The following is a 60,948-nucleotide window of genomic DNA, read 5'->3' on the forward strand; positions in this document are numbered from 1 at the left end:
TGTTGAATCCGGTATACTTCACTTGCATACACACCTATGTACATACATACTAGAAACTGGGCCCCACAAAGACAGTAAGGGAAATCCATCCCGTTCATACTTTTCTACATACCCAATTACGACATCTAACAATAGTTGAGACAGGATCAAAGATTAGGTGGGCCAGGTGGTGAAAAAAATAAAAATAAATAAATAAAATAGGTTGTTACACAAAACTTTTATGGCCTCAGGAAGTTTTTAATGATGGACATTCATTCACCACCGTTTCTTATGGTGTAATCCACCTAAGATTTAGATCTACTTTGTTTTTAGGCTAATGCCTTAAAATGAGCTAGGAGCTGAAAAAATAGATGGATAACATGGATAAAATTTGCCGTCGGGTTTCTTTGAGCATGGATCTAGGTTTACTTGAGATTTAAATCTACTTTGTTTTTAGGCTCGCCCTCGATCGATATATAAATTACTTATAAATTACAATTGAGTGTGGATCCCCTATGTTGAAGGCACAAGAACCTTTGGTGTCATTGGGTTTCATTGGTTGATGTTATTTCAATGACTCAAGTTAACAAGATATGCCAGATTTTTTTCTCTCAAATAGATTGCATGCTACACAACGGGACTTTTAAACAAGTAGTTGTCATATATTTTTTCTCATTTGTTTAGAAAAAATGTATTTTTTTATGGTAAATAACTACACATATAATTAATAAAATTATAGGTACGAAAAAATAAAATGTGCATTGAAAATATAATAAACTAATGTAATAATGAAAATATTAGCATGTATTCACCCGACTAACCCAATCGAACCCGCTCGAGTTAGGCTTTGGTTTAAAATTCCCAACCCAAGGTTGGGTTAAGGTTAAGGTATAGTAACCTTGAATTGGGCGAGGGTTAAGTGCCAACTGGACCTAACTGTCCCAACTTTCAGCCCTAGTGGCAATTACCATGTAATTGATGTAAATTAGAATTACTACTAACTAAAATACATGTGATGTTATTTAGAAGCGGTAGAAACAGTGAGAAGGAGATGATGACATAACCGAAGGTAATTGGAACTCACGAAATGTTTTAATTTTGCTGTTATTTTAGAGAGGCTTCCTTGTATTTGGTGTAAATTTGACTCTACCTGACGCACCATTTACCACCCGTTGATGGCAAATATCACCGAATGCTTCTTTCCAAACGACCCCTAACTTAAAAATTGGGACAGCTCAATTCGATTTCCGTAGCAGGGATGCAGGTGGCTCCCAAGACATGGTAAGGGCCACGGTGAAAAAGTGGTGGCTAGGCTCTTTTGATCGGTGTAATTTTTTTTATACAAGAGCTATTCACAATAATTCAGCAGATGGACAGCTGCGATTGATAGGTCACTCTGCTACGTGAACCATAGAGATAGCTCCACCACGGATGGAGCATGTTTCCCATTCCCGGGAGTGGATTGGGTGGGACGCGGATAAGCCACCGACAGGTTGAGTAGCCAACTCGCTGCTGAAGTGACATCATCAAGGCAACTATGATCTATAGGTCGTATTCATATCATGTGTTCATTTTGAGAGATGGTTGCAGGGCATGCAACCATAAGTCAGAGAATGAGATAGATCCAAAGCTCTAATAGACCCTTTCATAGAAAAGAATGGGGAGAGTAGTGCCACCATTGAAATCTTCTTAAGGTCCACGGTAATGTTTGTTTGAGATCCAACCAGCTAATAAGTTACCATAGATATAAATGAAAGGAAAACAAATATTAGCTTGATTGGAAACTACCGTGGCATGTTGAACCTTTTAACGGTATGCGTTTGATCCCTGCTACCATTGTCTGTGGTGGGTACACTCGAGTTTGGATCTTACTCACCCTTTGGCTAATGCCCTAAAATGATCCATCCAAATGGATGAACGTTTTGGGAAGAACACAAACATTATCGTGGGGCCATGGAACTTGGTGACATCACTTTACTTCACTAGCTAGTCTCGCTAGTTAACGTGTCATCAGCTAAACCGCCAACGGAATACTGCCACCAGGAGCTGGCCAGGTACGGACGGTCCTATGAGAGTATTTTATTCATATTGTATATTATTATGATAAATAATTTCAGATAATGAGCCTAGAAATAAGGTGGATCAAATGCTCGGGTCATTACTCTTGCTCGGGTGATAGGCTATCGTTAGTTTCAACACCTGATCTAAGGTCGTACTTGGTGAAATCCCACTGGGGGGGTGCATATGTTAAAATAATAAAATAAAAAATCAAACGCTTCCTGTGCTGGTATATTTTATCTTTATCGGTCTGTTTTTAAACTTACCCTTTAAAATAATCTTTCAAAATGAATAGAACTCTTAGACCTGTTTGTTTTTCAATAGTACATGAAAATCACCGTGAACAAGTAATTATTATTTTTTCGCCAATTTTTTCACCATGTGACTTTAACGGTTGGTATTCGATTCCCGTTGTCTCATGTGGTGTTGTCCACTTGGCCTTTAGATCTGTTTCATTTTTTTGCTAATGTCATAAATTTAACTGGGATAACAAATGAGCGGTCTGAATAAGTAACATACATCACGATGGCCCCATATTAATGTTGTAAATTTCTTAATTACAGTGTTAAAAAAGTAAGTTGCAACCTTTGCACCAAAAAAGATGCACTACTTACATAGGTAAATAATTATTATCCATTTACATGATAATTACACTTGAGCTGAAATATCGAACAGGCCCATGGTGAAACATGACGGTGAGCTTTATCGAGCCCTGATTTAGATTGCTCATCTCTAGATAAGTCACGTGAGGATAGTACCTCGTGCTGATGGGTACCTTTGGTGATTCCGAAAGAAACGAAGGGCATTCCACTAATCACAGCAACGTGGAGGCCATCGAGTTTGACCGCTAATTATAATTTTCTTTATTTGGGAAATGATACACACACCGGCTTGTATAGTATCTTCCATACTCCGTACAAGTGTACGCGTGGCAGCGTGTAAGGCAGATCGAGACCGTTCATCTACTTCAATTTTACGGAGGAAAATATGTAGTTTAGAAAATACATGAATCACACTATCAAACTCGTCCAATCTATGGCCCACACATAGGCCATGAAATCCAAAACTGTTAACTTGACAGCCGCTGGACATAAAATTGGTAAGAGTGATGTCGAATGTCATTTATTGATGTTTTTTTGGACGGGGGCTATCATGATATGGAAGCTACTGCTGATGAACCAATCCAAATCTCCATTACCTGCCACGTGTACGGTTGGAAGATAGGATGTATGGAAGTTTTGATACAGGAGGAGAGTATAGTGGCATTTCTATTGGCGAGCGTGAGAAGATCCAGAATACAGATCTGATGGCAACCTGTTGCTTCACGTCCACGTCTGCCGGGCCCTCGGTGCTTGCGGCTGCACCATGCTCTGCATGACACGTCATTCTGTCGGAGAGGTGCCGCGTCTGATGGACCTTTAAAAAAATACCCACCACGTCAGACCCGCTTGCACTTGTCTCTTTCTCCTTCACCGAGAAATCAGCATCCGCGTCGGTCACCTCGTCATCCAACGGCTCACGCTTCGCGCTGACGTGGATGGGCCGTCGCTGGCGTCATTTCGCACCAGCCATCTGTCATATGCAGCGTTTAATATCCAGCTACTTTGGCTGATGGGAAAAAACCTTGATACTCTGGTAGAGTGTGATGGACGATACTCAGGCACTTCGGAATTGTATGGATACTGCATAGATGGCATAGTTAATTAAAGTTAAACCGTGCAAATTACGAGGACTAGTTTAGATGTATCATCAACAAAAAAGGTTATCCTTATTTTGATCATCTGATAATCCGATTGATGGACATGTATTGGACGGTTACGAACGAACAAATCCAATGGTCCTATTTCAAACAAATAAGTGTTCACGAACGAGAGAATATGCTTCGCCAACCTGACTTTGAGATTGACTGAGGGAGAGCTTTTTCACAATTTTATCAGTTTAGTTTAAGTTAATATTTGGGACGTGGCCAATTTCTGCGTGCCCACGTATCAGCGATCAAGCTCACGAGTATCACATAACTCCCCCACGGACGGTACCTCATTTTACGGTTTTTTTTTTTTTAGGACAATGGCCTTACCTAATATGTAGGCAATGCTTTAGCCTCTCATCTCTAAAGCTTAATTATTTTGTCCCTGGGTAATTTTCTATTTTTTTATTTTTTAGGATAATAATGTTCATATGAAAAAGAGAAATTATGGGCACCACTAAATCATGAATGAGCTTCCTCCTTGGCCAATCTGAACCGGTCACATTAATTGGACTATCATGAAACATAGAAGATTGTTTTTCAATTTTCGAAGAGAAGCTCTTTGTGACCAACAATGGTATTAACATTGTTTGTTAATTCTAAATTATTTTCTTTGATGATTTTTGTCCTCAAACTTTAGTTGATAATATAAAATTAAGATCTCTTTCATGTGGACGGGTTGCATTTTCTTCACGACAAGTTAATGGACTCCACATAAGATGTGAGATGGATTCTTATATTAGGGCCCTTGCTGCAAGAAGCTCATTTGGCTGTTTTCTTTATTTTCTTTTTTGTATATATTTTTTTTAATCGTAATGGACCATACAAAGAATTAAAACTTGTTCGACGATTAATAGTTATATAAATCACCACCACTCTTTGAAGACCATGACAATTTTCAAATAAGTTCTGGTGAAGCTCAGTACACTCTCTATGCAAAAAATAAAATAAAAATGAGGGGGTTTTTTCTTTATATTTATCAAGTCAAAATTTTTTATGTAGAATTTATGGTGACCAAAGGTAGGTTGTTTTGTGTGTTACGTTTTTTTTTTTTTCATATAGTGTATATCAATGATTGGGGTTTGTAAAATGAAAGAGGGTATGATGGTTCCCTAAAGTGTCACAGAATGTTGTAATTGATGAGGTTTGTAATTAAAGAATGTTATAATTAATGAATGTTGTAATGAAAGAATGTTGTGATGAAAGAATGTCATGAAAGAAGAATAGTCTAAATGAATGTTATATTGTGGATCAATGATATTCATTGTGAATCATCGATACTCACTATGGATCACTTATAATCACTATGGGTTATCGATCTCATGAAAACAACCATAACTCCTTCGTTATATATCTAATTGAGTTGATCTTATGTTTGTTGGAAAGATAAATAAATGAAGTTTCAAATAGATTTGAAACCATCTCATTTGAATACCATTTAATAGTCTAAAAAATGAGCCCAAAATTCATCATAATTATGAGTCGTCAATCCCATGAAAACGAATATAACTCCCTCGTCACATGTCTGAGTGGAGTGATCTTATGCTTGTTAGAAAAATAAATTCATGATATTTCAAATAAAATTAGAATAATCTCATTTAGATACCATTTGATAGTACAAAAGTGGGCTCAAAGTTTATCATTACATGGATCACACCTACACTCTTGATTGGGACTTTCTAAGCACATTCTCCAATGTAGAACGTCTTTTTCCTTGGATATGAATGGTGGGAGTATGTGAAAAGGAAGAAATTTTGTCATTCTCCTTTACGAAAGGTGGATCTCAGTTTCATTATGGGATTATTTTTAAAGGCCAGACATTGTGGATTGTCGATATTCACTGTGGATCGTTGATACTTACTATGGATCGTTGATACTTACTATGGATCGCTGATTGAGTATCGACGATCAACCCCGAGTATCGACAATCCATAATAAATATCAATGATCCACCATACAACATTCATCAATTACACCTTTCTTCCATTACAACATTATTTCATTATAAAAAAATTATCCATTCATCCTATGCATAAAAGTATTACAAGGTGAGGCATACATGTTATAAGATCTTTAAGGAAATATAAGTACATCAGTTATTAATGACCGATATCATAAAAGATATTTGAAAGTTCATCAAGTTATTTTTTTAATGATCACAAGATCACCCTCAATAAAACATATAACAATAGAGTTTTGACCTTTTTCGTGAGATTAATGACCTACACTGAGTATTAGCGATTCATGCTATGATGAAATTTAGGCTCACTTTTGAGTTGTTAAAAAGTGTCAAAATGAGATAATTGTAAAGCCATTTAAATTTTTATGAAAATATCTTTCCAATAAGTATAAGATTATCCTATTTATTCTTGTAAAGAGGAATTTATGACCATTTTCGTAAGATCGGTGACCCACTAATGAGTATCAACGATTCACATAAAATATCGATGATCTACAATACAATATTCTTCCATCTCAAAATTCTTCCATTTTAGCATTTTTCCATTTCAACATTCTTCCATTTCAGTATTCATCAATTTCAATATTAATTGCATTAATCAATTACGACATTCTTTCATTATAAATTATATCCATTATAACATTCATAAATTCTAAAATTCATCAATTACAACATTTATATAGGGAAACACTACTCTCCTCCCTTCCATAAATTTCCATTATTTATACAACAAAATAATAATAATAATAATAAAGTGAACTACTACACCCTAATCCCTTTCACAAATTCACACTATTCATACCAAGTAAAAAAACTAAAAAACAATTACAAAGGGAACCATTTAAGGATTGAGGGAATTAGGAAGGAAACAAAAAGGCATCATCCTCCCTTTCACACCTTCATACCCTCTTGTAAAAAAAAAAAAAAAACAATTAAGGAAAAAGGAAACAATAAAGTGACATTCTTGTGGCAAGAGTCCCACCATAAGATCTCATCTCACTTCTTATGCGGGGTTCACTGGCTTACCGTGAAGCAAATATAATCTGTCCACCTAGAACGAGTTTTAATTTTATGTTATCGTTTAAAGTTTGAGACAAAAATCATTATAGATAAATCACATCAAAGAAAACAATTCAAAATTAATGCACGCTATTAGAGCTATTGGGGGCTACAAATAATTTCAGCAAAACTGAAAAAAACTCCTTTATGGCTCATGATTGTCTGATTAAATTAAATGGATTAGATAAGCTAAAGAGTAGCCTCATTCATAATTTAGTGGGATCGCAATCCCTTCTTCAAGAAGCCCCTTCATCCTACGAAGAAAGCTATTCTTGTACGGGGGAGTGGTTGAAGGGCATTTTTGTGATGAAAATAAATAAAAAGTATCCAGAGGGTTAAATAAGGTAAGTTTTAGAGAAGAGAGGCTAAACCTGGGTTAAATCAACTAATGAGGTCAATGTCCTGAAAAAATCCCTTCTTGGGAGTTCATTTCGCGTCTGCTGTTACTCAAAATCCAGCGTCTGTCGCTGCCGGGTGATTTCAATCGTGCATTTTGTATTTTATAAAATAAATAAGATATAATCGAAGAATCATGCTATAATGACAATTTTATTGTTTGATTTTTTAAGTTGAATCCAATCCGCTATTAACTTCTTTTTTATCTTTTAAACTCTTATGCATTATAGTGATGCTCACAACTATTTTTCTAGTATAATTTTCATGTCTAAGAATTTATGGAATAGACTCCACAATGTGGACGGTTCAGATGATCGGATCACTGAGGATGTCTGCCTCAATTGGTGACGCGATACACGCTGAGTTCTAGGCCGCGACAGACGCAAAGCAAACTCCCTTGATGGGAGCGGGTTAGGTGCGCCCCGCCGTCACCCGAGACGGTGCGGCCCTTACCATGGGGCCCACCTTGATATATTTATTCTAGATCCACGACGTCCATCCGTTTTTCCAGATCATTTTATGGAATGATCCAAAAAAGGAAGCAGATCCAGTTCTCAGGTTGACCATGCTATAGGAAAAGTGGTGATTGAACTCCCAACCATTAAAAACTTCTTAGGGCTCACCTTAATGTTTGTTTAATTTTTATTTTCCATCCAACCTGTCTAGAAGCTGAAAAAAAAAACTGGATGAAGGGGAAAAGCAAATATTAGTTAGATACAATACTATTTTGGCCCGCGGAAAGTTTTTAATGGTCAATTGCTAGTACATGTGAGATTTAAATCTATTTCAAATTTAGGATCTTACCCTAAAATGATCTTGAAAAAACAAATGGACAGTGTGGATGTAGAATATATACATTAAAAGAACCCCACGGTAATGGCTGCTCCATCTTGGGTGAGGCCAGGGTGCTGCACCTAATCCGCTCCTCTGGATGGAAGAGACGTCCGATTATAGCCAATTAGCTATCCATACGTATTAGCTTCCCACGTGGACGTTGGTGTCGCCACGTCAGCCATTATTGTTTATCTAGTAAAAAGTCGCGGGGTCGTGATGTGTGAGCTGGTGACACTTCCTCGAAATATCCTCCTGGTGGGTCCCAGCGCTTTTCGGTAGGATTGATCGGTCTCGGATTGTAAAGTGAGGCACTCGCTACCTCTTACCGTGGTGTGAAGACTTTTTAAGGCCCACCACAACGTATATATTTTATCCACGCCGTTCATCCGTTTTTACAGATTATTGTAGGACAAAATTAAATTTTAAATATATCCAAAGATCAAATGGACCACCATAGAAAGTATTAGAATTGAACGCATATCATTGAAAACTTCTTAATAGCCACTGAATTTTGGTATCAAGATGAAGCTTATATGTTTGTTTTTCCTTCATCCAGGTCTGTGTGATCATATGAACAGGATGGATGACAAATAAGCATCACTGTAGGCCATAAGAGGATTTTAACGGTGGAAGAAATTATTCATAATGTTTTATGTGGTGTGGTCCACTTTAGATTTGGATATATTTCAAGTTTGGGGTCTTACTCTAAAATGCGCTGGAAAAACTGATGGACGGCGTGGATAATTTACATACATCGTGGTGGGTCCTACAGAGTCTTCAAACTACGGTAAAGGGTAGTGTACGCCTCAATGCACAATACGCGTCCGGATCGAGCGGGATACGTTTATGTGGGGACCACGACGCACCGACATTTGCGAAAGGTGTTGGGGGACCACGGACTACACGTGTCTAAACCATTGAATTATTCCATCTGGTGCCGGCTACGTTGGCACGGATACCCGTACTGACGCCACGCACGGCTGGAGAGAAATCATGGCCGTCGGTTTCCGCATCTTCCACTGTCAGATATTGGTCCCGTCTTTGAATATGTCATGCCTTTTTTATTGGATGTGTCTGCGCGTTCCACGTGGGTTCAAGGAAACGGGAGTGGATTAGGTGTTATCCGGCTAACACATTAGTTGGTATTGCGCCTCACGGTGGGGCCCACTTCGATGTATCTGTTCTAAATCCACACCATTCACCAGTTTTTCCAGGGCATGTTCTTAAAAATAAAGTAGATCCAAAAATCTCAAGTAGGCCACACGATAGGAATGGAATTTCCACTAGTAAAATCTTTTTGGTGAGTTTGGATCGAGCTGATATATGTATGACCTCATCACCGAGTGGGTAAATAAACATTAAGGTGGGCCTAAAAAGGTTTTAAGGGTAGGCGATCAATGGCCACCGTTTCCTCTAGCCTTGTTAGCTTGAGATCTGGATGTACATCGCTTTAAGGATAATGCCCTAAAATGCGCTGAAAAACCTAACGGACGGCACGGATATACGCAGAGAGGGAACATCCACTAGCGTGTCATCGGATGACACTTAGGCCATGTTTGATTTTTTAGAATAAATGCACGGAAATGGGTAATAATTATTTTGCCATGTAATTAGCGCATCATTCTAGATGATTGATTTGACTCTTACTTTTTTTAACCCTAAACCTAAGGATGCTGCTTAATTTGTGTAGCCCACCATGATGGATGTAGATTATCATGCTTATGCTTATTGAATTTAGGGCATGAGCCAAAAAATAAGGTGGATTCAAAGTTCAAGGGGACCACGTTACAGTTAAAATGGATTAGAACATTCATTGTTAAAAACTTCTTGGCCCACTGTTTACTTTGGTACGGGCCACTTGAATATTAGATTTGCCTCGTTTTCGAAATAGATGGACAACGCAAGTGTGCCGATTACATGATGATGGGGCCTAAAAAGTAATGTTAGTCATTTTAGACCCTTTTTCGAAGCAAATTTACCATCGTAATTTTAAAAAGGTGAAACTATAATAATTAGCTATTCCCGAGGCATTTACATTCAAACGGCCCCTGAATTGGAATCAGACGTGCAGCACCCATCGTTGGCAACGTCCGCTGCTAAAAACCTCCGTCACCCTGAGCGTGATGTTTGCATTTATGTGTGCTGTCCATGCACTTTTTCAGTTCAATTTTTGTCTAGAGTTCAAAATTAATCAGATCCAAATCTTAGGTGGACTACGCTGTAGGAAAAGTGATGTTTGAACATCGATCACCAAAAATTACTTTTAGGGACTATAAAAGTTTTAGGCCTGTTTAGTCGGACCAATCCTACGGTATTAAGAAGGATGGGATCGCAATATCATGGAATATATATGATAAGCCAAACAGACCCGATGAACTTGTCCCGGGATATAAGCAATCCCATGAATCTTAAAACAGTCCTGACATCATCATCATCATTAAAACAGTCCACTGACATCATCATTATTACCTTAAAATTGATCCCTTCCCTTGGTTGGACGGATTGGAAGGTAAAATTCCAAGATTTACCGGGCATGCCAAACCAACCTACTGAACTTGTTCCCAAGCCACTGACACCACCATCATTACCTTAAAATCCATCCCATCCCTCCTAATCTCATGGGATTCGCCTTTCATCCCTGTCTGTGTAACTTAATCAACAGGCTAAGATAAAGTTGTTTGTTTTTTTTTTTTTTTTGGTACGGTGGGTGTTCAATCACTAGTGCTTCATATGATATGGTATAGCTGAATTTTTGATTTACTTCATTTTTAGGTTAATGCCCTGAAATGAGCTGAAACAAATAGTTGGACGGAGTGGGTAGATCACATACAACATGGTGAGGCCCAAAAAACTTTTCCAACAGCACATGTACCTCACCTTAGCTGTGTTTGCTACACTACAAATCCGCCTCCCACATGATCCACTCCGCCCAAATAACCATGAAGGGACGCTGATTGTGTGCGACTTGGGGTAGGAAGATAGGTGGGGCTCACCATGATGTCCACGAGAAGGTCACCTGTTTCATCCGTTCTGAAAATTCAATTTTAGCCATGAGCCCCAAATTAAGAGAGCTTTGAAACTTAATTGATCCACGCCATTAGAAAAAATTGAAATTGAAATTCTACTAATAAAATATTTGCGGAGCCGCATTTTTTTTGTTAGCTTGTTAGTACACCAACGGTCGGATTACACTTCACTTTTAGCCACCCCCACTAGGAATTGGATGCTAAGACCTGGGTGATGAAACGAGGTATCTTTCACTCAGTTTACCACTTAGAGCTATGCATCGTAGTGGGATTTTACCACATACGGGAATTCAACCCAAGACCTCGTGTTGAAACTCCTTACAGTCCACACTGTGGTTAAGTACGCAAACCCACTTAGATTGGTAGTTGGTGAGAAGATGTTGACTGCGCCTACTTGTGACTGGGGACCTCTCGTGGAGGGATTTTACAGGGCCACTCGTCTTGTCAGTTGGTGACATTTGATTGAGCCATACGTTATCGCATCGCAACATGCTTGAAGTGGTTTGGTTGAGCACCACGTAATCAGTAGTCAGACCAATTAAATCTTGTCACGTCCATCCTTCCTGGTATCTAAATTCCTTTAAAAAGGGAGTGGACTGGACGGTGCACGCACCACCGACTTGGCTGGTGTAGGTGCGTGTTGTGGGAAGACGAATGCTGATGCTCCTCTTGCTCTGATTGTACGAACGGTCCAAAGGATGTCAAAGTTATATGGCTCTACAATAATGTTTTTATTATATCCACTCCATTCATCCATTTGGTGACATTATTTTAGAAAATTAGCTAGAAAATGAGTCGCATCCAAAGCTCAAGTAGACCACACAAAAAATAGCAGACAATCATTCTCACCATTTAAATATTGACCCACCGTAACATTTACTTTCCATCCAATCCGTTCATAGCGTCACATAAATCTATATGAAGATGAAAAACAAATATCATATTGACTCAAAACTTCCATGACTGCAAAAGGATTTGAATGGTAGACGTTCATTCTCCCACTGCTTTTTGCAGTGTGGTCCACTTAATCTTTAGATCTATGAACTTGATGACGTAAACATACCACCAGGTCGGTGGTGGCTGGTACACCAGCCGATCCTTTAGAATATGCTTTGCCACCCATATCTTTGGTGACATCGCTAACTGGGCGACACGTCCCAATCAAATGACACCCGGACCCATGGCTCAAGTGGTGGACTAAGTGAAAGATAGCTCGTTTCAACACCGTGGTCTCGGCATCGATCCATAGGTGTGAACTGACAGTGAGTTGTACTAACAAATTAAAAAAAAGGAAAAAAAGTCCCAAGCAAATGTCATTGTGTATGGTAACCGTGAACCTCCGTGTCGTGGATTAAGTACTACCTCCACTTATTTCGAACTCGGAATAGGGGGTGGCTATGAGAAGCCCAACGAAATGTTTGGGTTTATTAACACAGACCGTTCATTTTTTCAAATAATTTCATGATGAAAGCCTAAAAATGAATCCGATTCAAGATTCAATTAGACCACACGGTGGGGATTACACTCCCGCCGTTAAAAATTTCGTTAGAGTCGCAGAAGTTTTGGATCTGCTAAATTTTTTCTTTGCATTCATCTTAAAATGATATGCAAAAGTCTTTGGACGGTGTTGATAAACCCATAAATCACGGTGCCCCCTCCGAGCTCCCGCCTGTTTCGAGCTAGGTAGTGCCCAATCCGTATCCGAACCTCCTCGTGTAAGGGGACGAGGATTCCCTGTAAAAGCCTATTGCAGTAAGATCCTGAGCGGGCTTACCTCGATGTTTGTGAGAAATCTACCATTTTCAGCTGTTTTTTAAGATCATTTTAGGACCTGGAGCCCAAAATGAGCTAGATTCAAAAAGTGGGCCAAAAGCGTGAGGATTAAACATCAACAGTTGAAATATTCGTGGGCCACGGAAGTTTTGAATCAGTATGAATGGTACGTAAGTATCTTAAAAAAACGAATGAAAGGGTTGGATTTCTCACAAACATTACGGTGGGCCTCACATAAGTTTCCCGCGTCCTCCTTCGAGTGCAAACGTGGGACGTAGATATCCTGGTGACCTATCCCTGGGGATAAGATCTTTTGTCAAGGAGACACGCAAGCCAGGCAGGCACCGACCTACTTATGCTATAGTGGGATTTCACCACCACGGGTACTCGAACCCAAACCACATGTTTTAATGGTAAGTGTTTAATCCGTATCATTTTCTATCGTGTAGTTCACTTGAATTTTAAATCTACCTCATTTTTACTCATGCATTAAAATGAACTAACAAAGGGGATAAAAGGCACGGATGAAACAAAGACCTACCTTACGGTGGGCCCATAAAGCCGAGTCACCGAGGTAACCCCGTGCGTCCTCTCATATGGTGAGAAAAGAAAGGAAGCGGATTGGCTGGTGTACCATACACCGGCTATATAGCTAGTGTATTGACGTCAGCGTATTATATCCAAACCGTCCATCCATTTGGGGAGCTCCTCGTAAGGTTTTGAGACAAAAAATAATGCAGATCTAACCATCAACTGGACCACACTGAAAAAAACAGTAGGGGATTGAACGTATACCATTGAAACCCTTTTGTGGGTCACAGAAGTTTTGGAACAATATGAAATTTGTTTTTCCTCTTCATCCGGATCTTTGTGACCTTATGAACATATTGGATGGAAAATAAACGTTATGGTAGGCCCTACGAATTTTTTAACGGTGAAAATCATTATCACTGCTGTTATTTGTGGTGTGGTCCATTTGATATTTTGATATGATTCAGTTTTTGGCTGATGCTCTAAAATGATCTCGAAAAATGGATGAACGGTGTAGATATAATAAATACATCAATGTGCGGCCATGAAACTTTGAGAGCTCGACTAGCGTCAGAGATCGTCTTCCCACGACACGTACCTACGTCAGTTATACAGCTGGTGTGTGCCTGTGTGGTAGACCAGCCAATCCGCTTTCGAAAAGAGAGGCCTGCGTTGGAAGTACGAAAATGCACTTTACCTGGAGCACACGTGAACGGCAACCTATACCGTCGAAATCAAGAGACCTGGTGTGGCCGGAGCAACTTCCAAATTCAAACCGACGGAAATTATTCTTCTAAGCAGTCATCATCACATGAATGGCTAAACATGGGTTGGTGGTTCTAATATTTATAGGGCAGAGATAGCCCAAGCTGTATGATGCCTTGGAGCTGATAAAGTGTTTCCCGGCTCACAAAGATCAGATTGTTCTAAAACTTTTGTGACCGCAAAAAAGTATTCAATCGTTATTCATCACTGTTTCTAGTGGTAGGAGTCACCCGAGATTTGGATCTTCTTAAGGTTTGGAATTACTTCTTAAAATGAGATGGAAAAATAAATGAACGATGTAGATATACAACAAATACACCAAGGTAGACCTCACAAGCTTAGGGTAATCTGCACTTAGGTGTTCCTCAGGTAACAACTGATGCGCTTCCTTATACTGAGCCCATCCTCCATCAATAGTAGGGCCCATAATTTAGATGGATTTGATATTGGGTTGTATACATGTGTAGACACCCTACCAAGAATAATTGAAACTACTATGTAAGATTTCCATTGAACTTTAAAATTAGGCTACGGTTGGCCTAGAGAAGCATTGCAAACCTGGACGGGACGTACGGAGAGGATCCCAGGACCTCTAGGAGCCAACTAACTATTGGCCGAAAGGCACCAGCACAAATTGGATTTCCGCTGGTGATGAGGCACCACTAGATTCGCCGCATTGGCCTCAGAGCTGTTGAGATGGCAAAAATGCCTAAAAAATTGTGAAAATGTATTAGTATGAATTAGATTCCCGCTCAACACGCGACAACTCTCATCACCCAAAAGACTTCGAAAAATATAAATTTTGGACACATCAGCACTATTAGGAACCAATTTCCGCCGGTCTGGTCTATAAAAGAGCAGCCATTTCCTTAATTTCTTATGTCCAAGCATACCAAAGGGATTCTTGATCGCTCGGGAAATGGGTGAGACTATTTAAGAAACTAAGGGTCTCAAGGGGCAGAAGAGCGCTCACATCAGAGGTTATATGGAGAATCATCCTCCACTATGCTAGAAGGTTGCCAAATTAAAGAGTGAAATTTAGTAGAAAAAGAAATTTGCTGAAATTTGCAAATAGAATTGGGGTCGGGGATACTAATCTTATATAAAAGCATTGGATCTCCTCTTCTCCTTCTCATATCTTAACCAAGTTTGCTTTCTAGTCTACACTTTCCATCTTCTATCATTGCTACTACTGATATTCTTTTTATTTTTACTTTCTTATTCCAGTGGATTAGCCTGACATTGAGCATAGCGTTTCCATAGGCTGACCCGAATATAGTTTTTTATAACTTAGTTAAATCCCCATAAATTTTAAAAACATCATTCAGAGTATAAACCTCACCTTGTGCATGCAAAAAATGGTACCTAACCATCACCAAAGCTCTTAGAATTTTTTGTCTTAGCTCAATTATAAGAGTCACTTAAATTGGGAATTCCTTAGCCTTTATAAGACTTTACGGTTCTAGTCAACTATAGATTCGGACTTTTCATTGGCTAGCGACAACTTCAAATTGTATGCATTATCTCATCTAAATCAATACCATACTCCAGCTAGATTCAACAAAAGAAAACGCCAAGAGCGTAAAAGGCTCCCTTGTGGAGTAACATTCACAACATGCGACCATAAATAATTATATTTGAGTTGCACATGAAATTTGTTGCTTGTATTCAACCTATGTATTGACAGCTAGACAATGCTCATTATAATAAACCTATGTGCTTATTACAAAAAGATATAAAAATGTTGTTCTTCTTTTTTCTTTTTTCTTTTCATTTTCAATGTACAAAACTTTTGTGCAAGAATAGGAAGAAGAGGCTTGAAGTGCTCATAAAGCATATCTTTATAAAGAAATGTAGAGTTAATGACTCAACTGAAAATTAAGGTAAGATTAATATATATTCAGTTATGGAAAAGTTCGAGCCAAATCAATAAGGGCTGACTTGGGTAAACCGAACCAACGAGTAGAGCCTCAGAAGAACAGTGCTACATTAGAGCCGACCATGCTTCCAGACTACGATCCAAAAACTAGGGTTCCGGAATAGAGGCAGGTTGAGCCACCCGGCCGACTGGAACTCTCATCCGAAGAACTACAGCCCTGGATCGACCCACTGGAATTCTTATTCGAAGAACTACAGCCCTGGATCGGTTGACTGGAGTCCTTTCTTCAACCTTTAGGTCAGAAACCGAGTCAAAGATGGGCATTCCCAATAGGCTCCGACCATGGGATCCGGTCATGGGCTTGGATATGTTAAGTCTGAGGCCCGAACAAGGTTAGTCCCATCATGAGCTCGGGGAATTGAGTTGTGGGACTAGCCCGGGTAGGGATGTGGCCGAAGATCACGTTCAGAGATACAACCCAATAAGGTATATGGGAGAATAATCTGATGTACGATTTAAGAATAACGACCAACATCTCCATGCGCGTAATGCCTGCTTGATGGAGTAGATCATGCCGAGTTTAACGATAGTGACTATTTTAGGTATAAATACTAGAGAAACCCATTGCAACAGGTAGGCAAGATCACGCACCCTCACTCTGCTCTACATTACTTAGACTCAGTTTCCCTAGCTTGACTTTGGCATCGGAGGGTCCCCTGCTTGAGTCAGGGTCTCCTTTGTTTATGGTTTTGTGTAGGACCAGGGTTCACTCTGAACATGCATAGCTCCATAGAGGGTGATCTAGATTTTTGCTTCAACATATTCTACTGTCTCAAAAATGATATCCATTCACATTTTGATTGTTATTGTTTCTATAAAGAATTTTATAATTCATCAAATGGATGTTAATATATATATATATATATATGCAGTTATTCGTAAAATTTGTTGAATCAGGTTAAGAACATAAAGTGCGTAGACTAATCTCTCACATTTGTAAAAATAAAAAATAATAATAATAATAATAACCAAGTGGTGATGTTTAATGAATTTATTTTCAATAAAAGTGAGTGATGCCTTTATTTTAAAATGTCTTAAAACCTTTAAAATTATAATTTATCTATATGTATTAATAGGAACTTAGATCTACGAATACTCGAAGATCAATTTAATTATTCTAAACAAGGGTTTAAATTGATTAGTTGGACCCATCTGGGTTCAAAATTTAGAGTTATGGTGCAGGCCTAGGTCTAAAAGTTTGACCCCAATTATAAAACTAGTTTGGTTTGGATCCTTTCAATATCAACTAGCCCAACCGGGCTCAAACCGAATTGTAAATGGGTCCAATTTAGACTACAGTGAAATGAAGCCCGTCCAAACTTGACCTAGACTCAAGAAAAAGTAGATTAATTACCTACATATATAGGTTTGTTGCTTTCTTTTGATGAGTTAGTTTGTAGCAATGGTTTTCCCACTTTTTACAAAATGTGATTATCCATCCGGTATTTGTTACAAATTACATTGCGGGGATTTTGAGCCCCATCATCTATGAAGAATATATCAGAAGTAACATTAATTAAACTACCCTAATTACTTAAAAATGCCTATTTAATTGGATGGCTGGCCATTTTAATTATTACCATCAAAATTGATAGCTCCCACTAATTAGATGGTTTGGATCATTATTTGTTTGAAAAAACCAATTATAATCTTTGTATCCTTTCCCATGCCCAATTCAGACCTAAGTTCCTGACATGTGATAAATAGGGTAGGTTAGGGTTGAGAGGATCCATTAAATTAATAGATTGGCTCTTTTTAGATTGAACCCAACTTAAACCTGACTTTAAAGGGCTGGAATGGATCCAAAATTGTGACCTGATTCTTAAATGGTTGAATTTGGGGTCCCTGTCGGCCTGATCCATTTGTACCCTGGTTTTGAAACTAGGTTCCACTCGTTTAGACTAGGTCCAATAGTTAAGATTTGAAAAGAAATGAGGTTTGTTAGAAATTTAGATGCAATGATTTTCTTTTTTATCTTTTATTTAGATAGGCCTATTACTTAAAAACCTTAAAGAACAAGGATCTGAATAATGAATGGGATGAAACCGGAAAGCGCCTAAGGAATACATGGGTCATATACAATTTGATTTCAGTACATCTTGTGCAAAACCATCCCCGGGCCCGACTTCCCTTCAGATCAGATTAGGTGGATTCGGATTCGGTAGTGACCTCTCTAGTACTTACCCCATATTAGTTGGTGGTGGAAAAGCTCCGTGAGCTCCACCATGATGTATATATATGTTTTATTCATATCCTCCATCTATAGTTCATTTTAGAGAATGTAGACCACATAATGGGAAACAATGGTGATTGAATGCCCACCATTAAAAATAAACAATTGCCGACCACAAAAGTTTTGGATCAAGGTGATATTTTTTTTCCTTCTATCCAGGTCTCTTGAACTACTCAAGAGGTTGGATGGCATTCAATCACCGAGGTTAGGTCTACCTAAAATTTAGATTTGCCTTATTCTTTGGATCATGTCTTAAATTGACCTTGTAAAATGGTTGGAGCGATTAAAATGTAGCCCACAACAATGATGGTGATGGGCCCACAACACTGACGGGGAGGGGTCGCTACTGACTACCGCGTTTGTGATGGGCCCACAACACTGACGAAGGGGTCGCTACTGACAACCGCGTCCTAGTCCAGATTGGAGACAGTACTATCTTAGGAGGAGGCTATTGAAAGTGGACGCCGATTTTCTGCTAAAGTCTTCCCGTAAAGTTACCAAGCTGAAAACCTACGTGGGGCCACTGTGATATTTTTTGAGCAATCTACCCCGTTCATCATAAAAAATAAAAAAAATAAAAAAAAACAAAAAAAAAAACGTATTTTAGCTTATTTTAAGACTCGAGATAAAAAAGAAAAAAGAAAAAAGAAAAAAGAGATAAATGAACCAAGTGGAAGCTAGGTAGGAAAATTCCTACCGTTGAAACCTCCCTGGGGCCACATTGATGTTTACATGTCATCCATTCATTTATAAAGGCATTCCTACTGGGATGAACTGAAAACACAAATATTACCGTGATTCAAAACTTCCATGGCTTCACAAATATTTTAATTGTGGAAATTCATTCCTCACCTTTACCGCCCACTTGAGTCCTGTATCATGCTCATTTTTGGATCCATGCCCTAAAATGAATTCAAAAAGCAGATGCACGGGGTTGATTTCTTACAAACATCACGGTGTGGCCCTAACTAAGTTCCCAGCGCAGAGGTTTTCGCATGAAATTCGCGTCCATGGAAAGTCTTGTTTGATGGGACCACTTTTTAGGTCTTTTTGGTGGTGTGATGACACGCGAGATGCGGTTGGTGTCGCCGTAGTGCTGCCTGGCTAGATGAATGCGGCCGTACCAATCACACTTCACCGCGTCAGCACTCCATCGGTGGAAGTAGATTAGCTGTTCCCCTGGTAACAGCTTCGCGGGTGTTGCCCGTACCCTGTGGGGCTCACCTTGATGAATATGTTTTATATCCATTCCATCCATCTGTTTTTTTCAGCTCATTTAAGTACATTACTCCAAGAATTAAATAGATCCAAATCCCCGGTGGACCACACCACTGGAAAAAGTTATGAATGATTGTTAAAAGCTTTTTGTATGTTGTATAAGTTTTGGATCAAGCTAATTTTTGTATTTTCCCTTCCTGTTCTGTTTCGTATTATTAACGTATTGGATTTAAAATAAACATTACAAATATGCTTATAGAGAGCTTGGGAAGTTTTTGATGGTGAGCATTCCATCATTCTTTGATTCGCATTTCCTTTGTTAGGTACGACACACGAGAGCTTTGCATAAGCTGAAAATTGTGCCTGTATAATTTCAAGGGGATCACGTGGACCATTTAGGTTCGGTGCCCACGACACGTGTACAAAAATCACACGGGTGAGTTCAAGGGGATCACATGGACCGTTTAGATTCGGCGCCCATGACACGTGTGCAAAAGTGCACATGGGTGAACATTCCTATATATATATAGGAAAATGATACCACCAGTTGGAGCTGTGTGGGCCCTATCGTGATGTGTGTTGAACATTAACATGGTGCATTTGATGGTCCCCTTTAGGTCATGGTATATGCTAAAAGTCAGCTATATATGAAACTCAAGTTGACTATGGCATCTAAAACTATATAAAGATATGTGTAAAACATATAACAACACTCGGCGGGCCTATCTAAGTTTTGAATGTGGTTGAAACTTCATCTTACTGTTCATCCAAATGGGACACACACAATGAATTAGCTGAATCTATGAACCACATCTCAATGGGCCCAATAACTAATTATAAATGTTTCAACTAGAGGATAACCCCTCTCAACTATTGTATGTGATGTGGCTCACTCAATTCATGAATTTAACTTAATTTTTAATCCCCTAGCCTACCATGCAATGGTGTAACTGACAAATGGGGTAGATATTTGGCACACATCATAATGGGGCCATACAACTCGACCTCATGGGAAGTTCCCACCCAATCCACACACACACAGATAACACACACACACACACACACACACACACACACACATATATATATATATATATATATATATATATATTCACCATGCAGCTTAGCACACATGAGGGATGCACTAGTCATTTTCGGGCCAATACGACAGGTGAGAGATATGGAGCATGTGTACCAAATTGGCTCATTTGCCCCATTAATAGCCTTTTTTTAACCTCTCATGGGGTGTGTGTGCGTGTAAATTTATTTATTTATTTTTTTTAAACCTCTCGTGTGAATAGCCAAGGGCGTTTCTGAACCGGAATCCTCTCTACCGGACTCGTAGTGGATAGAGTGTCAACTCTCAACTGTCATGGGTCTACCGTTCTATTTATTGACATCCAAAGTCTCACCATTGACTTCAGTATCTCAGACATCCAACGGTTCGTGTTTGTCTATTGAACTCCGAATATGTAGGTCAAAACTGAAATGGCCAAGATAGTCTAACCGTTGTGAATTTTGAGGTAGAGGACTTTTAAGTGTGCCCACCTTATCAATGGCTCCAGTGGCCCAATGATACTGCACGTGTGGTGAAGTTGTTTACTAGTCGTTCCAGTCAAAATTGAGCCCAATATAAACCACCACTATATAACCGTACATGTTGATTTTGTTGCTAACTTTTTCTATTAATTTAATTAAACTAAATAATAATTTACAAATTTTAGAATTTATATCTTAAAATTATAACAACTTAACCTAGTAATTGTACAATTTTAAGATAGTTTTTAAAAATTGGCTACTCCCAATATTAACATGAATATAGTAGCCTTAGAGGTCGTTTGGCACCATAAATTTGAGGGGATTTTAAATGCTTTGGGTTGTTTGGCATTATAAAGTAATTTGGTTTCATATGCTCTTTTGAAATCCACAAAGAGAGTTTGGATTACATCTAAGATCTTTTTAAGAATTGCATGTATAATGTGTGTCTCGGTAAACTATTAATCTATTAGATACATGACCCACTAATAATATCAGAAAATAATTAGATTATCAATTACATCCCTATAATTACTTTAATAGGATGACCAGTATCATCTAAACATTGTACATGTGAATCAATAATTAAAAATCATTGGTTAGTCACTCAAACGTGATCTTGTGTGTCACGCTCCGAAATCCGGGTTTAAAGTGTGCACCCTCAGACCTGAGTTTCAATTCATAACTCGTACACAAAGTGTATTAATTTAATTCCTTAATCAATTTAATCAGAGATGATAATTATATTCAGTCTAAGTTCCACCATAATCTCAATCACACATACATAACACTTAGCACCAATCAATTAGTCATATATATAAATCTTGACAACCCTTAAAATAAAATAAACTTTAAAAATCATTCATTTATTATATCATCGTAGTATAATTATGTTTATTCCATGCTAACATCGTTTTAATAAAATAAATCTAAATAATTTCTTAAAATCTCAAAATTAATACTAATATGCATTTTACGTATATCAAATTATGCTAGCAAGTAATCAGAAATGGTCTAATGTCGCCACTTTATCTTCAAATAAGTATGACCATGTTTCACATAGATCGTGTTCAGGTACAGTGCATCCTTCCGGTTCTTGCGCCACATAATCTGTTAATGGCTCCTCTATACGATTTTTCCATCAATAAAAAGGTAAGTTGGATAGATTTAGTGAAATAACCCAGTATAGTTTATAATCATAGCAATTAAAATAACATAAAAATGGATGTACAATGATATGTATGCAAATGATATATGAATGCATTAGATGAGATGATCGTTCATCTGCTTAGGTTAGAGGTTGTCAACCCGCATTCACCCGTTGGGTAGGCTTTCACCTTTTGATAGGCTTTGTCATATCTCACATCTGGTAACACTCTACCGGGATCGACATTTCTTATAGGGAAGGTCCCATGATCGACCATGCATTATGTAAATGTAATGAATGATAGATGATATGTAGGTATATATTTTTTATATTTAGCATAGTTGTCTTAATCAGAATATTCACACATGAATTTAGCGTACAATTATCATAACAAAATACTTAAATCAGTATATTAATCAATTAAACAATCACAACTGATTTATTTTAATTTTAATGAATCATGAAATAAGTTGAGTTACTCACCTGAGTCTGGTAGTGTAGAATCCATAAGGTAATTGGGTTGGTTTAAATTTAGAGATCCTATCAGTTATATCAACAACATTATTATTCATCTTATTTTACATGGTGGGGCCTACCTTGATATACATCACAAGTGGCCAAACCCTAAATGATCAAATAATAAAAATTATATATTTATTTAAATTTAATTATCAAGATTTAAATTTTCTTTTTAAGATCTTGAAATTGAATGTCAAATAATTAATAGGAATGACTCACCAGATGATTGGATCATCCACATTCTCGAGGTGTTACCATGTTTTGCTTATACACATTAGATAGATAGTGTGTATCTAACCACACATACACCGATGGCCCATCTCGACCTTCTACGCCAAGTGATGCCAACACTTAGGTAAAAATTTAAAATTCTTTTATTAAACACTTTTGGATCTAACTAATGTGGCCCATCCGATAGTTAGATTGATCTGAAAAGTAGGGCCCTTGTATATTTTGACCTTATGGATCATATGATCCGTACAGATCTATCTTGACATAATTAGATTCCATTTATTTAATTTATTCTTAAAATATTACTAAGCAGATTGGAAATCATAAAAACATTAATTTATTAAAATTGATTTTATATAGCTATACAATGATCGCATAGATGATCTACACCATCCATTGTATAAATCAAAAAGAAATTCACAACATAATAAAAAATTAAAAAGATCTAATGATTATAACTTACCTAATCGAGCTTTCTTAAGATATCTTCTTCTTCAACTTCCTATTTTTTTCTGTTAAGCAGAAACCTTTCCGTATTCCTTTTTTAAGAAACTTCTCTTGATAAGATATGATGGGCATGTCTTTTCTTATCCTGAATTTGAATTGTTTTAATGACATTTGATAAAAAAAATTTATTATTACTACTCCAAGAATCAATTTCTAAACCTCTCTCTCAAGTAAGAATGTCTATACCAACTCAAATATTGATTTGTTTTCATTTTTTATTTAAAAATAAAATCTTTAAATATTTATTTTAATTTTTTTAACACATCAAAATTTAGAGTTATTACAATGTGCCCCGTTGAGACTTAGAATTTCATCACTTTATTGTAAAAGTATACATCTTACCAAGCTTATTATAATCACTGTGTCGAAAATTCCATATATTTACTAATTAGATATATTAAAGTTAATTTAATAATTAAATTTAAACTCATATAAATATATTACGAATGGCTACTTTTGAGTTAAAGTTAATTCTTGACGTAGGGTGCCAAACACAGCAACAGGATTTTAAATCCAGGGGTTCCGAGTCCATGGATCGAAATCGACGCTCCGAAACGGGCCCTTAGCCCAAAGCCACTCTTACCAGCAACCGTCCAAACTCAATTCACGACTTATGGATGATCAGAGTTGTCCAATCACGACTGGTTTTGACCATAATCCGTCGCCATGCCTATCCGTCTGATCAATAGTCCCGTCACAATAAATGATTGCCACGTGTATTGTGCTATGCAATGTATAGGACTTTTATACAGCTGAACCAGAAAACGAGAGCTTACCAATATTCATGGGCATTTTCGTCTTTTCGACGTGTAAGGAAGATTCCTCCCATTTCCATCAACTCAAGGGGCAATTCCAAGCTTTTTTCTAACAACGATTTTCGAATTTTAAACTAAAAATACGCAGAGCCATTTGATACTCCGGCAGAGCGTGAACCTTTATACGCAGGCACTCAAAAATTACATTAAACTAACTCAAATCAAACCAGCCATACTGTGAAAACCACCATCTCATGTTGATTGGTTAACCCAAACCAGATATACACGTGTCCATCATTTGTGCACACGTGTTTTGTAAAAACGTGAGGCCATAGTATATTTCTCATTTTTTTTAACGGTGAAACGGATGTCCACAAATCCTATAACTTCTGTTTAATGAGACATCGAAACCGTGAACGCAATTTAGAAAGTTTAATCTGACTCACTTGTATGCCACGTATCCAATGCCAGTGTATCATCCATCACGCGTTGCCAGAGTATCAAAGCTTTTCCTCGTATAAAAATGCCAACGGATCTTGAGATCCCGAAATTGGTTGCCCTTGGCGGATCCGAAAGGCCTCTGCAATATGGTTAATTCCACCTTTCTCTTTTCGGGCCACGTATGCCACATGACGGAGGAGATTAGCTGGCGCCCCAGGCGCGAAGATCGTTCCTGAGCGGACACGTTTGCGAAGTAGGAATTAATAACTGGTACGCGCGAATATCGACGGCCAGCTCAACCACCACCGTAGGCTCAGTATATACACGCTGTATACCGAGTCGGATATACGGACACGTGTCTTGATGACGTGGCAGTTGGCTTGGCGCTCCCCACTTCTTCCTCCTCTTCTTCTTCTTCTCTCTCTTCCTTCCCCCCTGCAGAAGCCTTTCGTTTTCCCTCCGCTTTTAGAACAGAAAGAGATGAAAATGGCGGAATAAGAGAAGCTCCAGCTAGGCTTAGGGTCTGTTTTTCCGTTTTTCCCATCGAGATTTCTCTCGAATTATTTCAGATGCTTGGAGATCGTCGAGATTTTGAGGAATCGTGCCCTTTTTTAGGTGTTAGGAGGTGAAGGGACGGAGATTTTGAGAGATTTTCCGATTCTGAGGAGGTCATCGGCGTTGAAAGATCCAGGTATGTGGAATTCACGGTTTGATTTACCGAATTCGGGAGTGAAATGTGATTTTATGGACTGAATTTGAAGTATTCTGGATTCGGAGACGGTTTAGATCTCTGAAATGTTGCATTTTCGTGGTTGTTTATTGGATTTGTTAGAATTTCATAACATTCTGTTTGTTTTCGGCGGAATTTTGATCTCTATTTGTTTTTTAGGGCGTTTTTGATCTGCTTGTGTAGATTTACCTTGCGTTTTCTTCGATTGAAGAACGTCATCTTCTTCCCGCGCAGTGATAAGAAATGAATAAAAGAAGAAAAACATTCAAAATTTAACAAGCAACGATGGCAAAATTGCCCACAGATTTCCAGGTAAATAACAGTGGAAAAATGGAAGGAATTCAAAAGGAGGGTAAAAGGAACGAGAGAGATGAGGGTAAAACCGGAACAAACCGGAAAGTTAATAGGAAAAAAAATGAAATCTTTAAGGAAGTTTTTGCCTTTTGAACAAAGAGGGAAGGAACGGAATGTAGAAATTCCATAGTCGTTTGTTTTTCTCACGCATATTGACAAAAATATTCCTATTTAATGAAATTATAGGAAAACCCACCTCCGTTGTGGAAAGAGACTGGTAATAGCACTGCCCTTTTAAAACGGACTCCAGGCAATTTCTTTTAGGTGCAGGGGTATTTCTGTCCTTTACCATGCCTTACCGGCATCAAAATGTTTTTGAAATCCCTTCGTGATCTGAACCCATGATATCCGAACTCGCGGCCGTGGCCGTGAGAATTACACTTATGCCCCCTGTTTTAGTCAGGAATTACTTTTGGGTTCAGTGAATAACCGTTCTGTTTTTCATTTTTGCCACGGGCATTTTTAATGGTTGTCTCTGCATTAGAAAGAACTTCATATTGTCAGGTAAGTTGTTGGACCCCAACAATTCAGTATCAAATAAATGAAGCAGCAATTATACCCATATACTCTTGCAGATACTTCCATGCATACATGCCCAGGGAAACATGGGGTTCTTGCGCATTCATGAGGATGTGAGTGGACATGAGTAGTTCTACCTGCAAACACACGGGCACTGGCCGTACTACAAGCCCAACCGAGAGGGAGATGGTGTGGATAAAACGTGCTTGTTGAGTTGCATTTGCCAAGGCTATTGATTTTCTACATGACACGGCCATGGAAGTAGGCTAAAAATTGGTTTGACACTATTATCTTAAACTCTGTTGAGTACTAATCCTATTTTCGGACATGACCTGGACTCCATTTAAAAGGGGTCTAGACTCATGTTTTCATGTTTAAAAGGGGTCTGGATTCAGGTTTTCATATTTTATTTGGAGGAGTCCTAATCTGTTAGATCTTCGACATATTCTGTGATTTTACTTTTATCTTCAGCTTTCTTCATGGCCTGTTTGGACGCTAATCCAAAGAGGGGTTTTCCACCCAAAAATAAAATAAAATCGGTTGGCTCACCGTGTGGGCTTTTAGCGCCTATTCTGACGAGTGCTTAGTTAAATGGGCTTTGCAAAAGTGCATCCAAATGCACCACGCAAATTGGGATTTCACTCAAAATGTTGTTTAGGCATCAAATGCGCCTTATGCAGGTGCGTCAAACACACCCTAAGGCATACCTTGTGTTGCTTTGCTCTTGGTGCTACTACAATGCTAGGATCTCAATGCCAAAGTTGCTAAGGAGTCACAGGTCATGTAATTGGATTAATGCCCTTAAGTTAAAAAGGAAGCCTGTGGCTGCTTAAAACAAACTGATTGTGAATTGAAGTTAGAAAGAGAGACTGGCTGTTTAAAATGATCTGATTGTGTATCTTAGTACCGCTGAATTATGCAATGGCAAGCTACACAGGTTTCACTTCATATGTAACTATCATCTAAACGACCTTTAAAGTTTCCCCTTGGTACTCAGTACACACACACTTGATTACCCTTCTGTTGTACCCTTTCACTTGTTTGCTGCTGCATGTGAGTGCAAAAATTGAGAAAAGAAAAAAGAAAGGGGAAAAAAAGAAGAGTACATGATGTATATACAGTTTCGAGGTGAAATTGACCTATGTGGTATGTGATCTTATTGTCCTGTTTGATTATAATCAGATTACAGCAAAAGGCAGAACAGTATACTTCTAAGCTTTATGCATTTATGTTGCCTGTTTCTTCAGTTCTATCTGTTCATTGCAGCATGCATCAATCGTAATGCAGTCAGATGGATCATGGAATATTACTGGGGATCTCTTACTCTTGCCTTTAAATATTTTTCCCTGTTAGATCCCCACAGTTGATGAATGGTTGGGCTGATTGTTTCAGATGCAGCTGCTTGAACTTTGATACCGGAAGCAGGAAGTACTCTGTGAGTAAAGGGAATCCAGGCTGTCAGAAAGCAACTAACATTTTACTGTTTGTAATTCGATTGGTGGCTATGGGAAACACTGAAGCTGGGACACCACCTAAATCTGAGAAAGCATCTTCACCTATGCAGGTTAGGCAGCTAGATTCTTAGGTGTCCATTCCATTTCTTTTGTGATCTCAAAGGAAAATCGCATGCTGTTTCTGACATTTCCACAGTAGTCACGGTGTTGCTAAAAAGTACAATCAGAGGAAGCACATACACGACACACTCAGAGTGAATAATAATCCAGCGCATTAGGTTTACAGTGATAAAAGAATCCTTAAAATTCAACCATCAGATCATGATCAAATGGTGATGATCTCAACTGTAATGCAATGTTCTGTGCATGTCATGCGTGCCCCACTGAGCAACTGTTAGGCTCACTGATGTCTCTCAAGTTGTTATTTAATAGGTATAAGACCCTTTCAAAAAAAAAAGGGGGGGTATATATGCACTGCACAGGATCATTCCTCATATTAATTACTCACCCATGCACACAAACATCTCCATGCTGTGCTTTTGGGGCTCTTATTGCTTGCATGCACCTAAGTTCAATGTCTGAATATGAGACAATCTTCCTCCATTGGCAGGAACAGACCAACGTTCATGCATATCCTGATTGGGCTGCGATTCAGGTTACTACTTATTGCATGCTTCTTTCATGCACTTGTGCTTGTATACTTTAAAAGATCAATTTTCATGAAATTGATTGTCTTCTTCAGGCATATTATGGACCTGGGGTTGGTTTGCCACCACCTTATTTCAGCCCTGCTGTTACAGCTGGTCATCCTCCCCACCCATACATGTGGGGCCCACAGGTATTTTCATTTTCTTTTAATTTTTCTTGAGGCAGTGCAACAGAGTGCAATACGTAATAGGAAACAAACTAATTGAATGAGACTAAAACTAGCATGCGTGTTGCCCGTAGTTACCAGTGTTTTACATGGACACCAGACAGTATCTACTACCCATCAGGCTTAAAGCCTGAAGACAGCACCTTCTTGAGTGTAAGACGTGCACAGGAAACCTTGTCAAATTGGCGGATGACTAAAATGACAACAGACTTGCTGGCATGCTCGCATGGTTACAACTCATATCTCCTGGTTGGTCATAAGTTACATCTTGCATAATGAGGTAGAAATACACAAGCAAGAGGTGCACATGCAAGCCGGTGTGCAATTATCAACATAGGCCTTGCAGTAGGGTTTTCCTGTCGTAAAAGGTGGACACATGCTTGGAAACGAGGAGAAATTGGGGACTTCATCTTCCCAGAATGACGGGATTTGCAATTGTCTTCCACATGTTGTTTACTTGTCTTGATACTGACAACATTATCCAAATGAAACTGTAAATTTTTTGGGGCTTTATGTCACTTTTGTTTTGAAAATGAGCTTGAGGTGCTTCTAAAACTGGTTGCAGTATCGACAACCACTGCATATCTAATTTGGGAATATATTTGAGGTTCTCTGAAGGGAAATGTTGCATCAATTAATGGGAATTCTAGATTGAAAAAGGGAACTCCATATACAAAGTAACAGATTCCTTCTCTGAAACATTCTTGTCCACCCCCCCCCCCCCCCGCGGGCCCACACACACACACACCCACAAACTTCACATGTGTGCAGATTGTGATTATCTTCCTCGTAAATCAAGAGTATATATTTTTCAAGTTAGAATTTGTTTGTAGTTTCTTAGTTTCTTTGTCATTTCAACACATATAATTGTGATTTTCCCCTGCAAGGTTGATAGCAAAGCTTCAGATTAGATTTTTGAGCAGTAGATGAGATGATCCTCCACTTGACATCTTCTTAATTGTTTCAGCATATGATACCACCTTATGGGACACCATATGCAGCTATCTACCCACATGGAGGTGTTTATGCTCATCCTTCTGTGCCTATTGTAAGTCCAGATGTATAGGTGAAAATGCACGTCTTGCTTTTCTTTCCTTTCTACTTGGACAGTGAGCTGGTTGTAATTGTACATGCTAACTTGTTTGTAATGAATGGCCTTGTATCATTCACAACCTTCTCTATAGTTTAAATAAACAAAGAGCAGAAAGATAGTTGCTGGTCAAAAGCTCAACAGATTGAAATGCTTACATCAGTAAATTGTTACATATGTAGGGACCACACTCGCATGGTCATGGTGCTACATCAACAAGCGAGAATGCGGTACCCAAAAATTCTCCTTTGACTCATTTGTTTCATGTCTTTCACCTGTCATTTTTAACAGCACGGCGCAATAAAGAACAATATAGGAGGCTTTCCATCAGCCATCAGATTTTGTCATTCTGATCGAGTTCTATTATTTTCCTCATGAACCAGTTTTGATATCTTTACAATGTAACTGTGGTACAGGTGGCGACACCTTTAAGCATAGAAACGCCTTCCAAGTCATCAGGCAACAAAGATCGAGGTCTAATGAAGAAGTTAAAAGGATTTGATGGGCTCGCAGTGTCAATAGGCAATGGACATTCTGAAAAGGAAACAAGTGGTGCAGCACGTGGGCACTCACAGAGGTTTGTTTATCTATCTTCTTCTTCTTTTGTGATCTTGTGATCGTTCTTTTTGCTTCATGGCTTTGAATAGTAGCTGCCTGATTTTAGTTGCCTTTTGGCTCATCTGACTTTCACTTTATGACCGTGGGTGGTAGTAGTGAGAATTACGGCACAGAAGGTTCAAGTGATGGAAGTGATGGAAATACCACCAAACAGGTAACAACCCTTCTATCCTGGCTCTTGCGTTAAATACTGTTTTATGATAGCCTTTTTTAATGCATTTTATATGCTCGTGAGTGAAGCATAAGCAGAACAAATCTTATTTATGATCCTCATCTTTTGCTAGGGAAACGAAGCACACAAGAAAAGCAGCAGCGAAGAGACACCAGTGACAGGTATGGATGCATTATTGGTGTATGTGGAAATCATGCAGCTGCCCGAAATCGTTACTCAGTAGCTCATCTAGATTTTATTGCTGCAAATGGTTTGCTGTGTTTTATGAAATCGGAACATTTTGCTAACATATCCAGAATTTCAGCTGTTTTCAATAAATCTTTTAGTGTGTATTGCTTGAATTCATTTGTAAATATATCATTGTTTTTTTACTCATTCAGGGCAATCAGCAGCAGGGAGAGAGGGGAGCAATGACACACATGCCAACAACACTCATGGTGGAGAGGCAAATGGATCTTCTACTAGGTCTTTGGGGGTTACTGTGGCGGTTAACGGCGTTGCAGGTAAACCTGCAGGAACCGCTCCTCCGCCTAGTATGACACCGGGAATGGAGTTCAGAGGTCCCACGAGTGGGAAAGCAAAGTTAAGTTCAGCTACTGTTCCTCCGGCAGCAGGCATGGTGGTGCCTGTTCATGATGGTGTTCCTTCTGAAGTCTGGATGCAGGTATATATTGCAACAGCTGCTCTGTTTTTGGTGTTTGCTACTTGTGTTTTCTGTTGGTTTTTCCGACAATTTCTTGGAAATGATTAGTCAAGAATGCTTAGATTTTTTTTTCGCGTTGCCAAGTCCTTCACATGACTGATTTCAAGTTTCCAATCTCATTAATCATTTTTGAGAACAGATATAGAATGAATCCAATGGTCAGCTTTTAGTTTTGGCCTGCATTTGATCATCAGAATGACGATCAACTTGAAATAAAACTGTGCTAATCTGAATCCTAGTAAAGTTATAATGCTGGCATTGGTAACTATGTGCTTCATGCATGGTGTGGTCATGCATAGCATCCTTTTGGCTGCTTTTTATGACCTTAGCAACAGTTTAAGGCCGAGATGTAGCACTGTTAAAATTGAGTAGCTTGGCCGGATCTCAAATCACGATACGAAGATTCTGCAAACAGTTTTGCAGCATGGGTAGCATTGTTATGCATTTGTTATCTTCTTGAGCCTTAGAAGGCCTGTTCAATGAAGTACTGAGAAATAACAAACAACATGCTGAATATTTCTCTATTTTATCTGATCATTGCCCTCAAAATTGATTTGTGGTATTTTTCCAGTTTTCTTTGTCATTGCTGTTCAGCATATTTTTGTGTTCCAAACATGTAAGAGTAACCTAACTTGAAAAAAACATAAAAAATACTATGTTCTTCAGGATGAGCGCGAGCTGAAACGAGAACGGAGGAAGCAGTCTAATCGAGAATCTGCTAGAAGGTCACGGCTGAGAAAACAGGTACTGGGAATATACTTGCACTTCCTGTTTTATGTTGTTCTTCTACCTTTTCCTTTCAGTCAATGTCCCATTTGATCACAGTATCAATTATTTGGCTTCCTGTTCAGACATTATTCTTTTTTTTTTTCCTCCCTCCTTTTAGGCAGAGACTGAGGAACTTGCTACAAGAGTTGAATCCTTGAATGCAGAGAATATGTCCCTTAGGTTGGAAATGAACCGTCTAACAGAAAAATCAGAGAAACTGAGGCAGGAAAATTCTTCATTGATGGTACTTCCTCTTGTAGTCTCTTTCCCTTATTCCTTCTGCTTTCTGCCTTTATCAGCCCATCTGCCTCAGGCTATTCATTCAAGTTCCATTGTTGTCCCCTCAAAGCAATGGAAAGAAATTTTGTTTAAATTTCTGATGAACTGGAGTCTCTTGTTTAAATTTTGTTTGCCTTTCACTACTATTAATTTTTGTTTGTATTTGATGGTGACCCACCAATGAGAAATGGAAGTTGCTTGCTGCAGCTTACTGTGCATTGACTTTTATTTGGACAAATGGACGGGCCAAGAAACCATTCGGAATTGGGAATTGCCAATCCCATCGAGCCCACCCTTCATGGACACATACAAACATTCCACTGATCCGATAATCGCATCCACATATAATGTCCTGCAAAATAGATGGTCTGGATCACTTGTAGAAAAAGTGCTAATCATCATTCTAAACCTTTGATTCAGTAGGCGCCATGCCTATGGTTCCTAAGAATCACTTAGATCAACCATGATGCATCTCATGTGGATGAGATCATTCAGTCAGTGAAGGGACTAGATCATCTCAACTATGCGCAATCAGTGCACTGGATTTTTATATGGAATTTCTCTTATATAATGACCTATGTGAATCAACCATGATGCACTTCTTAATCTCTGTGAATGTGGCTACTCAGGAGAAACTGAAAAAAGCACAATTAGGACAGGCAGGAGAAGGGGATGCTAATAAGATGGAAGCACAGGGGGCCCCACCCGTGGCCATTGAGAATTTGTTATCCAGAGTAAATAACTCAAGCTCGATTAGCAGAAGTGGGCAGCGGGAGGGCGAGAACCGTGAGAGTTCTAATTCCAAGGGAAAGCTCCATCAGCTGCTGGAACCTAATACCAGGAAAGATGCTGTTGTTGCTGGCTGACAAAAGATACTGGCGCTTACACAATCAATTTTCCTTTTTTGTTTGTTTCTCTTTTATTTCCGTAATTTTGGCTTTATATTATTGGCCTGAAATTACTTCTAACAGCGAACGGCTAGATTACAACAGATTTGACGAAGAAGGATTAGTTTGAGAGTTGATGGTTCTTGGTGGGTTGGGACAGGACACGGCAGACGTGCCGAGATGGACCTTGAAAAGAGGAGTCCCATTTTTACGGTGAGTTTCTCTTTTAACTCTTTCAGAGCGTAACCTATGATCATTATACCCCACCTAATGTTGTTTAAAATCAGAACAATTGAAATTGCTGTATATTGAAGTTTAAACTATGAGGGGCATGTATTAAGAGTTCTCTCAAACGTCTTGTATTTGTTATTTGATAATGGTTAATGTGATTTGTGACTGTTGAGACTCTAATGTTGCCTAGGGAGATTTCACAATTAAAGGTTATTAACAGCTCTTTCAGGACCCAATAACCCAATCTGGATTATGCAGAATAGCTTTTTTCCCAATGCCCAAACACTAGAGACACGACTCTTTCACTCAAGAATCTACAATTTCACTCGAAATCGATTTCCCAGAAATGGATGTACAGCCAAGGTTTGGAAGTATTGTGCGAACCCGGTATGCATTGCCTGAAACGAACTGAATGGATTCGCGTACCTGGTAGTGGTATAAAACCTTGCTTACAACCCGTTTTAAGAGAATAGTCTACAGGGGCTGAGTGACCCCCCATTTGCAATTTGGGCTCGTCATGTAGGACCAGATTGGGTATGGCCGAGTCTTGAGTGGGGCTGGGACAGAGTCGTCTATCCATGTGTCGTGGACAACTGACTAGATGAGTAGGACCGGCTAGGCCTGGCCTAGCCTAACTTGTCCAAGTAGACCTAATATCTGTACTTTTACTTTTAAGTCCCATGGTGGGCTGGGCCTGGATTTGGGTCCTTCACCCATGAGCCGGATTTATGCTCATGATTGATTTCAGCTCATCCTATGGCAACCTTATTGAGTGCGGGATGATCAGCGACCCGTTGATTCAAGACGTTGATCTGATGGGCCCTGCTGTAAACACTAGCTTCATCAAAGTCTCATAGATCAAAGACCTTAACCATTTGATTACATTGATCAAAAGGTTAGCGTCTTTTGTATGGAACATTTTGGGTGGAATGCCCCATTACCATTGGGTTCCATCAAATCAACGGTTTGAATATAACTAGAACATGACATGCATGTATAGAATTTTGTCCTCCTTTATACTATACATTTTGCTGACGAGCTGGACTCCAAGATTCCTCCTTACAAAATTAGCAATAGGGGTTAAGAGGGATTAAATTGGTGATTGACCACTCATCATGTGGTCCACACCGTGATCAAACCCTAGCCCAATAAAGAGGCCAGTGCATTTACCAGATGCGATAGCTGATCCTTTTCGTTTATAACCATACGCTTCTCATGCACCTGCGGTCCACTTATCAACTGGACCGTCCTGATTTGTTGGCCAGGGCATGTTTGGGATGGGCTTCAACCCGATAAGTAGTCCGGATACGACACGTTGCACGCGTGTCACTAATATCCTAGCTGTGAGACATTCTGTAAAGAAATACTTACGAGCCCAAATGCGGCACACGTGTGTGCTTTGCAAGTTTACCCTGAGGACAAAGTCGGGTGGTCGGCTCCAAAAGATGTCCGATAATCGTAAGTTTCCAATTTTGCAAAGAAATAGACGGCTAGGAATTAGCCCAATGGTCCATATCCAATGTGCAATTATGGCCCACCTGATGATCAGTAAACTTATGTGGCCCACGGACTTAGCCTGCAGATAATCTGTCAATTCAACCTTGTGCCGCGGCGGCGATAAGATAGTTTTACGAGTACCGAGTTCGCTGTGGTTCTATCGCCAATTAAACCGATATAGGTCGCCTTATTTGGACCCACATGCCGAGATGGTTGAATGATCTGAATCGTCCACGTTCCAAGCACCGAAATACTGGTCGCCTACGCTGAACGGATGATTAAAAGATCAGTTCGTTTAGATACACCTTTAATATTGAAGAAAATTGTCAATGGCCAAATCTTCAACAAGTTCTGATGATTGGGTCATAGCTTATAGATATTATTACCAAGAACATGGACGGTTCAGATCATCTTCCCATTTCAGATGTTGGCCTCAGTGGGACAACACATGCTTGAGATCCTGATTCGCGAGCAGTGATATTTACCCGTTGCGTTTCTCATTTGGTTTCGGCAGGAGTCGTGTTCTTTGAAACGGCTACAGATTGAAGAGGTTGGTAAGCGCGGAATTATATGACCCTGCGCAGTAAGAGACGAACATCATACTCGATTTTCAGTTTTAATATGTGGGTCCCATGGGCTATGGTTCAATGGTCCACGTTGTTACTTTAAAGGACCTCTTCATGGATTGAAAATTCCCCAAAAGAATTGTGGATCCTAGGAGATACAATACATTGAATTTTCGACCATTTTCGCTTGAATATTGACCTTTTGTTGTATTTCATCTCAGGCAAAGATTGGAGGTTTACGGTTGCCTGATCAGCCAGATTTTGGGGTTTACCTATAGATCTACGGTCTCGATCACTGAACCATGGGACCCAGTTTTACCAACTGAAAACACAAGCATACTGGGCTTGATCCTCTCCAACAGAGGATTATGTGATTCCTCAATGGACAAGGACGATTTATGACCTTAATCTAGAAACTCGTGACAACCGCGTCCTCGACCCCTTTTTCACGTCCCTTAAAGACAGCCACAGACAAAGAACAAGAAAATGTTCAATGTAAACATAAGTTGACGTGGACCATCTCTATGGTTTGATCAATGCATGTAACTATTGTTATGGAAAATTGTTATTACTTGTCAAAACTGAAATAAGGCAATGAAAAACTCGGAGAAAAATAATACGAAAGGAAAGTGGAAGGAGGAATTTCTTTGGAATTCACTTATTTAGATAAGTAATTTATATTATTTTATTTTATTTTATTTATGTAATATGTAATTTGTCATAATCCACACATTTGATGAATTGGATCAATCAAACATCTATTGTATAGGTTTAATTAATTAATGTAAAAAGGTATGTGCATGATTTGCTATAATATAGAATGTGAAATTTTAAGGCATGTGCATGACTTTAAAGCTAATATATAAAATATGATATTTTTTTTCATGATGGACAGCGATCAATATGATTATATTGCTCATAGGTGTTATAAGAATTAATTATATAATATTTTTAAGAATCAGATCGATTCGACAACTTAATAGATTTTGCTGGTCATATATCTATCAATTTTCTTCTTTAATCTAACGAAATTTAAAATAAAAATAAAATGGAAGAATAATTTTCTACGCAAGATACAATTTGGTATAAAGAATTATATGACATATTTTGAAATGTTTGATTAAATCATTACCATTCATTAACTTCTTAAGATTAAGATAAATTAAAATCTTGAATTCTAGATAGATCAGACTATTGGATGGGCAATATCGATCTCAATAAATGGTAAATAATAAATCATACATTTTATTCATTATGTGCAATCGTAAGATTTAAAAAAAATTCTTAATTATTTGATTTTAAGAAATTCTAATTCAATTCAAACCGTTAATTCACGGAATCATCTCCACCATATCAAGGTGAGTGATCCGGACGTGTTTCCCATCTATAAGTTAAAATAGATAGATAGTTTGATGTGTTGTATTATTATCCTAATTTAATTGCTTGATTTAATTGTCATGTACTCTTAGTTAATTTAAAGGACTGTGATTTCTGTATTAATAATGATATGATTTGATTAATGTGTTAAATTATGTTGATTTAAATGTGATAATCGAAATAACCTATGCAATACATGATTCATGATTACATGATGCATCTATCAATTGCATGCACAACACGTGTTAGATTCCTGAGGGACTTTTCTGGATGGTATATTTTGGTAGAATCATTATCAGAAGTCCACTATACTAGTGAAAGCCTACTTAAGGAATAAATGTCAGCCTTGCCTATGCCTACCAAATCGAAGAAACCTGCCAAGGGGTAGATGTAGGTTGACGGGTTTTCAACTCAAGCAAGTGGACGAATTCTCACTTAATGCATTAATGCATTGCATTTGCATTTTTAAAAAAAAAATTATATTGTGTATGATTATTATCATTCTATTATAATTTGATGTAAAGAACTATGTCGGGAATTCTCAATAGGTCCGGTCAGCTTATCCTTTTTATTGATGAAAAAACTGTACAGATGTGAAGAAGGGTGAGCTGGTGGCTCAAGAATAAGAATATGTGACCAAGCCGAAGGAGGATTTAAGGGACACGTGACCTTACTTGACAGAGGAAGAAGTTACTGCCTTATAGTAGCTGTGATTTTTTTACTTTAATTATATTTGATTCTCTTAAATTGTTAATTAATCATTTAAAGTTGTTGGACATGTTTATTTTATTTCATAAGACCCCTAATGGGAGGGTCCTTAACTATGTTTATGATTTGTTATTTGAAATAAATGGTTATTTTTTATTTATGATATGCTTCTTAGTATGAATGTAATATAAATCTACGGTAAAGCTACTGGGTAGATGAGATTTTTTGTAAGACATTTAATAGTTTAAGTACACTTAGTGTATAAGTCATGACATAGATCTCGGGTCCAAAGCATACGCTAGGTACCCGAAATCTAGGTCGTGACACTAATGGACTTGATATTTAAGTGATATTTGGTGGATTAAAACAAATAAATGATGTGGGAAATGATAAATGTGTGACTTTAGGAATGTCGCAAATTCTCTTAAGTGCCATGTGGGATGGTCAATCATCAATTTACACCATCCACTCATTTGAACCACCATTAAAAAAAAAAAAAAAGAAAAAAAAAAAGAAAAAAAAGAAAAAGAAGTAGCGGGATGGATGATCCTAGCTATAAGCAATCCATGGTGGGGCCTATTGAATAGAAGTTTCAAGATAATAATTGGACCTATTTTGTTTCTCTGCTCAATCTTGAATGTTAGTTCTTATGTTATTGCTCTTGCCCCACCTATTGTACATGTTTTGAGTCAACCCAGTGAGTCTTAGAACTAAAATTTCAGGACAATCCAACCATCGTACTGGACAATTTCAACTAATCCGAGTCAAAATTAACAAGATTGAAGTCCACCCAATGAATTTAGAACTATGGTTGTGGACAATTCAATCAATGGTCCATTTCATTCTATCAAAGCCTAGAATCATGAGAGATGTCTTCAGTGAAAGTCGAATGGAGGATGTTTCAAATTTTGAAACGGTGGGCACATGCTCCAAATTGGACAATAGAAAATAGAAATATCTATATATAGTTTATACATAAGATTAGTCTCCTTTTTAAAACACATTCATCAGAGTCATTTTGCGTGTCTGATAATGATGTGGTCACCAATTTCGGTTGTCCATTTTCAATTGAATATTTGTTATTTAAATGTTAAAAAGACTAATCTTTTCAGTAAATGGCTGCCGCCGGTTTTGAAATTAAACAGTTTATCTTATTAGTCTTAATCATGCCACCCATTTCCAATGGAATGTGGGCAGTCGTAATTTGTCTACTTGCCGGTTACTGATCGAAGGGCTATGATTGACGACCGCATCTGGGGATTTGGGGAATTAACATCCGCGCTATTTGCCATCAGATAAACGGTCTGGATCACCGGGATACCTGTACGACTTATGTTACAGGACATTTAACTCATGGGCTGCGCCAGGCTGGGATTGTTTTATATCCATGCTGTCCATCCGTTTTGCCAGCTCATTTTAAGGTAGGAGCCCAAAAAATAAAGCAGATCTAAATCTCAGGTGGACCACACCATAAAAAACAATAGTTATCCACCGTTAAAAACTTCCTAGGGCCCACCGTAAAAGCCATCCAACTTGTTGATAAGGTCGCACTAACTTGGATGAAGGGAAAACACAAATATCAGCTTGATCCCAAACTTTTGTGGCCCTTAGTATTTAACGGTGGGCATTCAATCACCACCACTTAATGCAGAACTTCTGTAACTTCCAAAAGGTTTATGATGGTGGGCAGTTCACCTGAGCTTTGAATCTGTCTCATGTTTGGGATCATACCTTAAATCTGGCAAAGTAAACGGATGGCATGGATATATATCACATACATCACGGTGGGCCCCACAGAGCTTTGTGCCGCAGGAACGGCGTTGTAGGAAATATGAGTCCCTGGCCCACCTGCCTGAATTTCTTGACAGGGGACGCGGATTTCCTGCGAAAGCCTTTCGCAGGAAGTTCCTGCACTGGAAACGCAGATGGGGCCCACCGTAATGTTTGTTGGGAATCCACTCCTTCTATCCGTTTTGTGAGCTAATTTTAGGAGTTTATACCAAAATTAGATTGGATCCAAGACTCAAGTGGGCCGTACTAAAAGAAAAAAGGTATTTAGGGAAATTCCTACCGTTGAAACCTCTGTGGGTTCGACAGTGATGTTTACATGCCATCCACACCATTAATAACATCATTCCTACTAAGATGAACTGAAAACACAAATATTATCATAATTCAAAACTTCTGTGGCCCCACGAATATTTCAACTATGAATGTTTAATTATCACATTTTCGGCGCACTTGAGCATTGGATACTATTCATCTTTGGCCTGATGTCCTAAAATGAACTCACAAAATGGATGGACGATGAGGATTTCTCACAAACAACCCAGTGGGCCCCACGTGTGTTACCAGCGCAGGAACTTCCTGCGAAAGGCTTTCGCAGGAAATCCGCGTCCCTTGACAGGGCATGTGCATGTTGGTCCGCACCCTACATACGGCCTAGATCTCTCACACGTGTTACAAATACCATAAGGGCACATGTCCCACTGTGGGAGACTTTTAATCTATCGTTACAGGGACGTCCGCCCCATTTCTGCAGTCTTAATTACAAGTCCCAAAAGTCCTCCCAATACAGTTTTTCAAATTCGCGTGACTTCCTTTTCTGGTAAGATAAGATGTGACCGTTAACGACTAAACGAACTTAATTAATTTTGACCTGCGTGCTCTATTTAATCCAAAAGCAGTCCAACCTTCTATGGGAAACCTGCGATTAGTCCATGGTCCATCACGTCCATTAAATGCCCGTGACCCAAGATTCTATTCATCATTAAAGATATTACTTATTCAATTATTTGAAATTTTCTTACACTATGTGGACCACTAGAAGCCTTTTAGAATGCTTCCAATTATTTGATTTTTTCTCGTCCATGACGGTTTTACTAATGCTTATACTGCTTTTATGTGCAGGATTTGAAAAAAATAAAAAGAAGAAGAAGAAGAAAGAATGAGTGGTCTAAATCTTTTTAGTTGGGGCATACTTTTTTTGTTTTAAAAATGTGAGATTTATTTGCCTTTGTTATGCCACAACCTAAACCATTCGCTAGTGATACACATATACATATGATAGAGGTGTGCTAGACATGAACCGAGCCAACTCAGTTAACTCACTTAGCACCAATCGAATCTAATTTTCTGAGCTTGAAAGAATTTTGAGCCAAGCTCGAGCCGACCTGAGTTTGACTTGACTAAGCTCAAAACTTGGCCTGAGCTTGACTCGATTCATCTCACCTTGAATTATAACTTATATATATATATATATATATATATATATAAGAGTCCACCCACTCAAGCTCAAACTTGGATCAAGCTTACCTGAGCTATCGATCGATTCAAGCCAAGCTGGACAGCTAGGCTCGAGAACCAAGTCAAGGTGAACTCAAGTTGGGAGAGGCTGCTGGCCAAACCGAGTTGAGTTGTACCAACCGAGTTGGGATAGGCTGCTGGCCAAGCTCAACTCGATTTGACTTGTGTACAACTCTGGTTGTCCATTTTTCAAATGTCACAAATATGTTATATTTAAACTTTTAATGCCTTCATGTACTACATTTACCACATGCACTAAGTTGTATATGTCATGTGTTGCTTATTCCACATACACCATTAAACACCACACATGTTTCACTTATGCTGCATATTCTACTTTATATTTTTAAGCACCATAAATGTTTATATACTAAAAAATACATTAATATTAAAAACAAAAAAAAAAGAAACAAGATTATTTCAAATTTGTAATTATGATAGCTGTTGCATGGAAACACACACGAAGAAAAGAAAGCACACGAAATGTGTGAATTCCCAACCACAAGGAAAGAGAATACTATTTACATTATAAGATCTCTAGACTTGTTGAACTAAAGTTTCTAAGGGGGAATGAACTTCTCCAAGACTAAGGCTTATTACACAATAGAATATTTTAAACTAAATCCTTACAACTATATATATATATATATATATATATATATATATATAGGCCAACTTCATTTTCTTATGTTATGGTAGAAGGTGTACTAAATTATTATATATGCACTCTCCTAATAAGAAACCATAAGCTACACCCTCTAATCAATTATATACCGTGTGAAGCCTTCAATATTATAATCCTTCATAAGAAATGATATCGTACAAAATTTAAAAGTGGCTAGAAATGATTTGTCTTCATCTTCAGCTACTTGTTCTAAACTATTAATCTTTTTATACTCAATCGAGTATGTTTGATTCCATCAATGCAAACGTGTAAATACCAATACTCGGGATGCATATTAATCTACTTTTGAAATCAAACAAACTTCATCTTAGCAAATCTAATCAACCAAAATTTAAAAAAAAAATATATTAATATAATAATATATATAAATACTTTAAATAACGTTCATAATAGAATTAGACCGTCCATTTAATCCAATTTATTTATATAAGTCTCATGTGCATCACTGCCACTATATGGTTATTTATGATATTCCTTTAACCCATTTCTATAGTTCAACTTTGATTTAGCTGCTTTATCAACGTGCTGCTAACTCAATTAAATTTTTGCAATTGGCCACACACACACACACACACACACACACGGAAACGCTCCCTTGCGAACCAGTTCGTACATAGTACATACGAACTTTTTTGAGAACTCATCATATCTGATGAATCTCGCAAATTTGAATGGTCCACATAAAGCAGAACCTTATGAAACCCCCTGCTACGAATTTTTACTTTGATCCAAAACTTTAGTGGGCCATGGCTGAGTATTTTTTGGTTGGTGCATTGTGTTTTGTGGGAAAACCTGGAAAAAGAGATTATTTTTAATTCTCTAGGTTTTTCATGCAAGTTTTTAGGAAAAAAGCTGGGAAATGTAAAAACCAACCACAATTGTGATCCAAACTCTTCTCTCTCTCTCTCTCTCTCTCTCTCTCTCTCTCTCTCTCTATATATATATATATATATATATATATATATATATATATATAGAAGGATTAAGGTTTCTGGGGCGCACAATGTATGGTGCTCCACTATCTTATAAAATTTAACATGCCCTACTATAAAAAGAAGTTCATATAATACCTCATACATGCATGTATTAATGATCTAATCTTTCCGTTTCCTAAACTATCTGCTATATATCCAAATCCTATACTAATTAATAGTGGACCATCACATACAGGTTATAAGATCATCATCAAGTGTAATTAAAGTAGTCTTGAGTTATTATGGCTCTATGGTCTCAAGCATGATGTAGATTTTGAGATTTTGGGTAATGCCATTTTTTATCCTCTTATTACATTTCTCTTCTGGTGTGCATAGCCAATCTGTTCCACCATTCGCTACTTGTGATAACATGGATAGTATAAGATGAAGAATATACCAAAGATCACACTAAAATTTTAGCACAATCATTTGATTTTACCTGTTCAATTTTGACTGTTAGCCATTTTAATTTTTACCATTAATTGTTAGTCATGATTAATTGAATGGTATAGAACATTATTTGTGTGAATGCTCAATCAGAATTTTTATACCTAACTCAAATCCGACCCATTAAATTAAATAGGTATTTGGACAAGATCTGGCAACACCAGATTCGACGATGCAGATTAAGCCATGTGACAAGTACAAAATCTTCATGACGTACGCTGAATATATGGAGGACAACTCATTAATAAACAGGTCTTCAATGAGTTGTGGCGCTTGGGTAACCTTTAGATAAGGATAATGAATCCTTAAGGTAACGTTAATATCAAAGCACGTTAATAATTGACTATGGTGATAAGGACACATTCAATAAAAGTAAGGTACGATCGAATAAGTTAATCATCACTTTACAACTAGCAATATACAATATTACCACGTAAGCAGCAGTTACTTCATGACGTCTTTGAAAATATATAAATAGCGCAAAGCAAGGACCCCCAAACAAAATCCTAGAATCAATCTAATACGAGTCAATTCAAGTGCAATGTTACTTATCTAGTCCTTCAGAATACTTATCATCTACATTGCTTATCAACGTGGATCTCTTAATTTCTAGGAGTAGATCAGTTTGTCCTAGCTTTATGACGGGCTGATTTAGGCATAACTAATAGCCATAGTTTTATTCCATATGTAACAGTATGTCGGATTTGAAGTAAGATCGTAGTCTCAGGAACCGTTCACTTACGCTCATACAATGGGTCGAAAATATCTTATAATCTCGGCATCATCCATTCATCGCTCATCAACAGGTTACTCGGTTAAGCACCCATGCCCCGTTGTTCTCATCCAAGACAATGATTCTATTTTAATGGTAAGTTTTACTTTTCCGCATCTATTTTCAGTTTTCGTTCAATCCAAGCACTTATTACACATTCAAAAGTCTTTGATTTCTAAAGTAAAAAGAACTCATTAGAGGAAGAGCCCTAACCTCTGTAAATTGCTTGGCAAGCATACATGATAAATCTTTGAATAGATGATTAGTCTTTCAACCATTTAATTACGTACCGCTCTATTTTGGCACTAGGGGTCACTAGTGTTCAGGTTGAACGAGTCCGCAAATCAATTCTACCACACCCACAAACTATGCACATACGTGTACCACATAGTCAAATTCCAAACTAATAATAAATCAATTACATTTTACCTATGCTAAACTCAAATTCTAATGATCGCCAAGATTCCAACTTGATTCTTAAATGGGGCAGTTACAAAGTCCCCCTCAGACCCCACCCAACCCATTTCCTCCCTTACACAGGTATCCAATATTATTAAGCTTATTTACAGCCCCGAAGTGGCGTTCAAGCTTGAGCTTTTGCTACTACCAAACCCGACCCGAAACCCGAACTAGTTCAAATTCAAATCCTCAGCGCGGATTCAAACCGGCTACAGCAGATGAATGTTTCAATACCAGGATTAGATTTCGTCAACATTTCCAAACGGTCGTCCTCATTAGCATTACATCATGCGGCGTGCATGCAGTCAAATCCCGACCGTCCAATTTATGGATCAACTGAGGATATTGACGGAACAAAGCCTCAAATTAGACAATGGCATTTTTCTGATAGAATTCTGGGTTAGACCTTAGTCCCAGTTGGTACAAAAAATCAGGCCGGTTACGTCATTGGGTGGGCCACACATGCATATTGATCCTTGAACATTGGTATCTTTTCTTTTCTAACCATCCATTTTCCTCGTACACATGTGGTCCACCTGATGAGTTACCAGAATGTTGCATGCCCGTAGTGGGCCAACCTGATGAGTGGCCAGGATGTCATATAATTTTCTAGCCCGGCAAGAATGCTGATCAGTGAACTCGCTGGCCTATTTATGGTGCTGATCAACGGTACAGATGTGGCATAGGTGCGAACGATCCAAGCAGCTCGTCAGGTTGGATTGGGCACGTGGACAAGAAAAGTCACCAGCGATCCACATTCGATGCACACGTGTGGTCCACAGCTTAGTGGACAGGAATGAATTTTTCTCCCTAAGGGTATGTAGGGAGGGCCACACCTGATGAACGGATTGAATCTGTCACATACATGCCAATTTGTCACGTGAGATAGTACGGACCGAAAGAGTGCATTTTTGTCAGGGACCTTCTAAACGGCACGGCACCGGACGCGGATTGCGTCCTCCCCCGCCCCGTCTCTAGCCCGGAACGGGCAGTTCTGTGGGTGGGCCCACATTGATGTATCTTCTATCCATGCCGTCCATCCCTTTTCTAAGATTATTTTAAGGTAAGGACACAAAAATAAGATAGATCCGACGATCAAGTGAACCACACCAAATAATAAACTTAGTTGCATTAAGTGCACAAAGCATAAAATGACTGTGCATTAAATGCAAGAGTAATATTGGGTGGAGCGCGGATTTGAAACCGACAATATAATGTTTGTGGCCAAATTGCTACTGAAGTGACGTCACCAAGCTCTGTCGGCCGACCATGATGCATGTATGGTATCCTTACCGTCCAATCATACGTAGAGAACGTTTTATGGCATTAAAAAAAAATGATATAGATGTAAAGTTCAAGCAGACCCACCACAGAAAACCGTGAGATCAGTTACACCCACCGTTGAAACATTTATAGGGCCCACCGTGATGTATTTTTTAGGGGCGCCGAATAGATACTGACAAGGCCAGTAGCCAAATCGAAGTGACGTAACCAGACTATGTGGACCCATCATGATACATGTGTTGTATCCATACCGTCCAACCATTTTTATAGAAGGTTTTATGGTATGAGAAGAGGAACGAGATAGATATAATGCTCAGGTTGACCTACCACATAAAATCGTGGGATCAGTCACACCCACCGTTGGAACATTTATAGGGCCGACCGTGATGTATTTTTTAGATCCAACCTATTCATGATTTCACGCAGTGAGAGACCAAGTGAAAACAAAAATAAAAGCTTGATGGGAAACTTCAGTGACCCATAAGAAGTTTTGAGCGATGGATGTCGCTATCCCCACTATTTTCTACTGGGGTCCACTTGAACTTTACATTTATCTCATTACCATAGTGGGGTCCACAGATCTTGGTGACATCACTTCCGGAGCCATTTGGATACTGACCTTGTCAATATCTAATCTGTGAGCATTTTTAGATTCTACCTGTTCATAAATTAACATAACGATAAATGATGTGAAAATAAAAATATAAACTTGATCCGAAACTACCATGTCCCCTACGAATTTTTGAACGGAGGATGTCACTGTTCCCCTGTTTTCTATGGTGGGGTCCATCTGAACTTCAGATCTATCCCATTCTTTTTGTAATATCATAAAATGATATCTCCGAATGGATGGACTGTATCGATATAATAAGCACCATGGTGGGGCCTACAGAGCTTGATGACGTCACTTCAGTAGCGATTTGGATACTGACCTGGTGAGTATCGAATCCATTCCCTATGCGGTGTGGTTCATTTGAGCGTTGGATCTGCTTTTTTATTTATTTTTATTTATTTTTATTTTTTATGCCTTAAAATAATATTAGAGAATAGATGAACGGCATGGATAAACAGATACATCACGGTGGGCCCGCCCACGGAACTGCCCTTTCGGGGCTAGAGACGGGCGGCGGCAGGACGCAATCCGCGTCTTGCCATCTCTAACATGCGCCGTGGTCGTTCAAAAGTGGTCCCGACCTTTTTCCTACCGAATGATATAACCTCCGGTGGCAACAGAAATTCAAACGCTAATCTACAGCGTGTCGTGTCACGCCCGCGGAAATGGATTGGCTACTCCCCCTCCCACCAGCCAATGGCTGGTGGTCGGTGCTCTATAGGCCCCACAATGATGTATATGTCTCATCCATGCTGTCCATATATTTTTCTAGATCATTTTATGGCATGAGACCAAAGACGAGATATATCCAATTCTCAAGTTGACCACATTAAAGGAAACAGTGTCAAATGAACATCGACCATTAAAAACTTTTCGGGGCCGTAAAAGATTTGGATCAATCTGATCTTTGTTTTTTCCCTTCATCTGGGTATTTATGACATAATCAACATCTTGGATGTCAAATAAACAGTACAGTGGGCCTTAGGAGGATTTTAATGGTGGATATCCAATCAGTATTGTTTTCCTGTGGTGTGGTCCATATGAGATTTGAATCCCTCTCATTTTTTTGCATAAAACTCTAAAATGATCTGTAAAAATTGATGAACGGAACATACATCATTGTGGGGCCCACAGATCACCGACCACCAGCCACGGGGCTGGTGGCAGGGGAGTAGCCAATCCGTTTCCCACGCGCGAGGCGAACCTCCACTTTGATCCTCATCAAAGCTTATCGGGTCATTGACCATGAGAGATAAAGATTCTCAGGCCCCACCTGGTCGCCTATATCCAACCATCAGGACCATGCCGCCTCCAGCCGCTAGCCTTGTACTGGGGCCCATCATGTCGGGCATTTCAATGGATCTAAGCCACTAGATCAATAACTGGGTCCGAGATGTCAGGCTCGGGCCTAACTCGTGGGCCCATAGTCTCAGGACCAGCAAGCCCAAATCAAAGGGGTCAAGTGGTCCCATATGTATGAATAGTGGCCAACAACCAGACCCGAGTCATCACAGGGCCCATCTGTGTGGCGGGCTGTCCTGAATTTTGGCCTGTGGCAAATACTTAGTGGGCCCCACTTGATGAACGGCTGAGGGGCACTTTGTGTTTTGTTTTCATATCCACCCTGTCATCACCTTTCTGCAATTAGGAACATCGCAGCAGTGCCATCTGACGTGCGGTTGTCCTAAAAGATAGTTGATATGCACGTGCTTACAAATTGCTCACGTGGTATGCTCGATTGCCGGAATCATGGCCCCCAATTTAAGGGTTCAAATACAACAATTGCACTGATATTCTAACTGGTACAGCGATGGATATCTAATGAATGGACGGTCCGAATCCACTGAAAAAATGTCCACTGATAGGATGTTAGATCATTTAAGCAATGTTCTAACAATTGCATGGTATATTCTTACACGTGTGATCTACACGGCAGTTGAACAGCCCGAGTTTTTTGCCTGATCAAATTTAGTGGCTTCCACCTGATATGTGGCTCGGATATCCTACACGTGTGTCAGAATGGCAAGTGTGTCTGGAAGTTGAGCTGCGTGTGGTAGAGCCAGATGGATGATATGGTAGAGTCGGGAATATGGTGGATCAATCCTTCGCGATACACGTGGAAGATGGTTTATCAAGCGGGACCATCTAGACAGTTGGACCCATCACAGATGGTTTGTATTTCAAAAATCACACCATATGAACCATAGCTTAGAAAGCAATTCTCTTCGCTCTCCGTCACTGAATGTTGTCCCTTAACCATTTTTTATTTCCAACCGTTGATTTATGGACGATCTAGATAGGGATTCAAGAGACCAACGGTCTAGATTGGCAATCCGTGGGCTAGAAAACGAAAACCCGTGTAGAGTGTGCAAAGACGCGAGCCATGCTCATGGCATGCACTCTCCTCGAGTCTCCACGCAACTGAAAACCGTTTCCTACTTCTTCACGCGCACGGACGCGGATTTCCTGCGAAAGCTTTTCGCAGGAAGTTCCTCCGCTGGGAACCCAGGTGGGGCCCACTGTCATGTTTGTGAAAAATCTTCCCTGTTCATCCGTTTTTTGAGTCCATTTTAGGACAAGTTGCCAAAATTAAACCGTATCCAAATCTCAAGCCGAAAACTTGATAATTAGACGTTCACGGTTGAAATATTTGTGGGGCCACATAAGTTTTGATTCTGCTAATATTTTCGTTTTCACTTCGTTCCAGTAGGAATGACATTATTAACGATATGAATGGCATCTAAACATCACTGTTGAACTCATTAAGGTTTCAACGGTAAGAATTTCTCCAACCACATTTTCAAAATTACATCTTTTGAACCAATTTCACAGGCACAAATTCCCATAAATTTTTAAACGCAGTGAAATTATAATAATTACTATTTCCCAGTTAAATCCCGTTTCTTTGAAAAACAAACAGGCCTCAAGAGGGCGTTTGTTTTGGAAGCGGATGGGCTAGCGTACCTCACACCACCTATATAGCTGCTGTATATGAGGTATGTGTTATATACAAACTGTCCACCCATTTGTCCAGCTCGTCTTAAGGCTTGAGAGGAAAAATAAGACATATCTAACTATTAAGTGGACCACACTACAAAAAGCAGTGGGGAATTGAATGTCTATCATTGAAATCTTTTTTGGGGTCACAAAAGTTTTGGATCAATATGAAAATTGTTTTCCGTCTTAATTAAGGTCTTTGTGACCTTATGAACAGATTGGATAGAAAATAAATGTTATGGTGGGCCCTACGAATTGTTTAACAGTGAAAATCATTATCTCCGCTGCTATTTGTGGTGTATTCCAGGTGATCTTTGGATATGATTCATTTTTTAAATAATTCTCTAAAATAATCTCTAAAAATAGATGAACGGTGTAGATATAATAAATACATCACTATGGGGCCATGTAACTTTAATCTCCTTTGAACCGTTGGCACAACTCGGGGCGTCAGTGCTCATCTTCACATGACACGTGTCTACAACAGCTACATGGCTAGTGTGTGGTACACCAGCCCATGGGCTTTGTTTGGTTTCTTATTTCTAGCAAGGAATCATTATTTTTCGTAAGATATGCACCAAGCCGCCATGCAAAGTAAGCTTTGATTTCATTTGACACTAATATCAATAAAAAATTTCAAAATTTTGCATGCCCATTATGATATATGTGTCTGATACAAGCCGTCCATCCATTGTCAGCTCATTTTAGGGCATATACTGAAAACCGAGGCAAATCAATAGTGCAATTGTACCACAACACATGAAACACAGGGATTAAATACACCATTGAAAACTTCTTGTGGGCCATATGAGTTTTGTATCCGCTGATATTTGTGTTTTTCTTTCATCCGTGTCCATGTGATCATATGAATTGGTTCACAGATACAAATCAATGTGGGACCTATGGATGGCTTCACATTTCAATTATTGATGGTTACACCCTGATCCATAGCTCAAGTGGTAGACTAAACGCCTCTTTGGGAGCGTGGATTTGGAACCCCCTGGGTTCGCAATCCTCCCAATGTGTTTGGCAGCCTGGAGTGTGAATCAACTTTAATCCAAAAATACCTCTGGATGTATATTTATAGGGGTTTCAATTTAATTACTAAATTAACTTTAATATCTCTAAATAATGAGATATATAATTTTTGATAATATGGCTGTAATAAGCCCGTTGAAATATACGCTTTCCTGAAAATAATGAAATTCCAAGTCTTAGATGAACTGTAGGTACAAGATCATGTCTGAGTGACTAACCAACGATTTTTAATCGTTGATTAATAGGAACAATGTTTGAACGGTGCTAGACAATATTTGAATGGTGTTGGTCATCATTGGTAGGCCATGTGCCTAATAGAATGATAGCGTACAGTGACACATGTCACACATGTAACTATTAAAATGATTTTAGGTGTAATCTAAGCTCTCACATATTGCAAACTCGCTTAAAGAGGGGATTAAAAACCCCCTGAATTTGCAACCTGTAGTTACTATATGTGCCAAACAACCCAGGGGATTTGAAACCCCCTCCAATCGATGATGCCAAACGGCCCCAAGGTCATGGTATCGATTCCGAAGTGGGGGTGGCTAACATTGAAGTGTGAACTGGCAGCTAGGGTGTACTAACAAGCTAACAAAAAAAAAAACATGATGGATGTCAATATTCCCTTGTCTACTTTAGTGTGGACCGATTAAACTTATAATCTTCCTAATTTTTTAATACAAACTCTAAAATGATTTGTTAAGATAGATAAATAGCGTGGATCAATCACATACATCATGGTGAGATCCAAAAATTTCACTCCATCATTCTCACCTTTTTCTTCAAAAAGTAAATTCTGAAAACGTAGGTGCAATTACCCTTTGGGCTTGTTTGGGAGCGCGAATCTGTGACCCCTGGATTCAGAGCCCCACGATTAGAAACTCCCAGGATTTGCAATCTTCGGGTGTGTTTGGCACCCCGGAGTTAATCCAAAAGTACTCATCCATGCTATATTTACATGGATTTGAATTTAATTACTAAATTAATTTTAATATCTGTAATTAGTGAGATATGTAATTTTTGATACAATGGTTGTAATAAGCCCGCTGAAATATATGCTTTGCCCGAAAATGATGAAATTCCAAGTCTCAAATGGGCCACAAGCACAAGATCATGTTTGAGTGTGTTGATCATCATTAGTGGGCCATGTGCCCAATAGACTAATAGTATATAGTGACACATATGTTACTGCAGCAACTGTTGAAATGATTTTAGGTGTAATCCAAGCGCTCCCGGCGGATTGCAAACCCCGGTTAGCTGCGAAACAACCAGGCGATTTGAAACCCCCTCGTATCCCCTCAATCCCCTCCAATCGAGGGTGCAAAACGAACCCTTCATATTTCATCTCTTCCAAACAATATAAATAGGTAATAATTATCTATTTACCATCATTTATAATGGCAAAACAAACGGGCCCTTAGCACGGCTCATTTGAGCTTTGGATACGGTTCATTTTGGACAACATGTCTTAAAATGAACTCACAAAACGGATGGACGGGGAGGATTTCTTACAAAACATCACAGTGGCCCCACCTAAGTTCCCAGGCAGGAACTTCATGCGAAAGGCTTTCGCATGAAGTCCGCGTCCCACGCGCACCAAGCGCACTATAACAAGTACCAACGGCAGGAATCTAACATGCACCACGTTTCTTTCCGGAAGCGGCCCCCACCAGCCTCTGCAAATTCAAACAAAGCCTGCATTCGCACCCAAACACGACCCGAAAACCGAAAGAGCTCTCTCTCGCACTCACGCCTTCTTCACGTGATCTCAACCTTACCTGCAATTAACTCCCCTTAATCATGATTAATTAAATCCTAATATCAGTTCTGTATAGAACAAGAAAACAAACCAAAACAGGGGAAGAAATCTCATTCTTTTAAATCCCCATGCAATTTAATTTTGACCGTTCGTACATCTTCCACCTTCTTCACGTATCTCCATGCATATAAATGTAATTAAAAAATTAAAATTAAAAAACAAAACCAACTGTCATCTGTTTTTCTTTTTCTTTCTTCCTTTTTTTTTTTTTCAGTTTGTGCCCATCTTTCAACAGCTTTGTCTCCGATTCTGTTACAATCTTTCTGTTTTTCTTTCTAAATAAATGCCAGTTGAATCTTTTTGAAAAAGGCCATTGTTTTGACTGACTTTCCTTCTACATGAATGTAATTTATCGGATTTTTTATTGTTCTTCTTCCTTGTTGTAGATGTTGGGCCGTTTCCAGAAATGGGTGTGGTGATTTTGGGATGAATTTCATAATTCCAAGCGCAGTTTTGGGATTTTAGGGAGTTGGGCTTTTTCGGGCATTGGTTTTTGGAAGTGGTTTCTGTTCAGTATTGGTTTTGGAGTTTTTTGGGCAGAGATTTCTTGACATCTGGAGTTGTTTTGACAGGAGGTTTTTGGGATTTGGATTCTTCTGGGAATTGGGTTTTCTTCTTTTAATAGAAATGTAACGGATTTGGGGGTGAATTTTCATGAAATTTTGGGTTGGTTTGAGTGGATTTTGATATTACCTGGGGAATTCTGGCATTGGGTTGTGTTCTTCATATCCAAATGTGAGGGATGTTGGGTGAAATTCTTATGAATTCAAGGTATTTTCTTCATATTTGGGATTTTGAGTTGTGTTCTTGTAATGATGCATGCATCAGTGGGTATTAAGACGGGATTAGGAACAAAGGGAAAGTGAGAGTGGTAGATAGGATTCTGGTTTTTTGTTCACGAGAAAATGGGGTTTTCCAGTCACAAGAAAGGTGTCGTGCGGAGCTCAGATTCTCAGCTGTAACAATCAGTGCGGTGGCTTTATTGAGTAGAGTCCTATTTTCCTTTCCGTGTTGGATGTCTGTTTGAAGGGAGGAAGTAGAATCTCGGATCGCGGTCTTCTTCTTTTTCGTCCTTCTGTTTATGCCCCTTTGTGTTTTTGAGATGGGTCATTTTTCGGCGGTTTGGGATCAGAGAGCTGCGATCGAGATCTCCAAGGACTGGAATGGGATCGATCAGGTCACGCTTAGAATGCCACGAGGAGCTTCTGCTCGGGTTAGATACTTATCTCTCCCTATGCTTAATTTGGTGATTGGGTGTTTTAATTGACATCATTTTTAAAACGTTGGATTTGGAGAATGAATCTAGGATTGTTGTAGAATTTGTTGACGGCTGAAATGTATGGTTTCTGGTTTGTTTCTTGATGATTTTTCTGTCAGCAATCCAGGTTAGCTTGCATGGTGGTCAGGTCATTTCATGGAGGAACGATCGTGGGGAAGAACTCCTGTTCACTAGCAGTAAGGTGTGACTTCTTGAATCTTTGTACTCTTACAATCCTGTTTCTCTACTTTCTGTGGGCTTGAAATCTTTTTTTTTTTTTGGTATCTCAGTCGAGTAAATGCAAAGCAATTTTGAACTCGGATTTGACGATAACTTTATAGATATCCGCATGTCATCATGTACATTAAAAATTCAATGGAAAATTTCAATTTATGAGATTTATAATTTTATTCTATTGAAGTTCGATTCTGCTTCAATCGGATGCTTTCTCTTGTCTTTGATTCTTAATCCATGCCTCTTTATATTTTCGTTATTTGACATAGCATTCTCTTTTATCGATCATTTGAATTTTTATCTTGAATTTGTTCATTTTGATCTGTGTATTTTCTGGAAGAATTATGTACATGATTGCTGTGGCCACAATATTCCTTCTGTAGTATTTTCCTTAAACTTTAATCAGATTTGCATGTTGTGTCATTTAATCCCTTGATCTTTTTCTTTCAGTAAGTTTTTCCTTAGTAATTTATTTAATTCCATAGCCGATGCTCTTAAAATCCTGTTGTAAATTATTCAAGACTTAACAGTCGAATTTGAATCCAATGGAAATGGCTTTTCAGTCCAAATAGAATCATATATCAAAATTTATACGTAAATCATCCAATGAACTTGAAATGGGTCACATCATATGAAATAGAGGATGACATTGTGAATTAATTTCTTTGTCATGTCTGCTCTATAACATCATCTACCGGAATGCCATAGACTATTATAAAATTGATAATAGAATATGGTAAATTTGCCTCCGCTGCATCCATTTTGTATTTTAATTTTTTTTAGCATTTATTGAACCTCATGATTCATGGATCAATAGCATGCCCTGATTTGATTTGGTATTTTTACTATGTATGATCTTATTTAAGTTTCAGAACATGAAATTCATGAGTTGCAGAGCTATGTGACAAACTTCATGTACTAGAGAAATCATCCTAACTTTTGCTGAAATATTGTCTTTTATCTACTGCAGGCTATATTTAAGCCACCAAAAGCAATGCGAGGAGGAATCCCCATTTGTTTCCCGCAGGTTCATGCATGCTCATATCTTTTCCTGTGGTATCTAATTCCAAGTTCCTGACTAACATCATGTTTTAATGCTCTTGAAGTTTGGAAACTGTGGATCACTGGAGCAACATGGGTTTGCAAGGAACAAGATTTGGACCATTGATGATGATCCTCCACCTCTTCATCCTGCTGAGTACATTGGCAAATCTGCTATAGACTTGCTACTGAAACCATCTGAAGAGGATCTAAAGTGCTGGCCCCACTGGTATGAACCCAGTACCTATAGACAGTTGGGCCGTTGTTGTTATTGTCTTTAGAACATTTGGGTAGTATTGGACTTGCAATAATTGAAACTTGATCGGGTCATTGGAATTTGGAACTCTTTTGTAGGGCATGTTTGCATGCAGGCGGCACTAATCAAATCAGATAAGATTAGCCTGATGTATTTTGTTTTCTATGGGGAGACGAAATGAAATGAGTTGATACAGTTGACCCTTTTAAGGTGTTCCCCTTTAATGGGGCTGTTTTGCATTAACCTTGTTCGATTAAAATCTTTTTTCTATTAAAAAAATGAAAAATCTTGGGAATTGCCCCCTTCCAACTGGCCCTTAAATAGTTCAGATGAAAAATGATGAAACTTTTGTATCTTCTTTTCCATTCTCTTTTTCGTGTTAAATTTTCTCTTTTATTTATTTATTTTGTATGCGATGTCTTGCTAATGAAAAAATTTACCGTGGCATTTCAGTTTTGAGTTCCGTCTTAGAGTGGCTCTTGCGTTGAATGGAGATCTCACCATGATATCGCGGATTAGGAACCTCGACAGCAAGCCATTTAGTTTCTCTTTTGCTTTCCACACATATTTCTCTGTTTCTGACATCAGGTAAAGAAAAATCTCTGTTGGATTAGAATTGACATCCCTGTATTAGATAGGACCATAGAACTCATCTTCATTTAATCCACTGATTGAATTATCATTGGATATTTTTGTCTTGTTGTTCAAACTTTAGTGTTCAAATTCAGAATTGAATTTTTTATATGAAGCTTCCTAAGCTCACATGCAGTCCTCCACCCACACTTCTACATGTGACCACACATGCCAACCTTGCAAGCGCATGCAAAAATCAAACGGTGTGTCAAGTGGGCCCCACCTTTTAGATGACCCAGCCTAAAATCATCATGCCAAATGAATCATTGGGTGGATCACGCTCAAGGAAGCAAGGGACGGTTTTAAAAAGTTGTCATGACTCCATGACAACTTAGACATGTGCCCCAGCTGATGAGGGGACTTCCTGGTTTTCAAGCCAGGTCATCTGCATGATGGGTCACATGTGACTGGCACCCTGGATGTCCCACACACATTCATGATTGGCATGTGGGGCCACATGCAGGGGTATGTATGGGCTCAGCGAACCTCTAGCATCATGGGATCAAGCGGTGCTTTGATTATGTTCTTATTTACTGATGAGTGGTTCCATTGTAGTTGTATCCATTCAGCTTTAGGTGTACTTCTATTTGAGTGCATGAATTCATGCTTTATGTAGTCTTAAATATTAGAATGGGTTGGATATGAACTTGAATTGTCTTCGCAGTGAAGTGAGGATAGAAGGGCTGGAGACACTTGATTATCTGGACAACCTTTGCCAACGAGAACGCTTCACTGAACAAGGAGATGCCATAACATTTGAGTCTGAGGTAAGAGTACTGAGACTGGCGAAACATGTGGGATAATGTGAATGGAACTATGTTTTGCTGCAAACATTGAAATGGGTCTGAAACCCAACCATCCCTCCTAGAAAAACAAGGAAACAATTGCTAAGTTTTTCTTCTTTTTTACTTTTCAAATGATTCTATGCATGAGCTATTTCCCATCTTGTGCTTGACCAGAGTAGATAGCAAGAATCACAGAAAGGATCTCTTACAAGATTTCTCTAATGTACGCAGGTGGATCGCATTTATCTTAGTTCTCCAAATGTAATTGCAGTCCTTGACCACGAAAAGAAGCAGACGTTTGTTATAAGAAAAGAGGGGCTTCCCGATGTTGGTAAGATGTCCATTCTCTCCTAAATTTCCGTAATTCCACCATTCATTTCACATTAATAATTAATTGCCTTGTACATTTTGTGGGGAAGAATGCTACGCTTTTTCAACCTGAGCATAGGCACAATATACTTAGGCTTTTCAGTTTGTACAATTTAACCATGGCTTAGTGATCTAGACCATTGGTCCATTGGGGCCTCTTCGCCGATGAAACCATGCTCTGAAAAACCACCAGGAGATGCTAGCCATCAATCTTGGGCTGTTTTTTGAGTTGAATATGGATGTTTGACCATGTTTCTCTTCTAGACCATCTATTTGCAGGCCACAAATTGAAAGGTTAGGATTCTCCTATTGAGAAGACGGTCCATCTGCAGTGGTCCTGTTCTATAAACCAAAAACCTGAGTATACCGTGCATATTTCTAGGTGGCAAACTGTGTAATTCCTCTTTTCTCAATAAATGCCTACTACAATTCCGTAGCCTGTTTGGTGGAAGGAAGGAATTCCTTGGCATCCTCCCTTGTGTGGAATGGCAGAACAAAATTCATGTAGCTGACCCCAAAGCCCAAGATTCAGCTCTATTCAGGTAGACCACACATTTGGAAACAGTGTACAGGGCAACCCTCACCCTTCAAACTGTTTCCCTTCGTGTGACCCACCTAAATCACAGATGCATGGGCCCGATTTTTGGACCGATGCATAAATTTTAATGTGGCATCAAATGGTTGGAGTTGATTATCCAAAGCTTTCAAGTGCACTTGGGATGCCCAATCCGAATTGTCCATTCTTTCATACAATTAGGTACAACTATGCCAATAGGATGATCCCAATTGTTCAATCAATCGCAGGGATAATGGGCAGTCAAGATTGAGCAAAGAAGCAAAATAGGTCCATCATCATCTTGAGCCATCTATTTGATAGATCCTGCTTTTATATTGCTTATGATTCCAAAGTAGCACTTTGGTTTGATGATTCTAACAGTGTGATCTATGGTATGTAAAAAATAGACAGAACAAATTGGAATCATTCATGGGGTTACAATCATCCAATCGGTGTGATTCTTGGTCATGACTTGCTCCCTATGTTACTATTGAATGAACAGTCCGGATTGATGATTGGGCACCCCACGTGTCACATTGGGGACAATTAGGAAAATCCACACACAACTAGTTGGCATGTGGGACCCACCATGGTGTTTGTATGGCATTTTGCCCATCCAACTATCAGGTGGGGCACACCATAGAACTGTGTGTGTTCTCACACACACACAACCCTTAAGTCCAACCGGTTGGACAACAAGTTATACTCCACCCAGCTGATAACTTCCAACCAGTTAAGAGCATGTGAAATCCAGCTCCTCAAATAGGCTGGTCATATATATATATATATATATATATATATAATTCGAGGCTGTTGTCAACTTCAAATGAAGCCTTCTTTTTTTTTTTTTTTTCTATTCCTTAACAGTGGTCTGGAATCCATGGGAGAAGAAATCAAGATCCATGATAGATTTTGGCGATGAAGAGTACAAACAGATGCTTTGTGTTGATGGGGCAGCGATCGAGAAACCAATCACCTTAAAGCCAGGCGAGGAATGGACAGGGCGGTTGGAACTATGTGCGGTTCCATCCAGCTACCGCAGTGAGGACTAAAACACATCGAGTTGGGAGATGAAAGAGAAGGCAGGCAATGTGCCCATCTATGCTTTTGATGTGCCACTGCAATATTAGTTCTTTAAACCGTATTGTATGACGTAAAAATGTGATTAGAAAAACGTTAATTTGAGAGTGGTTTCAGCCGACAGTGTGCTTGGAAATCCGTCTATGGAACTGACCCACTCACTCATTGATTTTTACTCATTGCCATTTATAATTCGCCCAGTTTCTAGTCTCTGGTGACTGGGCCCTTTGGCTATAGAGGAGAGGATGGCGTGGATGAGTTGCTGCTCGAGTTTCTTTTTTGGGAAAATATTAGGTGATTTTCAATGACAAAGGTACCATGCCTTGTGCTAGCGTACCATCTTTCCAGCCAACATGCCACTTGTGTAGAAAGTCAGTACCATATGAAGCAATTTCCTACCATGAAGTCACCCTTCTCAAACATCAGGCTGATTTGCTCAATAGGTGGGCCACACCTGGATTTGTTGAAGATAACTGACACTTGACATCGCCCAGGTTGTGAACAGACTAACCTGATTTTTGTGCAAGGTGATCTTTATTGTGGGGGCCGGACCCATAATCCCTCCTGTTACTCACTTGTATTCTGCATAATAGTTTCATCGAAACCATACACGTGGCACATGCATGGAATCTGGACTTGGGATGCATTGGATGTAAGAGTGTTGGTTCTCATTTTTATATTCATCTACTTCTTCACGTGTGGCCCACCTGATCAATAGAATAGCTGAAATATCTGGTGTTTGAAGATAACTGATACTTGACACAGAGAATTCATATGATCCTCATTGCAAAGGTATGGTTTTTTAGTTGATATAAGATGGGGCTCAGGGTTCAGTGCTCCAGATCGTTGATCTGATGAGCCCCACCATGGCCCAAATTTCTCAATGGGATAATCCTGACACTTAAATTGGTAGCCTTCAAACATGCATTCAAGCAAAAGAAATACAGCGACAGCTCACATGCAACTAAGAAGGGCCATTTTCTACAACCTGGAAGACTGGGCCATTGATCTTCGCAAACTAGATTGGCTCTTCTAATACAATAATATATAAATAGATATTCAATGAATCTGCCTATCCATTCAATGGCCAGTAAATATATTAAAATCTCTTACATACCAGGTTGCTGGTAAATGCAAATTGGCCATTACGGATGGGGCCCACTGCAGTACACCTGCAAACATTGTACATGCGGTGTGCATCTCTCATTGCAGACATATCTCATTGGACATTATAATGAGAGATGTACAACAATCCAGAAAGAGAGGAATGCTCTGCTTGCAAGGGCACACCTGCGAGCATCAGATGGATACACCCTACACATGCCAACATCACACAAGCCTGCGAGATCAGAGCCATTCACGGTGTAGGAAGCCAGGGTGGACCAGACCTGGCCCAGTATCAGGCCAGTCCAATCTTTGGGGGAGGGGGCCACAATCAACATATATGGGCAGTATCGACATACAAGCAACAGGTCTGATCTTTGGGCTAAAAGGACATTCACTCACTGTGTGGCCTGCCTGATGGACGGCCTAGATCATGCTGCAGCATCAGGACTTGCAGCAAGCTTGTGTTCGGGAGTCGCAGACGGGCCTTTGCAAGAAAGCATTCGCCATCCATGAATTGTCTCAATAAGCAGGGCCCTCCGATGTCTTGCAAGATCTGCGCAGTTTTAATTTCTGTTCAAACAGAGCCAGGTCTAATTAATGTACAATTTGCAGAATTGAAAGATGGGTGAGCTCACAATATCTTGAAATTTCATGATATTTGGTACAACCAAACAGGCACTAAGAAGAAGAGTAAAAAGGAGGTTTCGAAAGGCAGACCACTGATTTCATCCATAACAAGAAACACTCTAAGATGGCAGTTAAAAACGTTTGAAAATATTGACCTATTCTGCCATGCAGCAACGCTCGAATTTGACCACAGCCCACTTTGCACTCCATCGATAGACAGTAGGTTTTATAATATCAATTGCCACTGAATAAATTAAAAGATCCTGCAAATTCCCTTTTTTTTTCTTTTGTTTTTCCCTCCCTCTCTCTCTCTCTCTCTCTCTCTCTCTTTGTGCATAGAATATGAATACGAATCAACAGTCAGTTTAGTTTATGCAAGGCACAACTGCTAAAAGAATCAAATGTGAAATAAGTGGAAGTAAAGAAACATAGGAAAATAGGAAACAATGGATTTGGAAAAGCATGTGAATTCTTGTACAAGAGTTTAATTATTGGGAATCAGTGGGAATATCATATTTTATCATCAAAAGTTTGAAACAAACCATCTTACCATCCGTTGATATCGCAGATTAGTTTACAAACAGGAATGGAGGTGGACGGGTAATACCTATTCCCCCAGCCCCACAGGGTTGCATTGCATGGTAACTGCTATAGTTGCTGATTCCCCAAAGTGGGCATTTTTCAGCTGCTCCAGGTTCCATCCTGGAAAAAAGTTAGCACAAGCTCGAGAAGGTTTCATTTAAATCCTCCCATTAGATTGAGGGGGCTTCCGAACTGAAGTAACCCAGATGTTCATCAATGAATTCTGGCCAAAATGCCCAAAAATAGAAAATAAATTAACATAATTTTTGTGCTGGAGACATGTTTGTCAAAACGGACAGACCAAAATGACCAATATGGACCTAGATTTATTGGAATAGAGACTGGTACGTTACATTGCCTGTACCATCTCCTGTACTAGTATGTAGTGTTTGAACAAGATTGACAATAATGCTTACCGACTTTCTTCTACTTCAATCTTATTTAATCTTGTCCACACATAGTGATAAAAATATTACTAAATTCAGGCAGGAGAGGGTGAGTGTGGGCTACTTGCATCAATTATCATAATGAATCCCAACCAC

The 60,948-nt window shown here is 38.9% G+C and overlaps 2 protein-coding genes and 1 long non-coding RNA gene across 12 annotated transcripts; 2 read left to right on the forward strand and 1 right to left on the reverse strand.

The window, feature by feature from the left end:
- Window positions 1-24,875: 24,875 nt before the first annotated feature.
- LOC131241281 (G-box-binding factor 3) lies at window positions 24,876-33,513 on the forward strand. Of its 8 annotated transcripts, XM_058240055.1 has the most exons (14): window positions 24,917-25,175; window positions 25,270-25,345; window positions 27,650-27,821; window positions 28,322-28,366; window positions 28,454-28,549; window positions 29,553-29,633; window positions 29,858-29,905; window positions 30,092-30,252; window positions 30,387-30,447; window positions 30,578-30,626; window positions 30,846-31,129; window positions 31,835-31,912; window positions 32,055-32,180; window positions 32,845-33,513. In XM_058240055.1, the coding sequence occupies exons 3-14, from the start codon at window positions 27,762-27,764 to the stop codon at window positions 33,079-33,081; spliced, it is 1,326 nt and encodes a 441-aa protein (XP_058096038.1). In that variant the 5' UTR covers window positions 24,917-25,175; window positions 25,270-25,345; window positions 27,650-27,761; the 3' UTR covers window positions 33,082-33,513. The 8 variants fall into 8 exon arrangements, with proteins under 8 accessions (XP_058096044.1, XP_058096043.1, XP_058096042.1 ...); XM_058240060.1 differs by having other exon boundaries at window positions 24,894-25,345; window positions 30,390-30,447; window positions 30,858-31,129; XM_058240059.1 differs by having other exon boundaries at window positions 24,899-25,345; window positions 30,858-31,129.
- Window positions 33,514-51,777: 18,264 nt separating this feature from the next.
- Window positions 51,778-58,265, forward strand: LOC131241282 (putative glucose-6-phosphate 1-epimerase). 3 transcript variants are annotated; one of them, XM_058240063.1, is made up of 9 exons: window positions 51,778-52,011; window positions 52,265-53,091; window positions 53,264-53,338; window positions 54,341-54,397; window positions 54,477-54,640; window positions 55,121-55,255; window positions 55,965-56,067; window positions 56,317-56,416; window positions 57,878-58,265. In XM_058240063.1, the coding sequence occupies exons 2-9, from the start codon at window positions 52,960-52,962 to the stop codon at window positions 58,060-58,062; spliced, it is 951 nt and encodes a 316-aa protein (XP_058096046.1). In that variant the 5' UTR covers window positions 51,778-52,011; window positions 52,265-52,959; the 3' UTR covers window positions 58,063-58,265. The 3 variants fall into 3 exon arrangements, with proteins under 3 accessions (XP_058096046.1, XP_058096048.1, XP_058096047.1); XM_058240065.1 differs by lacking the exons at window positions 51,778-52,011; window positions 57,878-58,265 and adding an exon at window positions 57,259-57,716 and having other exon boundaries at window positions 52,020-53,091; XM_058240064.1 differs by lacking the exons at window positions 51,778-52,011; window positions 55,121-55,255 and having other exon boundaries at window positions 52,021-53,091.
- Window positions 58,266-59,148: 883 nt separating this feature from the next.
- LOC131241285 (uncharacterized) lies at window positions 59,149-60,502 on the reverse strand. Its single transcript, XR_009168991.1, has 2 exons — window positions 59,980-60,502; window positions 59,149-59,750 (listed from the first exon to the last, which is right to left on the reverse strand). It is a non-coding gene; the product is annotated as an uncharacterized LOC131241285 (long non-coding RNA).
- Between the last annotated feature and the right edge of the window lie 446 nt (window positions 60,503-60,948).

This window comes from Magnolia sinica, chromosome 3 (assembly GCF_029962835.1).
Source record: "Magnolia sinica isolate HGM2019 chromosome 3, MsV1, whole genome shotgun sequence".
NCBI lineage: Eukaryota > Viridiplantae > Streptophyta > Magnoliopsida > Magnoliales > Magnoliaceae > Magnolia > Magnolia sinica.

Coding starts and splice junctions, on each gene's coding strand:
- LOC131241281 (XM_058240054.1), top strand. CDS start 27,762: ATGGGAAACACTGAAGCTGGGACACCACCTAAATCTGAGAAAGCATCT. Junction 27,822..28,321: donor AAGCATCTTCACCTATGCAG/GTTAGGCAGCTA, acceptor CTCCATTGGCAG/GAACAGACCAACGTTCATGC. Junction 31,913..32,054: donor GGTCACGGCTGAGAAAACAG/GTACTGGGAATA, acceptor CCCTCCTTTTAG/GCAGAGACTGAGGAACTTGC.
- LOC131241282 (XM_058240063.1), top strand. CDS start 52,960: ATGCCCCTTTGTGTTTTTGAGATGGGTCATTTTTCGGCGGTTTGGGAT. Junction 53,339..54,340: donor TCCTGTTCACTAGCAGTAAG/GTGTGACTTCTT, acceptor TATCTACTGCAG/GCTATATTTAAGCCACCAAA. Junction 56,068..56,316: donor CCATAACATTTGAGTCTGAG/GTAAGAGTACTG, acceptor TAATGTACGCAG/GTGGATCGCATTTATCTTAG.